Source organism: Oryzias melastigma, linkage group LG12, assembly GCF_002922805.2.
Source record: "Oryzias melastigma strain HK-1 linkage group LG12, ASM292280v2, whole genome shotgun sequence".
Classification (NCBI taxonomy): domain Eukaryota; kingdom Metazoa; phylum Chordata; class Actinopteri; order Beloniformes; family Adrianichthyidae; genus Oryzias; species Oryzias melastigma.
In genome coordinates, this window is record NC_050523.1 from 26,146,323 (window position 1) to 26,202,371 (window position 56,049).

Here is a 56,049-nt window from a genome sequence, read left to right on the forward strand (position 1 = left end):
TAGACTTTGGCTGCCCAATCCTGCTCAGGATCTACCACATTGTCTGCTTCCAGATCTCCATTTCCTTCTCGCTGCTGATTAGAAGAACGCAGGAAGAAGGAGAAAAAGTCTCAAACTGTGCAGTCGTCTGGATTTAGTTCCCGAGGCAGAAGAGTCTACGGAAAAACTGTGAGAAAGAGGACCTCTTCTCAGGTTTTTCTTTTGGCTCTTTGACTTTCTTCTTATTCTTCACTTTCTCCTTCTTTTTCTTCTCCTTCTTCTTCTTTTTGTCCTTTTTAACATTAGTTGCATTGTCCTGCTGGAGGTTTTGCATGCAGTTGTTCAGTTCTTCCACTTGGTTTGCTGCATCAGTTTCTCTTTCATTCGGTATTTCTTCAACAAGCAGCTCCATTCTTTCTTCACTTTCTTTTTCCTGCTGTTCCATCACTACATTTTCCTCCACATCCAAACCTTGGTTTCTCTCCTCTCCTTTTTCTTCTCCGTGTGTCTGACTCTCATTCCTGAGATCAGTGTTTTCCTCTTCCTCAACTTTTTCAGTCAGCTTTGCTTGCAGCATCTTCTCTTGATCCTGCAGGTAAGCTTGCTGTTCTCTGAGCTCACCTGTGGTTATGGCTTCTTCAGACAGCAGGTTCTTCAAGCGCTCCACCTCATCTCTGTTAAATTTCAGATGATTCATCTGGACTTCATCCTGGGAAGCAGCTTCTGCTTGTGTTTTCATGCCATCGTTTTCTTCTTGAAGCCGTTCCTTTTCCAGGATCATTGCACAGTTAGCATCAATGAAGGATTGCATCTCTGCTTGGGTGACCTCCACAGCTCTTTGGAGTTCATCCATGCTGCTCGTCTTCTGGGAAGCTGTTTCCAGTTGAGTCTTCAGCTGATGGTTTTCTCTTTCCAGGTTCTGGGCTTTGACCAGCAGTGAAGAGTTTTTCTCTTTACACATCTGCATGGTTGTTTGGCTGACTTTATAAGCTGTTTGCAGGTCTTCCAAAAGGACTCTTTGTTCTGTGTTCTGGTCTCTTTGGGCTCGGAGAATCTCAGCCTCGTCCTCCAGCTTCTTCAGTTCTTCTATCATCTCCATGAAAGAAATCTCGGCTGAAGAAAACACTTTGAGATCTTCATTTTGGCTCACAAGTTCTCTGTTCTCGTTAGCCAGTTGGAGGCATTCTTCTTGCAATGCCTGATGTTCTGATATGAAGGCTTTGTGCGCTGCTTTCATCTGGATCAGCTGATTATTCTCCTCATTGGCTTGTTGGAGCTGATTTCTGAGCTCGGAGATGAGTCGGTCCTGGTCCGACTGATCCGTCTTCAGATTTGTATTTTGGTGGTGGAAATATGGCTGCTGCTGCACACGTCCATGATGCTCAACGGGATTGGGATTGTAACGTCTGCAATCCTGTGTATTACGTTGGCGAGTGCTGCGTGGATTTCCAACACCGTCAGAGTTCTGCCAGAAGTTCTGGCCACGAAAGTTTTGCTGGTATCTACGGTTATGGGCCATTGTTTCAGAATAAATGCTAAATATTATGTGTTCGTAGTGAACAGCAGTAAATATTTGCAAATGGGTTTCTCTAAAGAGGTGAATGCAAAGGGTCTGTAGCTCTGACCAACAGTGCTCGTAGTCACTCAAAAACAAACGTTTTTGTGATCAAATGTCAATCCGGGGGTATAGATCAGGAAAAAATTTGTGATGATGTCACACAGACTCTGATGTCAATTTGAGGTCACCATAGAGGTACATAGACCGATGTCAGTGATGTCATAGCATCATTGACCAATCAGCTGTTGATGGTCACCTGACCTGATGACATCATCAGCACAATGAGTCATAGCATGATCCAATCAGCTGATTGGTCACCTGACCTGATGACATCATCAGTAGATTGAGTCGTGTTGAAATTCAACACGTCTATTTTTCAATGTCATCAAGAAGGGTTTCTGTAAAAGAAGATCTTAGCAAATTTTGCTCTGATAAAAAGATCATTCCCCCCTTTTGATTGAATGCCTTCTGTTGAAAAGTAACTGTATCTCACCGTAAGAACCCTGAAGGTGTTCATGATTTCAGGATCAATCAGCTATTGCAGGTTTTGTGTTACATCAATAACATTTTATTCAGGTTCAAATAAAGAAAAACTGGATCTATGGGAAGAAACCGTTTTCTTGAAGCCCTTCACCTCAACTCAAATAACTCAAAATGAATTATAATCTATCACTTTATCAGGTCAAACTAAGGGGTAAAGAAACATAAAGATGGGCTTTAAAACTCCAATCTCTGTGTCACACTTAATGTTTCTTTGGTATAATGTGTTTACTGATTAGCAAACACAAGCTTTGCAAAAATCTTTCTGTAGATGAACCACAATAACTGATGAGTGAATGTTAGAACGTATACACAAACATTTTAACCAGTTGTATGGGTTCAATTCACCATAGATATGTTTTGTTTTGGCTGATTAAATTTGAGGCAGCTGTTTTCTGGGTGTTCAACTGTTCTTGGATGTATGTCGTTTGTCCTCAAATTTGTGAAGAGGCGTCCGGATGGCTCAGTTGACTGGATGTAGGACTACGCTGTGGGAAACCAGGGTTCACTTTCCAGGAGGTGCGATGACCTTAAGTCGTCTGGGTCCTTAGAAGGTTTGTTAGTGAAAGTGAAACTTCATTTTAATGTTTTAGAAGCTAACTTCTTATGTAGTTTTAGAAGCTAATTTTTCTTTAACTGTTCTGGTATCGCCTGTCCGTCCTGGGATAGGATCTCTCCCTCATGTGGGAATCCCTAAGGTTTCTTCTTTTTTCCTGACTCAGGTTTTTGTAGGAGTTTTTCCTTACCGGGAGGGAGGGTCTAAGGGCAGGGATAACCAGTTTATTTAGTCTGTTTAGTTTTTAACTATTGTTCATATTTTATGACTAATTTTCAGCATTTCTAAAAATTACCTGCATGAAGCCCAATGAGGCAAATTTCCTTTGTGATATTGGGCTATATAAATAAAATTGAATTGAACTGAATTAATGTTTGGAAATCAGAATCGTGCAAAACACTATTAACCTTTTACAAGTATGAACTGGAAACCTCTCGTTTGAGATCACTAGATCATCCTTATAAAATACTGCCAACAATAAGAACAATAAAATAGCCAAACTGAACCTCTGTTATTTCAAAATTCATCGACTTTTTTGCAATTTTTAGACTTTTTAGAATTTTTAGGCGAATGCATGAAGGAGTAAAGAGGACCGTCTGCCATTAACTGGTTCATACTTCAATCCCCTGGAATCCCAACCTCTTTAGGACAGAAGAAAAAGCACAAAAACAGCAGGTTGTCTGGGAGATGTAGTCCTACGCATCACAAAACAAGGTAAACAAGTTTTTGGCTTGCTATGTTTCAGATATGAACGTGTGTTTATGCTGTAACCTCTCAGTCACATCCATTAATCAGAGAAGAGGGAAAAACTGAGAAACAGTCAGATTCTCACTTTACTGACATTTAAATCAGGTACATCACACATACACACACACACACTTATGGAGTACTTGGCGGTTTGTGGTGACTCAGCGCATCTGTGGGCGGAGCATCTGAGTCACCCTCAAACATTTAGTGAGCCAATAATACATTCCTTCATCCACCTATCCCTCCATCCCTGCAAGCCACCCTCATCCCTTCTTCATCCCTTTGTGAGCCTCAGACTTCATCATCAAGAAAGAAGAGTTTGTAAAATTCACTGAATTCCCTGAAGGTTTCAACCTGTCAAAGCTGATCAACTGTCGATCAATATTATTATTATTATTGGAGGAAAATACTTTTATTGGCTTGAGGCAAAAAAATACATGAGATCAACAATTTTGTTGTGGATGTAATCTGTTTAATGTCTTTCCTGAAGATCTCTTCTTCATTTTAATCTTAAGTAGAAATGTGTGTCCATCAGTTTGCTGGAAAACAGAAGTGAGGTGTGTTTGGAAAACAAGAAACAAACTCCGTAAAGAAGCATTTCAGGGATGAATGTTTACAGATGTGTCTTACAATCTGCGCTTGTCTTTTTATTTTTCGTCATCTGTTTTTGTTTCAAGCGAGTATCACCATGGCAACATCAACACAAACACCAAACAAAGACACAGCTGAAAACTTTTCTGTGTTCATGCATGGTTATATAAGAGGCTGTAACTTTAGGAGGCAGCCAGCAGCACCACTCTTTTCTGTCTTGCTTTGCTTCAGTCTTTGGAGTGTTTTGGTAAAAGTGATCTCATTGTGGTCTTGACTCTAAACAAGCAAACATAAATGTATTCAGTTGTATTGTTTAAATCACATTTCCCATTTGTTTTATTCTGTTTTCTAGGATCCAGATGTTTTTCAGCTCTCACCCTAATGCTCTCTCAGCTTCCTCTGAACTCTTCACTGGACTCATATTTAGTCTTCAGCTTCATGAGATGCTTTTGGGATCATAGGCATCATAAAAATACCCAGTTTGTTGAACTCTGACCTGTGAAGAAATCCATATTTGTATTACAGAAATGAGCAGTAAGAATCATCACCATGAGTAATTATTGGGACCCATCTACACCACTGTTTATAAAGCAGAAAATATTCAAATTGAATGAATTAGTCAATCATTCCATCCAAAGAAGATATGTATAGAGCACATCAAACAGTCTGCCACATAACATACAAAAAAAGTTTGATAAAAGAAAGAGCAATTATGACCTAAAAGGACATGAAGTTTTCAAAACCAATAAATTCAGAGCAAAAATGAAGAAGAAAGTGTTTCGGTGCAGCATATCAGACTATGGAATCATCTTGGAAAATCAATACAAGTTCAATTATTGCATTTAAAAACATTGTAAAAAAAATGTTCACACAGTATGAATCATAAGGATGTTGGGAACGTGTTAAAAAAAAAATCTGAATTACTTACTGGTCTGTACACTAACCAGCCGCCCGGTGGACAGCGTAGAGAGTTAGTGAGCGCCGCTGCCCAGCGACCCAGACCACTGAGTGTCCACCTGAGCCGGTGTGGGCAAACACAGATGGGGCCACCATGGAACCTGCGGACAAACCCACCTGGGGCCACAAATTCAGCCCAAAGGTAAACCATATGGGGCCCACAGTGAAATGTTTGCTGGGCCATGGTTTACACCATAATAATAATGATCTGACCAGGTGGATAGACCTTTGCTCTTCTCATCAATACTTTGCACTTTAGTCTTTTATACTGTCCATCAGGACTCAAAAATCAAAACTTTTCTGAGGTCTTTGCTGATTGGTTCTCAGCATAAGAATGTTTTTATTGCAGCTAACCATCAAATCATTGTGTAGCATTGAAATTGTGAACTTGTTCAGTCTGGTGAAGTTCAGAGGAAGGTGACAGTGAATGGAAGACAATGCTGGACCTCAGACCATAGAAAACAATGTGTCATGACGGCATCTGGAGGATGTACTGCATCTCCACGCAGAGATATTTAGTGTTTGATCAATGAATTGATAGCTTTAGACTTTAATGGAAGCGAATGAACAGAGTTTGTGGTTTGTGTCTCATGTTCAGATGGGGGACACACTTCCTGGTCTGGACTGACGCCACACATCAAGCCTTTACTGGTTTAGAGGAGGAGATGAAGCACACTTGGCTGTCAGTCAGCCGCTGTCAGACTCGCAGCTCTCCTGTGTGACAGATGTTCAGTGTGACAGACACCATGTTGTATCATTTGTCCCCTGACATGCAAACAGATCAGGGAAACGGCTGTCACCTCGATGCGACATTGCAGCTCAGGGCCGTGGGAAAGGCCGTTTAATGCCTCAGGTGACTCACAAATAAATAACTGGCAGTGCAGAGGATTGAAAATGTCCCACTAGTTGCATTCTATTGGACTGAAAGGATGTCTTAGTCATTCATTTGTTTTTAAGGCGAAATATCTCAGAGAACTGAGCAAGTTTTTGTTTTGTTGCTGTTACAGGACGTTTAGATTCTCTCCCAAAAGAAATCTGATTTTGTTCTATCAAAAAGGTCTAGCAAAAATGAATGCAAAAAGCTAAAGAAAGAGCAAAAGAAAATAAAGATTTTCTTCATATTTAATATTTAGTGTTTATGTTTTTGGGTACAAACAGTTTTCTAAGCTTCGTCAGTTCAAGTATCAAATATTAACTATACTGTCCTTCAAAGAGGCAAACTGAGCACTAATGCAAACTTCATTTTGTGTTCTTGCTGCTTCAGAAACTTCATAGTTGTTTGGCCGGTTATTGACCAGCAGGAGAAGTTTTCATTAGAAATTACCATGGACTAAAAAAGGGAATATACTGGATTTTTTAGATTCATTTGATGAAATTAATGTTGCTATTTGTTGCATTTCCGGTTGACTTCATTCATTAAGGTCCTTTGTTTGTTTACAGTAAACATTGAACCAAAATGGTTCTCAACTTGTACAGGTTTTAAATAATATTCCCACTGTGGGTTTAGGTTTGACACCTCTGCCATATGCGGGTTGGGGAGGAGCTGGGCAAATGTTCAAATGAAAAAAGACTTTTATGAAAGTGTGAGAGCACAAGGAGGATTTGGTGAGATCACATTCAAGCTCTGGAATTCTCCTTCACTCCGCCGTGTCCCTCAGATGGCTGCATCCTGGTTTTCAGCGTGTTTCACAGGGAGGCGGCAGCGGGACATACGACCTAAACACATTAATTACTCTGGATCTGAAGGTCCGTTTTGATGCAGCCTATTCAGTGTGCAGGATCTAAGAAGCATATCTGTGTGGGCTGTAAAATGCATAGTTTCAGCTTCTTTAAACTCCTCTGATAAAAATCCTGTTTTAGAGTTTCTAACATGTATTTGTGTCATTTTCCTTCTGAAAGAGAACAAATGTAATCAGAAATCATTTTGTTTTTACATTTCCGAGTATTTCTCCTTTTAAATCAATCAAAGTGTCTTGGACAGACTCTGTTTGAATGAATGATCTTCTTTCCATCAACAGCTCTGCTGCACATGCACTAAACCCTCATCTGTTCCTAGTGTCTAGTTCAGGTTCTGGAGAAGAGAAGATGGTATCTTCACATTGACTGCAGTCAAATGAGCCGCCGTTCACATTTCTGTGGTCAAATCAGCATCACTGGATTTTTGGTGTGAGTTTCATCCAATACTTACGGTAGCAGGACTGAGAACGCTGGAAAATCTCCACCAGACTCCACGGAGCTTCTTGATGTGACCACGGAAATGTGAACGGCGGCTCATTTGACCGCAGTTGGAAAGGATTGTAAATCAATGAAAGAGCATTTTGATGTTAGCTTTGATTATTTTATCAAGAACTCTGAGAAACCAATGATTGAATGTATTGATCACAGTCAATAAACATTGGAGAATTAGCTCAAAGAGTCTTTGGTGGTGAAGATTTATGCCAGTGACATAGAGCTATCATAATCAGACGGAGGGACCAGGGGTGGAGCTCCAAAAGCCACGTCCCCTCAGAGGAGATTTTGGAAACAGAGGCTTCAGATCATCATGAAAAATGTATTTTTGAGACATTAAGGTTGATGGATTTTGGTTAAAAACGTCATTATCATATTTAAAACACAACTGGGAACATATAAGGGGACTTTATAGAGATGAAAATAATTGACCTTGTGTTTTTAAAATGTCTCAAAAATATGTAAAAAGACAAATTACTCATAGGAAACTGTGGGTCCTAATCCTGCTTATGTGGTGAGATGATGAGCTTTATTTGTTTACTACACTCATCTGATGATCCACGGTGGACTGGTGGTGCACCAGCATCTTCTACACCGCTCACAGGATCTCCTTGATTTCCTGATTTGTTATCATTCATTAAAAGTTGCCGTTTCACAGATAATTTCTTTTTTTTTTTGGTTTTTAAAAGTGTTTCCTAAACGTAGTTTGGGGAGAGTTCTTTTATTGAGCAACATTCTGGGCTTCATCTTAAAGACAGCGTGAAATTGCAGTCAGTGATAGCAAAGAAAAAAACAAAGAAGTGCATTAACAGGCACTGACATCCACTGTCAACACTTATTTATTCACAGACATCTTTATTTTTAACAAACAGGATCATCTGAGAGCAAAAACACAGTCAAATAACATGAGGGAAAACACGGCAGTACAAATGAGTGTGTGCTTTGGTGTGTGTCGAGGTGTGGGTGGAGGGGGTATTAGTCACCAGAAATGGCACAGAGCCTCTGTCTCAGTAAGTGGGTCACTCCATCTGGAGCAGAATATGGAAAAAACAGCAACTCAACGTTTTCTATCAAATAGCTTAACATGTGCACCCTGCATTCTGTTCTCTGACTGCAGATTCATCCCCGCAGACGTTGAGGCGCATCAACTGAATTACAAATCGAAGCTCAAAAGAGTTCACAGGTTCTGTCATTTCCCAAGTGTTCAATTGGGTTTGTTACGTCTCTACAGACATGAATAATTTGTCTATTTACTGAGTCAATCTTGGTGTCTCGAGTAAACAATAAGGACTAACAGAGGAGTGTCAAACTCAATCACAAGGGGCCGAAATCCAAAACACACCTGAGGTCGTGGGCCGAACAGGATAAACATTTATTGAACACTCTAAAACTACATTTTAAAAACTTGAAAAACTGTAACTTTTTAATATATTTATGAACTAGATATGTAGCATTGCTAGTGTGAATGCTGTAAACTGAATTTGGCTGCTGAAGATGCTGAAATTGATAGCTAAAAACATTGAAGCAGAAAATGCTGGAGTTAATTGCTGAAAACGCTAAAGCATCCAGCTAAAATATGAGTTATATGCCAAAAAAAAAAAAAAAACCTAGGTTAGCCAAAACAGCTAGTATGTAGCTGAAAAAAAATGGCTAAACTTCAAAAAGCCTAAATAACGGAAAAAAAGCCCAAACTAGCCAAAACGTCTAGTCTGTAAATATTAGCCTAACTCCAAAATAGCCTAAAAAAAGCCAAAATTAGCCAAAACAGTTAGCATTTAACTAGCATATAATTTTAACATAATCATGAACTAGATATATAGCATTACCTACGATAATGTTAGTGCGAATGCTGAAAGCTGAATTTGGCAGCTGAAGATGCTGAAACTGATAGCTGAAAATGCTGAAGCTGATAGCAGGCTAAAATATTAGCTAAATGCCAAATTAGCTTAAAAAACTGAATACAAAATAACAAAGGTTAGCCAAAACAGCTAGCATGCAGCTGAAATATTGACTAATCTCCAAAATAACCTAAAAAATCTTAGTATGCCAAAATAGTCCAAGAAGCTAGCAGAATACAAATTTTTAAAGCTTTAAAACTGTAACCTTTTAACATAATTCTGAATAATAAAAAGACAGGAATATTATTCCAGAATAAATCAACTTTAACCTTAAATAACTTTCAATATTTTACTCTCCATAAAAATATATTTTGTCAAAATTATACAAGTTAGAAATGAGCACAAGATAACATCGGGTTATTAATAACAATAAAATGATCTGGAGGGCCGGATCCGGCCCCCGGGCCTTGACTTTGACACACGTGTACTAACATATTTGTGTGTTTTTGTTTGTGGAAGGGTTTCTTCAAATATCTTCATTTAGGGAATTTAGTTCCTGTGGGAAGTGGTGATACCACAGAGCCCACACATGCAGAGCTCTGCTGAGGGAAGAAGGTTGTTTCCCATCAGCACCCTGCTGAGAGGGAGGAGTAGCAGAAACGTCCAGCTTCCATCATCATGTGACTGTACGAGTGGTCCATAGAGCCTCGGTCTGTCCTGGAGTAAAGCTGCAGCATGCGGTTCCAGAGACAGAAAATTAATCTCTTCAACCTAAGTGTCAAAGTGAAACTCGTCTTTGTCCCATTCATGATTAATACTTCAGCTTCACCTTAGTGAGTTGTACTAGCGAGGCAGATCAGAGGTTTAACTGTGACTCTCAAAGCTTGGTTTCATACGGGGAACAGCTGACTTTGATCTTCTTGACTGAACGATTTACTGACAGGAAGTTTTTGTCATTTATTTTCAGAAATGTAATTGAGCTGAGGGTCTCACTTACTGCCGTTTTGCTCCATCCTTAACCCTTTAACACCTGAGGTGTCTTTAACCAGCCTTTTTAAACGTTTACACGATAATTCCAGTAGATTCTGAAGGAGAAAAGCAGTTCATCGTTCAGCTCGTTCAGGACATTCCTGCTTGTACTTTTGATATTCATAAATGTTGTAGTTTTTAAATAATGAGCAAAATATGCTCATAGGAAATGAATGAGAAAGTCTTCAAATTTCAGCACTTTAAGTAGATTATCAAAAAGCCTTTAAATATATTCATGGACTGTGTTTTAATATTTTATGGTAATTTTCAAAAAAAATTGAGTGTAGCTAATATTTTGGCAACATGCTAACATTTCTGGCTAATTTGGTTTACTGAGGAATTTTAGGTTATTTGGAGTTTAACTCATATTTAAGCAACACACTAAATATTTTTGCAAAATTTTCATGTATTATTTAATAATAATTTAAGTCAACTTCTGCACTCTTTCATAGTTCTTTAACACATTTCCAGTCTTTAAGCAAGTTGAACATTTTTCAAATAGCTTTTGCATTTTCAGGAAATCCCTGCAGCAATTAAAGTCAATTGCGTCACCATTTTCAGCAAAAAGCTTCAGTATCTTCAGTGACTAAAAGCATTCACACTAGCTTTATTGCAGGTAATGCAACTTTTCTAGTTCCTTTTGTCATCTGCACATGGGCTTACTTTAAATTATTTAGAATGAATAAGTCTACCTTGATTCTTATTCATTGATCATAGATGGACTAGTGAACTTTTTTATCTCAAAATTAGGAGGAGAGCAACAAAAAAGCCTCTCTGACCTCTTTGTTGTTTCTACAGTCTTTCTGGACACCTATAGTGCTCAAAACCATCTGAATGATGCTGAGTGAAGGTTCGGTTGGCAGTGACTGTGTGTTTCTACAGGTTTACAGTTAGTCGTGGTTAAGATAGTTCCATATTATTGTTTGCTGCTCCAGTCTCGTTCAGCTGATAGTTACCAGTAAAAAGACACACAAAGACCCAAAGAAAGATTTCCTTCACATATAATGACACCATTATCCATACACCGCTGAAAAAAACACAAGATTAATAAACACGTGACAGGATATTTCAAAAGTACTTGTCATAAATAAAGGCATTATTACTTAAATAAAATCAGAACATTGTAAAATATTATTTGTGAACGGTGTCTTTGCACAGTTTTACAAAAATAGAATCAAAGAAGATAAAAGCAGTGTTGCAAAACAAACAAATCATTTAAAGGTCTTTTTTATTTCAATTGCTGTTTAAAAACATTTCCTTCGTTTGATTTATCCACTGATGTCTGTGGGTGACAGAAGTGAAGATCTTTCTTAGTTCTCTCTTCTCAGCAGTAAAGTTGTAAAAACATCTAGAACTACGGAAACCATCTGGAGGTCCTTGACTTAAAGTTTAGGACTGAAAAACAACAACAAGGAACTGTTTGCAGAGAAAGCAATAAGACAATAAAAGCTCACAATGCATATTAACAAATCAAATGAATCCATTTCCGTTAAGCAGGCTTCACAGTGTACATTTCATAGTGCATGACTCCATCATGGTGACGTAGCCCAGCTGTTAGCGACCAGATGCTCCAGACAGGACAGTTGAAAACACAGTTGGTGCTGACCTTTGACATTTATCTTTCAGAGGTGTTAAAGTTCTCCGTCCAGTTGTCAGGAAAACGGTAAAAAAAGACACCAAACTATTAGGACTCGTTTAAAAAAATAATAGAAAAGAGGGGGCGGGCTCTACAGGATTTCTTCCACCGTCCTATGAAGGAAGACTCCTCGAGAACTTCTTTTGATGCCATAACATCAGGTAAAAAACATCCATTAATCTGTTATTACATTTTCTAAATGTCTCATTAGAGAAGAGTAAAAACACTGATGAGCCAAAGTTGCTACACAAAGACTTGGGAAGTCCCTGATGACCTCCAGAACAATTCGGCTCTCTTATCCTGAAGCGTCAGATCTTCAGAGCCGGATCTAAAAGACTGCCGTCAACACGGAGATGAGCAGCAACGTCCACCTGATCATTTACTTCACTTCATTTTATCAAACCTTCCTGCTGCTTTTTCAGGCTAACAGTAAAAACCACAAAGTTCAGAATGTTACACATAAATATCAACTCAATCAAAAAAATCACCAAATATAATCAGAGATTGTAATTCTATGAACAGGAATGCACAAACCATCTCACTGATAGGAGTGTAAAAACCATGAAGGACCAATATTACAAAGATCTTCAGTTGTTTCCTGTTCTGCAGATCACTGCAACAATTGCATGAGTTTCATTGAGTTTCATTGAGTTTCATGTCTTTCCTGACACAACCCTGTGTTTATCCGGGCTGGGGACCGCCACAGGGAGACCCAGACCCAGACCCCCTGAAGAAACATTTCATCTGTAGCTGTGTGAAAATTATAAATACAAAAAGTTTTATTTCTCCTGTTGCAGAAATGTGAATCTACAACACGAGTTACGTTGAAATGTCTCTCAAACATTTGAATTGATTTTGAAATAAAGCCAGGATACAAAGCTAAGATAAAGATGGAAATGATTGTTTATCTTGATTCTGTTTTAAGAAAAAACGTCTGATTTCCTGATGAAAACTATTAAGAGCTTTTTTCTGCCACATCACAAACCTCACAGGAAAAAACAAAAAACTTCCAAGAGCAGTTTTACTTTGAGCCAATAAGAAAAACTTCCTGCAGGAACAGCTGCCAAAAAAACACAAGTATGAACTATAAAAACAGAGCTGTCAATTCAAACGTCTTCTTTAAAGAAAAGATGTCTTTTTGATGAACGAACACACAATTCATCTTTACTAATAAATGTAATTATTGTCGATTCCTTTGACCTTCTTTTACCTTTTGCAGAAACATTGTGAACAATGTTATAAAAGGAATCAGGAAAGTTGTTTTCCTGTTTTAAATTGTCACAGCAAAATAACATATCACAGAATCTAAAATATCATCGGTCTTCTCTTTTCTGATTAAAATAAAAAAGATCTGAAGTTACAGTTAAAAATGTCATTTTAAGGTTTTCTAATGGTTATAAATCCTCTGAACGTTTGCCCTGATCAGCAGAGCTGATTCTCAATGAATGAAGACATTTTGAGCAGTTTAAAGGAGCATAATGAGACAAAAACACACTGTTCAGGAAACGTTCAAACCTGACTGTAAGAGAGTTCAAAGAAATGCAGAATAGCAGCCAAAATGGTCTGTTCTCACTCACTGGTAATGTTCTATGTCGCCTGATTGGTTGTGCTGGTTTTGTAAGCCCCACCTCCATCTGGATGACTGACAGAGACCCTCTGGTGCTGAGGAGGGATCTCTGGTTCTGCTGCGTCAACACTGACACCAAAGCTTGTTCTGTGCTGAAGCTCCAGCAAAGTGTGGAAACCGTGGCTGTAACCCTCCAGCCACAGCACCTCCTCAGCAGCTGGACTCCTCCCTCCCAGTGCATCCTCCTCGGGATTTGGAGGATGCGGCTCCAACAGTGATCTGGCAGCCGTTGGTGACATGGCTCATGACTTTCTGTTTGAGCTGGGCGACCTGCTCCCGAAGCATGGCGGCGGTGGAGGCGAGGTCAGAGTTCTGGCTCTTCAGGACCTTTACCTTCTCCTCCAGTCGGGAGATCCGCTCCAGCTTCCGTTTGCGGCACTTTGACGCCGCAATGCGATTGCGGAGCTTCTTTCGCTCAGCTTTGATCCGCTCCTGCGTCTCAAGGTCAATGGGGGAAAGTGAGGGTGGCGAGGTGGGGTCACCTGCTGGGTGAGGCACTTCTGGAACAGTCTGAGGAGCATCCAAGCCTCTAGGGTGGTGGGGTGGAGCACCTCCTGCACCAGGACCTGATCCTCCGTTGTACGCCATCTGCCCTCCAGAATAAGGCATCTGGCCGGGGCTGTAGCTGCTGAGGTTTGTGTAGACCGGCATATCTCCACCCGACATCAAGTTCCTTTGATAAGATGCTTGAAGGGAAACGCTAGAGGAGGAAGGTGGAGACATGTGGCCACCTCCCACCAGCTGGTTCTGCTTGTGAAGGTCTGCCAGTGCTTTGACAAAGCCGTCTGCAAACCCCTCTTGTTCGTTGGTGGCCTGGCCTCGGTAGATGAAAGGGTTGGTGGACCCTGGGACTGGACTTGAAGTGACCAGTCCTTGGTTGGACTGAATGATGAGATGCTCCAGCTCAGGGGAGGCCAGCTTCAGCAGGTTTAAGTCTGTGGGGGGCGCAGCAGAGGAGGCTCCTGACGGCAGCAGCCCACCGTTCCCAGCAAGCCCCAGACTGCTTTGGTTTGCAGCCCTTCCTCCTGTAACACTACCGGAGCCTCCAAGGAAGGGATGGCCGCTGGCCACTGGCATGACCTTCTTGCTCATCAGCGTCTTGTTTCCTGGGTAGTGATCATACTCTGTGACGTGACTGAAGGCGGTGACGGCAGAGGAGTCGTCATGGTAGAAAGGAGTCTCCATCTTGGCCGTCATTGATGAAGAGGCACCTCAGAGGAAATCTTCATAATCAGATTAGCATGAATGTCAGAGCAGATTGAAAGGTTCCAGTGACGTGGGAAGCTGGGGATGAACGCAGGATGGAGAGGGAAAAAGAGGAGCGGTCTCTGTAGGAGAAGCAAACACTGGTGAGAAGAAGTTCCACAGAAAGAGAAGATTCTAGAGATGTTACTGCGTTTATACTACTGATGTCCTTCAAGGGTTTTTGGGCCTGATCCGATACAGAGTCGTTTGATTTTGAGTGTCTGCCGATGAACCACATTAAAAAATGAACACTTTTAATAACAAAGACAGAGTATCAGGGCCAGAGAATCTCGTAAATTTACAACTTTAAATCTCTTAAAATTAGAATTTTATTCTTGTAACTTTATGAGATAAAAACACTTAAATTTACAAAATTAAAAGTGGTACATTTATGAGAAAAAAGTCATACATTTTTATGACATTTAAGTCCTAAATATTTATTCTTGTAATTTAACAGTGGCAACTTTTTTCTCGTAAATTTACAAGATTTAATGTCGTAATTACAAAAAAAATGTTAGTAAACTGGTCCTAAAACACAGATTAAAGTTGTTCCCTATTTTTATGTCATGAACATTATTTAACATTCAACATTTAAATAGAGCATTTCTGTGAAGTAACCAACAGGTAAAAATAGTGTAACTATTACCTAAAAAATATGTTATCATGTAAATGTCGGTGATAATTAGTCATGAGAGAAAGTTTAGCGACTTTAGCTTTAATATCTTCAGAACTATTGAGCATTTTTAATCAAATGTGATGCAAACCTTCATTTAAAATTCTTAAAAACAAATGACGACTTTGTTTTAGCATGAATTTAATGAGTATTCATGGCTAGCTCAAATCATTACAGTCGTTTTTTTGAAGATTATGGGATTTATTATCCTCTTTTGTTAAAAGATGTTAAAAAGTTATTTTCTCTGAACTTTTATTTCTTTGTGATAAAAAAAAAAACAGGCATGCCACCGAACAGCTCGGGTCCTAAGGAGTTAAATCACAGAGCTAGCGATTAGCGTAGTTAGCATCTGCAGTGTAGCCGTCTCTTTCGGTTTAACATTAAAAAGAAACAAAACTCTGATCTTTTTCCAATAAAATGCGTCACTGTTTGCGTTAAGACGACCCAGTTGAGACACTTGCTGTCACTTTAAAGCGTTTATATTGATCCTGGAAGTCTGAATGTGTGAACATCTCGCTAACTTGACTGAACTGCTTTTGTTAGCCTCAGGCTTTAGCTGCTGCTGCGCCTAATGGCAATAACATGTGGTGATCCGTTCATGACATGCAGACTTCTATGAGTATTAATCCGGAATAATAAATATAAAGCATTGATCATAATAAGAATAAACTAAATGTTTGATACTGATCGTGGGGCAACAAGCGTTACCAATCGAGTCATCAACCACGTGATCGAGCCTGATTGTTCTGCTTCTCCTGGAGGACGTTTCAGTTTGGCCACTAGGTGGCGATCGCACTATACCATTACACCTTATTCCAGAAGAAGAAAGTATGAGGAAAAAAACGTTTTTTAGACCACAAATAGTTACTTTAAAAATAGTTACTTAAAAGAGTTTATAAATTCATACCTGTGAGTTTATAAAGATGTTAATTTAGTCAGAATTTATGTTTAGGTGACCGAACGTTACCATAAGCTGTCCTATGGGAAATTCCATTAAAGCATCAAGCTAGCAGACTTTAGCTATCCAGAGGGCCGGATCCGGCCCTCCAGATCGCTTTAGCTTAATGTAGCTTGATGTCCAGATGTTATCTTACGCTTACTTCTAACTTGTATAATTTTGACAGAATATACTTTCATATAAAGTAAAATTTATTTTATTTTAAATAAGTTATTTAACCCTTTAAAACCTGATGCTGAAACACAAAATCTTTAACATACTGTAACTTTTCAACTGTCAACGAGCCGATTTTGTCCCTCAGAATCTGCTGGAATTATCATGTTAACGGTTGAAAAGTTACAGTAAATCAAAGAACATAAATATTAGAGCTCCAGTGTTCAAGGGATAAGGTTTTAAGTTGATGTATTCTGGAATATTATTCTTGCCCATTTCAGTAATAGTAATGTTAAAAAGTTAAATTTTTAAAGTTTTAAAAATTTAGTTTCAGTGTTCAATAAATGTTTATCTTGTTCGACCCGCGACCTAAGGTGTGTTTTAGATTTCTTCCCCCTGTATGATTGAGTTGACACTCCTGATTTACATGCACCACTGTTTTAAAGTCATGTCACAATTCCTTAAACATGAGTATCATCATCTTTGGTGAGCTTGGTTGTGACCGCAGACATAAAGTATCTGTACGTATCAGGAAATCATCCCAATTATCCAGTGTTACACTCTCAGCGTGTTTGTTGTTGTTGTTTGCACTGAAACACCATAAAAAACAAGAGAGAGAACAAAAGTTCAGTCAGAACTCAGAAGTGGACTGGACAAATGGTAGAGAAAAGTCCTTTTTTAAACACGCCGCGCTCTGGCTCTGGCCGCAGTCTAAGAGAGGAAAGCGGCATTCATGCGTGTGAGCTCCACTTTACATGGCAGCTGAGAGGGGAAGCTGGAGGTTTTTCTCCAAGGTAGATGGAGCCAAAAACCACCGTCACTCACATTTTCTTTCACTTTCAAGAGTGACATGAGGTAGAACAGTGTGTTTTGAAATAGTCCAGAGGTCTGTAACCTGCAGCTCCAGATCCACATGTGTCTCTTTTATCTCTCCATGGTGACTCCTTAACCAATCATAAAACAAGTCATGGAGACTGCTGACCCAGACATGTCGATAGTCAGCAGCTCCTGATAATGACTGCATAACCAAAACTACCTAAAGAAAACAAATAAACAAAGCCTGCAAACTAAGACTACCAAGATCCAACCCCAAACTAAAATAACAAAACCTAGTGGCCAAACTGAAACGCCCTCCAGGAGAAGCAGAACAATGTTTACATTAGCTGAGTTTCCATTACACAACTGCGCAAAACTTTATCAAAATTCTAGGAATTTTGAAAAAAGCAATGTTTCGAAATGACACTGTTTCCATTAAATCATCATTTTGCGATAAGTCATTAAAAACACAACGATGAATGAGAACAAGTTTTTTTATTATTATTTGATTTTTCTAAAAAAGGAGCATTGCGGTGACGTCACAGCTCTGTCGTGCCGCAGTGTCTATTGACAGTCTCAGGTGAGAAACCTGTTCAGCGGTTTTAAAATAAATAACCATTCCAGCAAGTAAGCTGCTGGATCTTTTTCTGTTTAAAAACACGACAAGATGCATTTAAGTTTCTGTCCTGCACTCGCGCTTTTCCTCAAACGAGACCTCAGCATCTTCAGGCTCCAAGCTGCAGAAGTTTCGCAGCAGATGAAGCTATGAGGAAATCTTGGTGATTTTATTATGGAGGAGCTGCACGATTCCATATAATGAGCTGTGAAGCTGTTGGATCTCTCCTGCCGCCCGCTGTACTGTGCTATGCTCAGGACGGACACTTCATACAAAGAGGAGCATCTATTTGGAAAAAAGTGTTTCCATTACAGCTTTGTGAAAAATATCTGTTTTGATACATCCCAAACCTCCTCTAAGCGCAAAAACCTTTTTTTAGAAAAATGCGAGTTTTTCTGAAATTGTGGTGTTTCCATTATGAGGATTTATTATCGAAATTCCAATTTGCGAAATTTCAGAGTTAATGGAAACAAAGGTAATGTTAATGATCTGAACATTTTAGTTAGAACTTCTCCTTTAGAGAATCCATGTAACACTGGATGATATTAACAATCTCATTATTTCACTGATACATTTACAGTATGTGAACTGGATCAGATTAATATAAATATATTCAAATGTGTCTAAATCTGTAAACTATAATCTAAAGAATTAAAACAAATCAGAATAAAATCAATCCAGACTCTGGTGAATCGAATCACTTCTGTAAATGATGATACCCAGCCCTGGTCAGGATAGTTGTCAGCAGCGTGTTTGGCGTGCACCCCTCCCTCCACGGTGCGTGGGGGCGTCAGTCCTGTGCACGCATTAGTCCGCGTGCTCAGTTAACGCTCAGGAAGGCTGGAGCAACTTTCAGCAGAGTCAGAGCACAGGATCTGTCATCTTCCACGCACGCGGGCTGTGTCACAGCCAGAACTGGTTTCCAACAAGGTGTCCCTGTAGCAAAAACATCGCACGCACGTGCATGAACCGTCTACCTGACAGCGCCCTCTGGTGGACTGAGCCGGAACAACCGCTCTGAGATGCACCAGATAAAACTGTTAAAACATGAAGCTGGCTCCTTTTCTACCGTCTCCACTAAAACTTCTATTCTAACAGCCTGAGGTGCAGTTTAAAGGAAGTTCTTCATGTTCTGTTACCTTCACGGTCACATCCAGCGCCTCGGAATTCTCCGGTCCTTGTCCCTCACCTGCGATGTCAGAGTTACAGGTAAAGTTTTCACAAATCACTGCCTTCCCTCGAACAGCAAATGGTTCGATCCAGTAGATGGTTCCACAGGTGAGACATCACGCATGCCCGCTCACCTGTCTGCTCCTCTCATCACACTCATGGAACGGGTCTGCGCTCCGAGGACTTCACCGGCAGAACCGGACCGAGGAGAGGCGAGTTCCTCCCGACTGACCCGACAGAGGTCCACCAGAACCTGCTGCATCAGCGGGACGTCAGCTCCAGGACAGAGATCATCCTCACTCCGAGCAGCCGCGGTGAGGAGCGATCCTACGGCGCATGCACGCACGCGCATGCACGCACGTGATTCTGCCTCCCTCTCTGCCTCCCGTCCTCTCAGTGGAGTTCTGTCTCTGCATCCAACCTAATACCTCGTTTGTAGAGGGTCCTCGTGTTTCCAGAGGAGATGTATGGAGCTAAGTTAGGGGCAAAATTATTAGAAACTTAAATAAAACAAACTGGGAAAAAAAATAATAGTGTTTGGTCAAAAAGAAGTAAAATGTCCAAAACGTTTTGCTATTCTAAAATAAACTTCATTATTTTCAGCTTTAAATGTTTAACTTTTTAGGTTTCAAAACTCATAATTTCAATTTCAAAACTTTTTCCAGTTTTTTTTTTTTTAATTAATGAGGGTGGTATTTATCTAAGCATAAAATGGTCACACACAAGACGGCGTCAGAATCAATCAGGGAGCTGGAATATTATAACTTTAGCCGCTGCGTAAGCAGAAATTTCCTAAACTTTAGAAAACCCTTTCAAAATGATATTTTAAAACCTTTACAGAACTATCAGTTTTTACGCCTTTGAATGTGAATAAACTGTAACATTTTTCTCCATGAAACAGATGATCAGAGCCGCTAAAATGGTTCCAGGGAGGATTATCGCCCCATGATCTGTTGTAATGCATTGATGCTGTTTCTGTCATGGAATCTGTGCCTTTCAGCTGCGAGTTAGCTTTTTCTTCTCTCCTGAGGTTGTTGCATTATTTCCTTCAAGTCCATCTACCTCCACATTCACTTCCATCTGGTGAACCTTTGTCTCCAGTGACGATATCTTCTCGAAAAGGTCTTAACTCTGTGGAGAGGGGAGGCATCTTGTTAGTCAGCCTCGTGTCAGCTGCTGCTCAGGAACTTTATATCAGACTTCAGCTGTGTGTTGGCCTCACACATGTAGTTTAAGATCAAATGTTTCAAAAAGAATGCCTTTGTTAAGAGTAAAAACTATACTTGATAGTTTAGGGGTATTCCAAAGTTATTGCTGGTGTGATTACAAAAGAAAAAATAATAATCAGCAAAAATTATTTGCAAAGAGAGAGTAAAGCGTGTGGAGCAGAAGCAAAATTCAGTCTGTCCTCTTTTCATCACGTCGACTAGCTCTCTACCTTTTCCTGTCATTGTTCCAACATCCAAAGTCTCTATTCTCCGTCCAACACCCATTACTTTCCTCTTCTCTCTCTTACTGTAAACACGCCTTCCTCATCAGTGAACAGCCCCGATGGCGCTCGTTGTTAACCCGGGTTCCACCAGTCCAGACTGGATAAGCCTGATTTGCATATTTGGAGCAGCAAAGATTTTCCTTCAGATCCCCGTCCTGACACAAGCTCTTTATTTATCCAGGCTTGGGACAATCAGACACAATCAGACCCTCGCTAGTGCCCCCTGGTGGCAACAGAAACGATAATTCAGTAATGGACGTGAGAAGGACCTGGAGAGATTTGACAGAAACAAAGCTGAACAGACACTGGATAAATCATTTCAAAATCTCATCTGATAAACATAATCTGTCAAATGTCTGTGTTATCAATAAACCTTGCAGACATAAAGTATCTTTGCAGTGAAGATCATCTACCAAGTTGTCTGAAATACAAAGAACACATTTTCTACCTTTGTATTGACTCTTTACTGGAATGTTTTAATCTGTTTACAATAAATAAATACATGTATAGATTTTTTCTTCTACCAAAAAAAAATCCTTGAGACTGAAGCTTTTGTCGTCCTCTACTGTAGCTGTTGACAGTAGCAAAAATAAATAGGAGCCTGCCTTAAAGATCTGGCCTTCAATGCCCTCTTCTGGATATAAGATGTAATTTTCTGGATGTTTTTAATTTTATTTATACATTTGAGCTGAAATGGAAGCATAAGCCTCTTTAGATTCCACATCTCGTTTTGAAGAGGGTCCTCCAAATTAAAGAAAAATCAGAAACACAAATGACAGTGAAAGTGAAGAACCAAGAAAAAAAACATCATAAATTGGAATTAAGTATGCATAATCCACCCAGTCACATACACACCCACTGGCTCTCAATATCAACCCTTACCTAACATAATAGTAAAAAAACATAAACAAACATGTTTATGAGAAAAACACTGAGAAAACAAGCAAATAAAAAGACCACATAGAAAAAAGAATAAATGCTGGACCAAAGACATCGGGCAATAAATGAAACATTCTAAATTTAAAAACAAAGACAAGAGTGTTTCAAATGAATGAACAGAGCCTCATTAAACATTGACAAAGATGTCATGAATCATAGAGATAAAGGAAGATTGTTTCAGTCATAAAGAGCTTCAACACAACAAGAATTTATACCACATTGTTTTTTCATGATGTGGAACAAAGAAAAAAAAAAGTAAAAAAAAAAAAAACTTTTCTCAAAAGCTGCAACATCAGGTGTTTTAGGCCGCAACAATCATAAATATCTGCTGTTTACAAGAATTGTCAGGACAGTGTTTCCCACAATGCATTGTTTTGTAGTCATCCAGGCGGCTCGTAGTCAGTGAAGTGACAAATTTCCAGCTGCGCTCACATTGTACCCGCCCCTTTTTTGTTATATTGTTATTTTGATTGACATGTGATGTCAGAGCGAAAGCTACCCAGCATGCACCACACACCAGGTGATCTTCCAATGACTGTAGAAAGAATGGACAAAGTGAGGTGTGACCACTGAAAAGGCTTTACCCCCAGCTCTCGTGAATCAGGCCAAACCATCACCATGGCTTCCTGAAACGGGCGCCGCCATTTTGGAGCCCATCCACAGTGACTCGGTCTGAGTCGGTCTGAGTCTCGTTTTAGGGGAACTACAGTCGGCAATCATGAGTGAGCTTGTTTGAAGCTTCCACTGAAAGCGGGCTCAGAACAAGCTGTCAGTGTGAAGTCCAGACGATGTTTTGTGTCTCAAAATGAAGATTTGTCCAGACTCAGCAAGAATCATCTTAGTGGGAGTTGTTGTTCTCACAGGCATGATGACTCTTTTTGACAGCCTGTTGTTCTGTTTAGGTCATTTCTACACTGAACCTGCAGTATCCACCCAGGGGCGGACTTACCACTAGACAAAGGTAGGCAATTGCCTAGGGCCCCATCACTCTGAGGGCCTCGAGCTGAACACTTGATAAGATCGTCTAAAATACATCCTACGCCCATTATTATTTAACTCTATCATTAAGAACACCCAAACCCCCGAAATAGCTACAAATGGATCATTTGAAAGTGTGTGGTGATTCCTCACAGCAGCAATGGAACATTCCAGTCAACAGCACGTCAGTGGGCAGGAATTCAGTGTTGCCAGATTGGGCAGTTTTCCACCCAATTGGGTGGCTTTTATTTTGAAATTGTTTTTGGTGGGTGAACGTAATTTGGGTGGATATGGGATCAGATAGAGATAGATAGATAGATACTTTAATAATCCCAAGGGAAATTGTGGCAGTCTGTGGCTCCAGGTCATTCACACAGATTAGGAAATAAATGAATAAAAACAAATAATAAATATCTCTAAAAAAAGGGGGGGGGGGACAATTAGATCATTAAAAGCAATAAAAGACAATAAAAACAGCAGTACAATCAGGGTCCCCTTCTCACCCTCCCCTTCTCAGCAGTGTTATACAGTCTGATTGCAGTGGGTACAAATGACCTCCGGTATCTCTCTGTGGAGCTCGGCAGTGAGCGAAGGCGATTGCTGAAAGAGCTCCTCTGAGCAGAGAACACCGGATGCAGGGGGTGACTGGTGTTCTCCAGGATTTTCTTTAGCTCCACCAGCATCCTCCGCTCCACCACAGACTCAACCGACTCCAGACTCTGACCCACCACCTTACCTGCCTTCCTGGTAAGGCGGTTTAGTCTTTTCATGTCCTTTCCACTAGCACTGCCCCCCCAGCACACCACTGCATATAAAAGAGCACTGGAAACAACAGCCTGCCAGAAAATAAAAAGCAACTTGGGACACACATTAAAAGAAGCAAGTCTCCTTAAAAAGTACATCCTGCTCTGGGTTTTTTTGTAGATGGCGTCAACATTTGGTGACCATCTCAGTTTATTGTCCAGGTGAACTCCCAGGTATTTATAGGTGGTGACCACCTCCACCTCTTCTCCATCGATGGTGATGGGCTGTAGAGCAGCAGGCATCCGGCAGAAGTCTAGCACCATTTCTTTGGTTTTTGAAATGTTCAGGTGTAGATTATTCCGCCGACTCCAGTCCACAAAGTCCTGCAGCAGGCCCCTGTACTCCCCCTCCTCACCCCCCTTGATACATGCCACAATTGCAGTATCATCTGAGAATTTCTGCATGTGACATGTACCAGAGTTGTAGCGAAAGTCGCCACCCTTGCTCTTCCCGGAGGCATCAGGGTCCCGGTCCGCTCTCACGTTGGTAAATCCGGGTAAATCCACATTAGCGTCCGGTACATGCCTGGTTAGCCACGTCTCAGTGAAGATGAGCAGGCTGCTCTCCCTGTAGCACCGCTGGGTCTTGATCAGCACTGCGAGTTTGTCCATCTTGTTGCTCAGGGCATTGACATTTCCCATTATGATGGAGGGAATGGATGGCTTGAAGCGCTGCCGGTAAACAGCTTCAGCCTTTAGCTTAGCCTTGTGTTTACGTCCAGCTCGACACCCCCGGTACTTCCTTGCTAGCTTCGATGGGATAACATGACGAAGTCCCGTGATATTGTGCTTCCTGAGCGCCAGTTAATCCCATCTTGAATATGTAAATCTACTAATACTGGCTTGCATCAGTAGATACAGACAATAAATCCAAAGCAAAAACAAAACTAACACATCCATACACACAAGCACGACGAGCAGCAGACATGCAGCCCAGCTCGCACAGGCGCAACTTGACACGTTAGTTGGATTTTAGGTCCATGATGAAATACTTATCAGTAAAGGGCATCTATGCGATCGGGGGACACGGGTGAGGCAGTTCCTCACTTTCCATTCATTTTGGTCACAAACTCTGAATAAGGAAATTACTCTACCAACCCAGAAGCCAAGTGACTGACCTGAGTATACTAGCAGGTTTTCTTTGAGAAGAAACCTTAATCTCTCCGACTCCTGGCTGATGATCACAGCACCATTGATCCGGTACCGGGACGTTCCATCCCTCCTCGACGGATCAAACCGGAACCAGATCTCCGCACCGCTTGGTGAGGAGTGTAGTGTAAAAGGGGATGAACATGAAAAATGCTTTCCCAAAGTTGGTTGAAAATGTTCATTTTATTAAAGTAGATATTTAATAAAATTATCATCAGGGCAACATCTTTGTAATGAAGGAAAAACATTACTCATTAATGGTCAGCTGCTTCCTCTAATCAATAAAGTAATAATTAGTTTATACGTGTCTCAACTTTAGGTCATTTGTTTCATTTGAATTGACTTTAACCACGAAATAGAGTTAATATCTGAACGACGTCCTTTTCTAATATTTATTTAATAACATAAGGTTAAGCAAGCAGATATACTGGATGTAAAAACATGAACAGCAATCAGCAAATGTGAAACATAGAAGACAGCTTTCAACTAATAACTAGACATAGATAGAGTAAAATAAAAGACAAATGAAATAAAGCAATGTGTGAGGGATGCTAAGTGTGTGGATGCACGATGATGATGTGTGTTGTGCATTAAAAGGATGTTCCGTTACTGAGTTGAGGATGTAGGCTATCCTCAAAAAGGGGGAGTTAACACGGGGCAACGATGTTATGTTTGCAAAAGTAAAGTTAATCATATGGGGACACTTGGCTTTGCCAGCTGGGTTGGAGCAGAGAAAGGAGACTTTGGCTCATCCATTTCAGTTGCTGTGTCATAAACACGAGTTTTTCAAACATCATTTTTTCATCTGCTCCTGATCCAACATGGTTTGAAGAAAGAAAAAAATCCAAAACACAGTTTTTATTTTGAGTGTATAAAAATGGTACAAAAACATGTTAAAACATCAAAAAGACCGTTTTCATTGGAGTGGGTCTTTAATGTTTACTCCAGAGGACGTGACTGATGGAGAGCTGTAGTGATAGATGACCTAACCCATCTCCCTGCTGCATCTCTGGAGCTCAGCCACAGGGATCTCTGGTTCCCCTCACCAAGGCTCTGCTCAGATGATTGCTCCGTTGGGCTCGTCAGTTTGGTATTGTAGAGTTCTGGTTATGGAAAACTTCTTTTATTTTAGGGATTATGGAGACCAATGTGCTCTGAGGAACCTTTAGTGCTGCAGAAATTGTCTTGGTCAGATCTGTGCAGTTCCTTCCACCTCATAACTACATTCACCCCGGCTGTAGTATCTCGCGTCAAGCCGACACTTTCAATGATAGGTCTACAAAAACCGTGTTTCAGGCATCTGCACTTGAAACCCTTTCATTCACGCGTGGCTATGCAAGCTTCTAAGTCTGCTCTCCGGCTCCACGTACAAACTGGGGGTTCACTGAACAAACGCTGATATTCAACCAGCTGATCTTTTGACTGAAAAAAAGCAAAAACGCTGAAGTTTGACCAGTCAGGGACTTGGATTTGGTAGTGATGTGTAGGGACCGACCATTTCAGAACACGGAGGTGTCAACCATTGTAAACATGATCACAAAGGAGAACTTAATAATTGCACTTTGTGCCCAGTCGGAATTATAATTCAAATTCTTATCCAAATCTAAAACTTCAATGCAAATGACAGTCAGCATCATTTTTAAGTCACTAACTGTATATATAAAATGTTATTGAATAAACCACCCAAAGATAACAGTATTTTTTCTAAAATAAAAACCTTCAAATGTTCCACATTTTTACACAACAGAGTTTCTCAACATTTATAGATTCTAAAGAACTGAGTCATTTGTTGAATCTTCTCCATTAGGAGGTCATATTACTGAAATCTAAAGCTATTCCATCAAAAACATCTTCATAGGTCAAGTTGAACTTAGGACTCTTATTTTGTAGCAGCTTCACAATTCTTGCATCCATTGAACTTTTTCAAGAGTTTCTGCTTGAATTTCTTGTAAATGTCTGGATTGTAAATTGGATATACAGACACTGCTCCATGTAGCGATCAGGCTTTTGGTGTTAGCTCCTCCCACATGCACCTGGGGCGTCAACTTTATGAGGACACGCGTCGAGCTGCGAATTTGCCCTATGTCCATGTAGAGGTGGCTGGTGTGAATTTCCCAGGTAAATCCCATTTGGTGTGAGTGCAGCTTTAGACGGACAGATGTGTGACTTCCCTAAGCAAGTCCAGTCAGCCTGATCAAAAACATCTGAACTCCAATGAAGAAGTAGATTCATCTCAAGGAGGATCAGAAGAAATGGACAGAATTCAGAGCCACAGAAGCAGGTCTGAGGGCAGACCATGCGATTTTTCAGTTTGCTGTAATTTTGCCCTCTCTGTTTCAGTGTAAATGACTGAGAAATCAGATGAACTTTCCCAATTTTGACAAGTAGCTGCCCATTCCTGTGTCAATTCCTTCTGCTTTGTACAGTGTTGCTTTGGTCTGTTACCGCGGTAACGAAATATAAGCAGAGTCACAGGGAATACATTTCTTCGACCCCTCCCTTCCTGGGTCTGGCCAGAAGATTTCCATGCAAGCCTGAGGCTTGTATTGACTGGAAGGTGAGGCGTCCAGAAGCGGATACTCTGAGCTGGAATTCTGATCCTCACTCCAAACCCTCAAGTCATAGGATGGGTTTTGAACATCGCCTCTAAAGGAAGAAGAGGGTAAATTGATCCTGGTGGAGTCTGCACTGAGATGGGAGGGAGTGAACCTCTGAAGAGGCTGGTTGCAGTAGCCCTCAGGGGTTTGTGAGAAGGTCCAATGGCTGCCGTCCTCAGTGGCACACTCAGGTACCACTTTATTACAGAGCTGTGGAATGTCTATGGGATGAACCTGAGCACTGAGCAGATACGGACTTTGAAGAGAATCCTGAAAAGACAGAGAAACAGAGCGAACAGTTTTAACACTTACAGATCTTAATTTACATCAAATGAACCTGCTGTTTGCATCAGTTGTGCTGAAGGGTGATTGTTTTAGAGATGATGAACTTGGTCTTCTACCAGTCGGATGTTTCAACTAATAAGCAAATCTCTTAAAGGGGCCATACCATGGTTTTCTTCAGCCTTTCAGAGTAAACTATATCCGTATATGTGATTATATATTACATTTGGAACACTAAAAAACTCATTATTTATGAAATATGAGTCATTTTTGTGGACCGTTTTAATACATAGAAGCTGAATGACTCGATCCCTGAGGCTCCGCCTTTCGCTCCTTGTCGGTCTATTTCACGACGTCATCCTTGAGCCTCCTCAGTGTGCCTGCTTTCTGTCTCAGACCAAACTTCATAAACAAAACCACATGACTAAATATCTCTTCAGTCATTGGCCAACAGCTATGGGGGCGGGTCAAAACAGAAGAGAAAGATGGATGCGCTGCGGTTTGCAAATGCTTGCCAGGATTTTTCACTTATTCAAAGTTTGTATTTTGCTGAAGGATTTTGATCGTCTGTTTGAAGGTTCAACACTTTTACTACAGCTTTGGTACCGCGGAGGAATCCTGCATGACGGTTACTGGAGACGCTACGGCTACACACGCTAACAAGTGTTTGTGAATAGAGCTTTAAGATGACGTCACCGCAGCAGCCCGCGCACGCCGCATAAGGAGACACAGAAGAGAGTTATACGTTCTTCAGTGTTAAAATAAACGTTCTAACAAGTAAACAGTTGAACTAATTATTTCCTTTTAGCTAACATGACAATCTAATGCTCTACATTTGTCTGCGGCTCACCGATCGCCTCATTTCTACCGTGTTTACATCACGTGGCTATCGGGTACGGTGGCTGTGTTGGTTCAGTTGTTCCGCTCTTGGTTCGTTTCATATTCAGACTGAGGAATCTCAGAGTGAACAGAAGTTCAGTCCGATTGGAAACAGATCGAGACCACCTCTAAAGATGGGTCAGAGAGCAGCTCCTGGTACAGCTGTGGTAACAGGATACTCATTCTGACAGAGAATAACTACCTTGGCACCACAGCTCAGCGGAGAAAGTGGGTGTGTGTTCGTTGTAGTCTGGGGGCGGAGCTTGCAGCACAGATTCTTCCTGGAGGGGCCGGTTCACATCATGCTGACATCAGCACGATGGGACTTGCTCGTTTTTGTGGGTATGGGAGGGGCTGCTGAGGGTTCAGGCTTTTAGAGGATTACTCTTACATGCATGGATGGATCAAAATATCCATTTGGGGTTATTTATAGAGAGGAATGAACAGTGTAATACACTTAAAACCTCAAAAAGTAAAATTTTCATGGTAGGGCCCCTTTAAGACATATTTAAAAGAAGGAATGAATCACTTTAGGTTGTGATTGTTATAACTTACTGGTGAAGTCATCCACTTGTTTACCAACACAGGTTTGGGGATTGGAGGGAAGATCTTTTGCTTGATGCTGTTGCATATAAAAAGGCATAAAGATCTGAGTGGTGAATGAATTTAACAGGATAATATGTTAGAAATGAACATGTGGACTGCTCACCATCTCCACTGCTTGTAGCAGATTATTGTGACAAAGAAGAGGAAGAGAAACAATGCCCCCAGGGAAGACAAGACTAACCAGGTCATCTTATCAGCTAGAGAAGGTAAACAGCACAAATGAGTAAACGGGTACATTAACTGGTTCCTACAGTATTCATAGCACTAAGAAAAACATACTTGGGGAATTTAAAGTTACACTGAAGGTTTCTTTGCAGCATTCTCCAACTGCTGTCTGTGCTGTCAGAACGAACTGATATGAATCCACTTTCAGCCCTTGTGCGGTCAGTCTGGTGTCTTCAGGATTGGCTTATGAAAACACAAATAAAAAAACAAGTCAGTGTGTTTCATTGCAAATAGACCAGCAGACCTTCATTGTCTAGTGTGGACAGAGTTTCAAAGTTTTCAGATCATTTCATGTCAAGCAGCTTTTGTAAAAGTGCCATTATAACTGATTGTTATTCATGATTAGAATTCTCTGACTTATATTTTGTAGATCGAGCAGACTGTAATACTTTCACTGTGAAGCGATACCTGTGCTCACATTAACTACATGCTTGTTGCTGTTCCAACAGGAGAGGTTGTAGCCTTGAATATAGGCAGTCTGTTGTCTGAGAGGGATGGGGTCCCAGGACACCTCCACGTCCAAGTTCTTCTGTTCATGTTTCAACGACGTAAACAGCTTCCTTTCTATCTCTGACAAACAGAAGGAAATACTGCTTAACTTATGAACATTTTAGCATGAACAGAATTAAAGAAAGACCATCAAAGTGTACTAACTGGTCTCTGTGGCGTAGCCCTCCCTGTTCTCCAGCAGTACTGGAGATCCCTGAGTGCAGGCATATACTGACAAAAAGTATCTGCATCCGTCTGTGAGGTCTGTTGGGAAGAAATATACATAGTTGTTATGAATGTTGGGTTTTTTCAGTCATTCAAAAGAAACAGTGCTGTTATGAGAAGATCTGATTAAAAAGACCTACTGGAAGTTATGTTGGCACTGGTCTGGTTGGGAGGTAGCTTCAGCCAATCCACAGACCACGGTCTCTCTACTGGATACCAGTCCACTATGTAACCACAGCTGGCCTCAGGAGAGTCCCTCCAGGACACGTAAAACGCTCCATTAGTTCCACGTATCCTGGATGTTTTCACTCGGGTTTCATCTGTACTTGGAGGAGTTTCAAAAGTAAGACTGACAATAACAACCATAACAAACATGCAAAAACAACCCAACAGCTGCTGCGGCTTCAGCTGAAACACAATAAACAGCATTTTCAATAAATAACAAATAAATAAATAATTCAACAGATGGAGGATTTTTCCAGTTCACAGGCGAGCAGACGCGTCTTCAACTCTCAACTCTTCGTCTTTTCAAAATGTTTACAAGCGACTTTAATCACAAAGCTACTGCACAACAGCAGGAATTCTGCAACAAGGAGAGTTGAACATGGCGCCAAAGAAAAATCAAGAAGCCGACTTAACGGAGCTTAAAGCTGCGTTAGCCAACATACAAGCTAAGCTAACTCCATTGCTCCTGCTTGAGGCTAAGCTAACATCACTACTGGAACTTGAAGCTAAGCTATCACCACTACCACATCTCATGGAAGACTTCCAACAGGAAAAGGCACATAGCGAAAAACGAGCTAATCAACAAGATCTCCGGGAGAGAAGAATGAACAACGTGGATCAACAAGTACGAATGAACGTCATTCTTACAAGACTTTAACTCAAACCCCAGGCCCGGCCTGGTGCATCTAACGTTAGCATGGGAGCTAACAGAGCTGTTGGAGATGCTAATAGTGGAGAACCAAGTTGTGTATATCCTAAAGGAGCTCTGCGTCCAAAGTAACAAACGTGTTTGAGCTGGATTTGTTGAAGACAGGACACAACTGGAAGATATACGGTATTCTTCAAAAGGATTCAAAGGATTTATAATGTCAGACTAGTGGACAAATTAATATTACTGGTAGAGATTGGAACTCAGGTCCCGGGGAAAAATATAAACAAACAAATGAACAAATAAATAAAGTAAACATATAGAACACAACAGTCACACAGAGTTCAGCAGCCTGACACGGAGCCGTTTTTGAACGTTTTGATCATCACTATCTCTGTGGAGAAATTGGGTGTTGGTGTTAGACTGGGGGCGGAGCTGTCAGATCAGACTCTTCCTGAAAGGGGCGGTCTCACTCTGTGACATCAGCACGTGAGAACCCGCTCGTCTTGGTGTGTATGGGAGGGGCTGCTGTTGAGAGTGCAGGTTTTTAGAAGATTACTCAGAAATGGATGAACAGATCAGAATACCGCTTTGGGGTTCTCTATATTGAGGATTGAACAGTATAATGTACTTAAAACCTCAAAAAGTTGTTTTTTCTTGGTATAGCCCCTTTAAACTAATGAGTCACTTCTCTGAGATGACTGTTGCAGTAATAGGACTACATGTCCCATGATGTTTTGCTGTAGCACGGCGCATGCTGGAAGTCGGAAGTTAGAATAAAGAAGTTGCTAACGTTAGCAGACAGAGTCTCGTGTCGTCGTTATACATGGCGTCAGAGGTTGCGAATTATAAGTCTCCATAGCGTTTAATGTTTCATAACAGTTTGGCAAGAAGTCTGACGGAGGACCGGGACACAACCATTGGCCGTGTGCACGGGGGAAAAGAGAGAACTCGCTGCATGTTAGCGGCGGTGGCTAGCATACAGCCCGCTAGGTGCATGTCGGCTGAGGGAGAAATGCAGCAGGAACGCGCATCAGGAAAACGGGGATTTATCGACCAGGATGGCGACAACCGTATACAAATAACTCAACTTTTCATGTCCCACAGACTGGCCAAAGCGGATCAGATGATTTGAAAGGTTTCGGATCGCAACAGCTCTCAATCAGAAAACAGAGGAATATCAGGTGAATTCAATCTTAAATCTTATGGGAGGCGCAGCTGATGATGTTTTAGCTGTTTTATCAAATGCAGATAAATATAAATATGATGCAGTTATATCAGTATTTGAAAGACATTACAATGTTATTTAGCATTCATTACAGCTGTGCCAAACTGTCAGAGAACTGTGGTTCTGGAGTGGTTCTGCAAGTGTACAGCAGATAGTGAACAGCAATCAGGGCTTTGTGTTAAGAGCATTGAGAGGATTGGACTGAACCAGTTTGACATCATCCACGTAAAACGATTTGGTTCTGACTGCCCAGTCCGGTGCCTCTTTGAAGTACAAACCTCTCTTCATTGTTCTGACCACAGAATTTTAATCAAATAAGTGAATGCATATCCAAATCAAAATGTATGCTGAACAACCTAAAAAAGTCTTTGTGCTTGAAATTGACTTTGTTTATTCATGATGTTATTGGAATGTATGATATTTGAGATATATATCATTATGTATATAATATAAAATGATACCAAATAAGCAAGCAGGTAGACAAAACTAAGTTTTAGATCCTAGGTTCGAAAGGGTCCAAAATAAACGTTCTGAATGTACAATTCGACCTCTGTCGACCGATTGCAGGTCCGATTCCCACCTTGCCTGCCCGTGTGTCCAAGTCTCCCCGGGCAAGACACTGAGCCCCGCATGGTTATAGATTGGTCCTAGTGTTTGGCAGCAGAGCCACCATCAGTGTGTAAATGCGTGGATGTGTCTGTGAAGCACTTTGGGCCTTCAAGGAAGGTAGAAAAGAACTATACAAGTATACACCATTTACCAACTTAACTTTGACTGAGGGCTGAAGCTTTGACCCCCCCTTGCAGGTGTTCACATCATACCTGGAGTTGGGATAGTGATGGTTGCTGGGGGTGAGCTACCATTGATGTTCCTCGCCGTGACAGTGACAGTGTACTCCTCCGCAGGATCCAGAGTAAGCATGAGAAAGTTGTTGGTGCGAGGTACTGTGGTTGTGTTTTGTTGACCTCTCTCACTGGCCTTTGTCAAAGCCACAGTGTAATCTAGGATCTCTCCTCCACTCTGGTTGGCCAGTGGGATCTGAAAAGATAGCAGTGAGAAAAATCTACAAAAAATAAACTCAAAAAAGCCAATTTTCAGACGATGACAGGAACTGAATGTTCCATAATTCAATGGAAAGATGTTAAATGTTTGTGGACTCACTCTCCATACAATCCTAGTCGCGTTATTGTTTCTCTGCATCCACACATCGAGAGCTTCTGGAACTGTGGCACAAACACGTAAACAAAAGTTTTCTTTACTAATTAAAAGTAACTTCCCTTTACCACTTACCATCAGTCTTTGTGTGGAAGTCGACAATTTGACTCCAGTCTCCCCATTTCCAGAAATGCTGTGTTGTTCCACATCGTATTTTCACTCGATAGGAAACATTCGGTATCAAGTTAGTCAGAAGTGTCCCGTTAAGCCCAAGTCCAAAGACTTCAGTCTGCATAAGAATAGCAAAGGGAGTAGAGTTTTAGAAACTCAGTTTGACTAAAGTCATCTCTGGTTTTTCCCTTTAACTTACTATAGTGTTGCCCAAGTTCAGATTGATTTGGCATTTTGTGCTCATACGGTAGTATCTCTTCACCCTCCACCCCCACTGCAAGCTGGCATTTCTGGCATTGACATTTACAACCGTTACAGCCTCTGGAGCTGACATGCGGACTGAAAGAGAAGACATGAAGAATCAGCCAATGTCTAGTGAACAGACAGTTTGATCTCATAAAGCTCCTTTACCCCTTCTAGACAGGTCTGCGTGGTCGTAGAGCGTCACCTTTCCCAGCTTATTTTGTGCTGTTAAGGTCCAGTTTTTCTCACCAACGTCCACTTGAACCTTCTGAGAGCAGCGACCCGTCAGTCCTGACGGAGGTGTACTGAAGGACAGACAAGCCTCTTCCCTACACGTGTGAAAAGAGTCTGTAAGGCCTCCATTGTCATTCTCCATCTTTAATTTGTCAACTAATAGAAATAGAATAATTGTGTTTAAACTGGGATTAAACTTGATTCAAGAGAAACAAATATTGACAGTACTTGACTGAGGCTCACTTTAGTATTGGGTGGAACCATTGGGGGTTCATGGTCTGCTTAGGCTCTTTAGGTTTAAGTCTTTAACATTAGTCAACATCCTAGACAGTCTGTGAACTTACAGGTTAAATGTGCAGCTCAGTGGCATCATGGTACAGTGTCCGTCCTGAGACTGGAAGGTCGTGAGATCAAATCCTGGCTGAGTCATAACAACCCAGCCAGCAAGGTCAAGTGTCACCATATGGTTTAAAAGTTGGCATGTGGGTCCAATTGGGTTTGTCTGCAGTTTGTGTGGTGGCCCCACCTGTGTTTGCCCACATTGAGTAAGTAGGGATTCAGTGGGTTAGCTTGCTAAAATAGCATAGCAGTCTAATGAGCCCCACTGTAGCAAGCTAGCAAGCTTTGCTGTAGCATGCTAGTGAGCTCCACTGTAGCATGCTAGCAAGCTTCATTGTAGCATGCTAGCCAGCTCCACTGTTGTATGCTAGTTAACCCCACTGTAGGAAACTAGCGATCTCCATTGTAGCATGCTAGTAAATTTTGCTGTAGTATGCTAGGGAGCTCTTCTGTAGCAAGCTAGTGATCTCCAGTGTAGCATGCTAGTGAGCTCTACTTTAACATGATAGCAAGCTCTGTTGTAGTATGCTAGTGAAGTCTTCTTTAGAATGCTAGCGATCTCTGCTGTAGCGATCGCTAGCGATGTCCGTTGTAGCATGCTAGCAAGTTCCAATGTAGCATTCTACTAAGCCCCACTGAAGCATTTTTAGCGAGCTCCATTGTAGCACGATAGCAAGCTCCGCTGAAGCATTCTAGTGAGCTCTACTGAAGCAAGCAAGGGAGCTCTTCTGTACCAAGCTAGCATTCTCCCCTGTAGCATTCTATCGAGCTCTGCTAAAGCCCGCTCCATTGCAGCATGCTAGGGAGCTTGACTGCAGTATGCTATCGAGCTCTGGCATAGTGAGCTCCTCTGTATTGAGGTAGTGAGCGTCACTGTAGAATGCTAGTAAGCTCCTCTGCAGATAGCTCCTCTGTATTGTGCTAGCAAGCTCCACTGTTGCACGCTAGCGAGCTCCATTGCAGCATGCTAGTTAGCCCCTCTGTAGCATCCTAGTGAGGTACCCTGTATCTAGATAGTGAATGTCACTGTAGCAGGCTTGCAAGCTCATCTACAGCGAGCTAGCAAGCTCTGCTTTATTGAGCTAGCTAGGTATGCTGTAGCATGCTAACAAGCTCCTCTGTTGTATCTTGTATGCTCTACCGTTATTAAGCTAACAAGCTCCAATGTATTGCGCTAGCAAGCTCAGCTGTACTGAGCTTGCTAGCTCCACTGCCCATCATGTGGCTGGCTATCATAGTGAGCTAACCCACTGAGTGTCCACTTAAGCCAATGTTGGCAAACACAGATATGACCACCACAGAAACTGTGGACAAACCCAATGGGGACCCACATTTTCTGCCCACTTTTAAACTTTTTCGGGCCCACTTGGTTTTGCTGGCTGGGAAAGACTCTAAAAATGGGACTCAGTGCCTCCCTGCTTTACACTCAACATTAAAGGGTTGCATTGGGGGGTTTAAACCACCAAATGGTTCCCGAGCGCAGCTGTGTCTGCAGCTCACCCCATCCCCCAGAGGAGGGGTCAAATGCTGAGAACAGATTTCACAGACCTAGGTGTGTGACAACTAATGGGACTTTAAAATGCTGTGCCCATAACAGCCATTGTACAGAGGAGTCCAAAGTGAGTCACACCTGTACTCCTATGTATCCACTTCAGAGAGGATCAAACTAGAAACTCCCCAGAGATTTTCCTGAGTCTTCCATGCCTCCAAATGATTGTCGTACCTTCCCAGCAGATGGTATTCCATTGGATTGTGATGATACCAGTAATCATTTCTTCCTAGACTCCACTGACAATCAACTGATTCTAGATCCTGTGTTTCACACTGAAGATCTCTGTCAGCAGGTGAATCTGATGGATGGCAAATTCAAAAGGCATCACATTTAAAAATAAAGAGCATTAAATAAAATGTAATTTTGCTGTGTTGTACAGCAAAATGAAAGTACAAGTACTTACAGCTGATGAAAGTACAAGTTCCAGCTTGAGTTTTGCTTGTTTCACATTTGACATCAATACATCCTCCCAATGCCTCCTTAAGGAGGACAGTCATGGCGTATGTTTGATTGCTGATCCTGCTAATGCTAGAGCCACTATGATCATCAAAGGACATGTTGACAAAGCTCTCTCCAGGAGGCATTACGCAGCAGAAGGTAGCCCTACTGCCAACTTCAAACAGCCTATCCTTTGGAAACACCTCCGTTTTTGAAATGTCTCTTCCTACACAAACAATAGAAGAGAAAAAGTAACACTTTCTGAAGTTTCACAATGAAGATTAAAAGAAGAAAAATAAACCAATATTTGAGAGTAAAATCTACCGCTGAGTGTTTGTTCTGCCCATGAGCTTGTATTGTTATATCTGTATGTCAATCGGACTGAATGGGGGCCACAGTCCAGGGGCAGTGTCCAGGTCCAGGTGTGAATCCTCTCAGTTTGATCAGGCATCAAAGTACCTTCATCCTAAACAGGTTCATTCAAGAGTGAGATGTTATTGCTTCTTGATCAAAGTCTGTAACACAGCTGAGATGTCAGGAGGACCTTACATAATGCATTTGCTTGTCTGCTACAAGAACTATCAGCTCATAGATGAACGCGTCAGTCATGGAAGAGCATGATGGGTCGTCTTCCCACCTCAACTGAAGTGTCTGTCCAGAGCTGGTCAAATTCAGATTCTGAGGTTTACAAGGCAGAAGTCCTGAAAGTGAATCAAACAGGACAACTGAAGGTTAATTTTAACAGTTAAATAATACAGTCAAGGTTGAAAACCAAACAACACCACTGAACTGTGATTGATGATTGTAGATCATAAAAATCTTTAATGTCGATGTTCAACAATATAACTGACATTTACATTAGGGAGACATGATGCTGTACTTCATCCAACTTGGCACGCACTTCGGCCTGTGCAGGGTCAGGGGGTTACACTGGGGCAAAGGCAGCGTCAGAAAAGCGGTGGTGGACCCAACAGAGGTCAAGGTTCAAAGACAGAACTACAAACTTTAATGCCAGTTCTGAAGGAAAAAGGGGTCCAACCCGGTACTAGCAAGGTGGACCCTCTAAAGTGGCTGGTGAGTGAATATACTTGTTTTAGAATTTTTGTATGGTCTTTACATTTTGTCAACAAAATTAAAAAAAAAGTAAGATTAAACAGAAACACTAAAATAAAAGTCAAAATGACAAAAAAAGATTAACATGATTACTCATGAGAAGAGAATTGATTTGAGAAATTCTTTCATAAATCTTCGTGGTCTCCCTGCTTTGAAGAAGTGTTTACTTGTCAGATAATCTGTTGCATGAGCACAAATACTGAACAAGTAATGAGTAAAATATTTCTGTAAAACTTTTAGAAATGCTTTACACCCTTTCTTTACTTAAAAAAGTAAGATGTAGCTGTAATTTTACTTTATAATCAGTTACACCCAACACTGCTTAAAACATTAAAAGCTTTTTAAATCTCAATCCTATTTAATACTACTTTATTTATTTATTTATTCTAATCTGGGCGTTTTATGTGCCCACACTGAGAGACTTTAAAGAAAACACATTCATGTCTCCCGGTACAGTAAGATGAATATGTGTTGACTGATGTGTGGACACAGTGGTAAGGATGGAGAATCGCTTTTTACACTCATATTATTTCTTCTGCTCAGACTGCCTTTGCATGATAAAATAAGAGCAGCTGAACATGCCTTCTGTTTACACAGCAGTGGATAAAACTATCATGATGTTGTCTGTCTTTTTCTTTTAAGTTCTTCGCTTTGCTTTAAGATGTTCTCACTCCAGTCCTGCAGTTAAATGAACCGTTTCTCCATACGGAGCAAAGCAGAGAAGGCTGCTTCTTTATGAAGAGGAAATCCTGTGTTTATCAAAAGCATTGGTGAATGGTATTCATCCATCCATCCATCTATCCATCCATCTATCTATCCATCCATCCATCCATCCATCCATCTATCCATCCATCTATCAATCCATGTTCTTGCTTCTCCATCAATAATGACACAAATAATAATTATAAACTAACAGCAAGCAGCACTTTAAAATTATTTCTGTGCTTAACTGGAAGCCAATGCGAGGTCTTATCAGCAGGTGTGACACCTGCAGTTCTCACTGTTCTGGTCCAAACTCCAGACTTGGTGTTTGATATAAATGATTAAAAACTTTAGTTAATTTGTTGCATAAATGTGAGCACTGAACTCAGATTCTAAGATTTAGAGTTTTCTTACTTTCCCTTTTTCTTCTAAAGTGCACAAAAGGTAAAAGAATTGCATTTGTTCAGTGTGTGTGGAGATGTTGCCGGCAAAGGCATGTAAAGGTTCTCATGCTCACCCTCTTCCTGTCCACGTCCACCCATGAGGCTCGGACAGAGCAGCAGCAGAAGCAAATTCCAGGTCTTCATGATTCTTTTCTGAACATAGCCCAAAAACAGCATAAAAAACTGCTTACGTCAACACTAGAACAGAGGAGAACCCTTTATGGAGAACTTGTTTTCTTCAAATGAATAAACTGCAGGGTTTTACTTTCGGCTGTGAGCGTTCAGACACAAGAAACCAACGGAAAAGAGTCTGGTGTCAGGTTACTCCCTCAAGTCCTGCTCCCCTCGGAATTCTTGAGAAACATATTTTCCTCCCTAGATTGTGAAATCCAGAAAGAACCACAGCACAGGAAATGGAGCTGCTGCTTTCCCATCAGTGTGAGTCACCGCAGCAAGATCAAACCTGCTCCATGTGTATGTGGGGTTAAGTGACTGTTAGAAAAACATAATCTGCTGAAATTTGTTAACCCTTTAACACCGGAGCTCCAGTGTTTATGTTCTTTGATTTACTGTCATTTTTAATTGCTAACACGATCAAAGTTACTCCAGTAGATTCTGAAGGAGGCTTTTCTCCTATCCAGCCGCCCGGTGGACAGTGCAGCATGTTAGCAAGCTCTTCTATAGCATGCTAGTGAACTCCTCTAAAGCACGCTAGCGAGCTCCTCTGTAATGAGCTAGTCAGCTCCTCTGTAGCATGCTAATGAGCTCCACTACAGTGAGCTAGTAGCGAGCTCCACTATAGCATACTAGTGAACTCTGTAGTGGGCTAGCGAGCTCCGCTGTAGCGAGCTAATAAGCTCCTCTATAGCATGCTAGCGAGCTCCTTTGTAGTAAAGTAGCACGCTTCTGTGCAAGCTACCCTGTATTGAGCTAGTGAGCTGCCGTAGCATACTAGCTCTGTAGTGGGCTAGCAAGCTCCGCTGTATTGAGCTAGTAAGCTGCCGTAGCGAGCTCCGTCGTAGCATACTAGCTCTGTTGTGGGCTAGCAAGCTCCGCTGTATTGAGCTAGCGAGCCCCTCTGTAGCATGCTAGTGAGCTCTAATATAACATGATGGCGAGCTCTGATGTAGCGAGCTAGCGAGCTTCTCTGTAGCATGCTGACAGTTCTTCACTAGTTCACTGGTGACTCATAAGGATGCATTAGTGAACAAGTAAGAATATTATGTGCTCACTAGTGAACTAGTGCAGTATTTTTCTCTCACTTGTTAACTATCAAGACTTACATACATCTTACTAGTCAACTAGTTAACATTTTGTATGTCACTGGTAAACAAGTACACAATTTTGGTCACACTAGTCTACTAGTGAGCTTTACTAGTGAACTTTTAGAACATTTGAATGTAACTAGTTAACTAGTGTCCTTTTAGACAGACACTTGTTAACTAGTAATAACAAATAGAGCCCACTAGTAAACTAGATCACATTTTTAAACATAGTTAACCAGTTCATATTTTTGTTTCTCACTAGTTAATTAGTTGTACTTTTGTCATTAGTTAGGCCCAAACAGCCTGATATTAAGGAGATTGGTTCAATGATGAAAAGGCTTGCCTCAACACCTGCATGAAGAGAACATGCAGACTCCTCACAGGAAAGTCCCAGCTGGGATTTGAACCAGGACCCTCTGGCTGTGTGGTAAAAGTGCTAACCGCTACAGCACCATGCAGCTGTGCTTACTAATGCTTTGACCCCGACAGACAAAGCTTTGTAATCACTTCCTGAAACAGTTTTCCTCTGCTAAGCAGTTTCTGTAAGAACAACATTGCAATAGAGGATGTTCAGGCTGTTGAGCAGCACAAGTCGTAAATGCATTTTGATTTAAAAATAGTCCAGACAACGTAATTATGTAAATGTGTCTGCAGAACTTCCCTTGGATGATCAGAACATTCACAGGGAAGGCAAAAATCCACTGAGTTCACAGAAATATTCTGTAAACATTCCTCTGGATAAACTCGGGCCTTATCAGAACAGTTTTTTTCATGCTCCTTTCATAGAACTGAGGTCTACCTCAAAGAATGACATGAAACCGCAGGATTCTGGGAATCAGGGTCAGCAAGACATTTTAATCTCAGAGCTTCACTGCCAGGAAGAGGAATGTGAGCACAGGAAGGACTTCATTTACAGTCATTTCCTCTGAAAAGAATATGTGGCAGTGTGTTTGTTCTGTACAATCTCAGCACAGTATGGCTTATAGAACACTCTAAAACTAAAATTTTAAAACTTTAAAACTGCAATGCTTTAACATAATTGTGAATTAGATATATAGTATTACCTGCAATGATGCTAGTGTGAATGCTGTAAGTTTAATTTGTCCGCTGAAGATCCAGAAATTGATAGCTGAAAATGCTGAAGCTGATAGCTGAAATCACTGAAGCTATATAATAGCTGAAAATGCTGAAGCTGATAGCTGAAATCACTGAAGCTATATAATAGCTGAAAATACTGAAGCTGATAGTAAGCTAAAATATTAGCTAAATGCCAGATTAGCCTAAAAAAACTAGTTTGCAAAAAACAGCTAGTATGTAGCTGAATAAATAGCTAAACTTTAAAATAGCCTAAAAAAACTGAAAAAAGTCTAAATTAGCTAAAACAGCTAACATGTAGCTGAAATATTAGCTAAACTCCAAAATAGCCTAAAAAATTGTAGTAAATGCCTAAATAATCCAAAAAACTAGCAGAATGCTAATTTTTAAAACTTTATAACCGTAACTTTTTAACTTCAATATAAAAAATCATCTATAAATCAACTTAAACCTTAAATAACTGTCAATATTTTACACTACATAAAAATATACTTTCTCAAAATTATACAAGTTATAAATAAGCATAAGGTAACATCGGACCATCAATAACAATAAAATAAAATCATCTGGAGGGCCGGATCTGGCCCCCGGGCCTTGACTTTGACACGTGCAGTAGTGAAATGCCATGAGGTGTTCATGTTTCTTTTAGAAAGTAAATGACTTCAAACATTTTGGTTCTCCAACCTCCAGACTAGAATACATTTAGGTCTCACAAATCAAGCATTTACAATGAAATAATGTAACAGAAGTGTGTTGATGTATAAGGTAACACAAAAACATCTTCCTGAAAACCAGAAGGAAAGACTAACTGGATTCTCTCACAGACAGGATTAGTATCTGCATCCAGCCTGTAGTAGTTTTTGAGGAACTACATTTGCTACTTCCTGGTTTGCATCACATTCAGAAACAGCAGGTGGGGGCTTGCCTGGAGCCCAGCCTCCTATGGTAACTCCATCTTCAGGTCATATGTGCTTGGCAAACCCTCCTTCTGCAGCTCCTCCTCCTCGTTGTCATGAAAACCGGAAACTTCTCAGTGTTTGCATCACTCATTGTTGTCACACGCAGCTTTGGTTTGCAGACTGCAGTTCTATCTTTGGATCTGCCCTCACTTCAACCGTATAACTCTACCACTCTCAGAGCAAACCAGCAGTGGTTTCATTTCCAGGAAGCATTCCCCAATCCACTTTAAATGATTTATATACATTTATTTGCATTTCAGGGAGGGAAATAAGTATTTAATCCCCTTATATCCACTGAGAGTTCTGGTTCACATAGACCAGTTAGACCCTCCTGATCAACCTGTCAGTGACCTGACCAAGCTCATTGTTCAGGTCACACTGATGTTGGTGGAGAAGGTCTGGCTCTCAGTCTCTGCTCTAATTCATCCCAAAGGTGTTCTATGGGGTTCAGGTCAGGATTCTGTGCAGGCCAGTCCAGGTCAGACTCTGTCCTCCGTGTCTTTATGGACCTTTCTTTGTGATCTGGTTCACAGTGATGTTGGAAGATGAAGAGCCGCTCCAAATGGTTCCCACAAGAGCATGGAAGAATGTTTTGGTATTCTGGAGCATTCAGTTACTTTCACTGGAACTAAGAGGTCTGAAAAACAAGCCCACACCATCATTCCTCCTCCACCAATGCAGTCTGAAACGTCCCGTTCTCCTGCAACCTCCAAACCCAGACGGGTCCATCAGCTTTCCAGATAGAAAAGTATGATTCCTCCCTCCAGAGAAGACGTCTCTACTGCTCTAGAGTCCAGTGATGGTATGCTTTACACCACTGCATCCACGCTTTACATTGTACTTGTTGATGTGTGGCTGGATGCAGCTGCTGCCAGTTTTCGTGGTCGACCACTTGGTGTCTGAGTTGCTGTTGTTCCTAAACTCTTCTATGTCGTTCTGATAGAGCTGACAGTTGACTGTAGAAGATTTAGGAAACTTCAGGACTGGATTTGTTGTACAGGTGTCATCCTATGACAGTTCCACTCTGGAATTACTGAGATCCTGAGAGAGGAACATTCTTTCACTGATGTTTGTACAAACAGTCTGTATGTCTGAGGGAGGATTTATACACCTGTAACCAGGACAGGTTATTAGGACATCTGATTCTGATCATTTGGATGGGTGAGCCAGTACTTTTGGTTACATAGTGTATATTCTCTTAAGAGGATTTCTTGATTTTCTATCTCTTACTGTTTAAATGAACCATCAGGGGGAGAGAGTGTCAATTCATTTTGAAGAAATACTAATTTACTCCACTGAAACCAAAAGTACAAATAAAATTAACTCTCTCTAGAAAAAAGTCAACAGTTTAAACAGTCACTTGTTAAGTCTGAATTTATTCAAAACAAAATGTCAAAGTAAGCATGATTTGTTTGATAACATTTACAATACTTTTGCACATTTTTTTAATTTATGAATGTAATAATTACATCTCATTTATCAGAGCTGCACACCTTTAAACTGCTAACTGGCCAACAGAACTTTACAGTAAAAATGTCCTCTACCAACAGAGTTCAGTCATTTCAGTTTTCAGGTAAATGTGCTGAAAATGTCTAGCTTTTAGATTCAATATTCAACATGCTATTGCACTTTAGAATTATAAACGTTTAAACAGACAAAACCATAAAAATGACTTCAAAAGCAACTCTTCAAAAACAGCAGGGAGACATTCAGAGCACCACAGGTTTAAGGCACTCATGGATTTGGATTAGCTTGTTAGGAGATCAGCTGCTAACATTTATTTTGTGTTTTATTTTTTGGCTAATAAAAACATAAATTCCAGACATCATTATTATATTTCAGACCCCTGAAAGTTGTTGATTTATTATTAATTACATCCTAACATGGTTGATCATCAATGCATAATATTCAGTCTTCTACTTTTCTAGTGAATCAGTACATCAGAGTATCATGATTTCCCAGAGACAGTCTGGAACTAAAGCAACACTGTAGTGTTGCAATGCTTTCAAGGCAAAATCACAGAATATTAAAGTGCAAAGTGGTGATTAACAACGCGATAAGAGCTGGATGAAACTATCAAATGACAGCTCTCAAGTCACGCTATGAACTCCTTGTAGCTGCTGTCTTCTGCGTTGCAGACAACAAGGTGGACTGGATCACGCTGAGCCTCACAGTTTGGATTTGGGAGTCTTTTCCAGGAGTATCTTCATATCCAGTAGAGCGTCCTGCACTGCCTCAGCCAGACGCCCCGCGTTTGTTTCCTTACAGCTGTTAAATGATGACACAGCAAAATTGATGTGGTCCTCCATAGGGTTGTAGCATACACCATACCCATTGGGTACAACCGGACCAAAACACATGACGCAGTCGGTCTTGGAGGGTACCTAAGAGGAGAAGCCATTTAGTCAAACGTTGTCCCATATGTAGCTTTCATTTATTGGTGTCTAATCATACCTGGCTGGTGGACAGTTGATAGTGTAGGGCTTTAGCGTAGGCAGGGTCTGTGAAGATGGCAGGAACACTAAGATCTTCCTCAGCAGCCTGCATCTTCAGGCCCAGCAGATGTCTGTCTATGGCTTGGCCACTGATTGCCTATGAAGAACGACAAAACTATTTGACAACAATAATAACTCCGTTTGGTCTACCCAACCTGCAGCTCCAGATCCACATGTGTCTCTTATCTCTCCATGGTGGATCCTTGGACAAACATAACATAATTCATGGAGACTGCTGATCCAGACATGTCGACCGTCAGAGTCAGCAGCTCCTGATAATGTCTGTCTAACCAAAACTACCTAAAGAAAACAAACAAACAAAGCCTGAAAACTAAGACTACCAAGATCCAACCCTAAACTAAAATAACAAAACCCAGCAGAGTAAGTAAGACTGTTGAGGACAAAGAGGGGAAAAGGAACGAAAAAAACCCCAAATTTTTAAAGTAAGGAACACTTAATTAGCATTTTATTACATTTACATTTATAAACTGATGTCTGAGGTTCACATAGATGATAAACTATGTAGGTTTTTACATTCTGTTGACCTGAAGACGTCTTGTTTGATCAACTCTACCTCCAGAATCAACAGATTTTATATGTAAGAAGAACTTTGGTAAAAAGTTTGATCTTTTATGAGTTAAAAGCACATATTGTTTTATGATGCACAAAAATCTCATTGACAAATGCTAGGTTCTTTTTATATTTTTGCCTTTGTTTGTGCCAAAAAATAGACATAATTCATATTTATTATTAAAAAAAGGTCATGAATGAATCCATATTTCTTAAAGGCTAAAAGTAAATCTATGCGGCTCCTTCTAGGTTTTGATTAGTAGAAAACTAGAACAAACGGCTCTTTTACTGTTAAAGGTTGCAGACCCTGGTCTAAACTTCTAAGAGAACCGCCACTCCACCTACACCTGAGCAAGTGACATTAACCCAGATTATTGTCCCATACTGGATACACACTCATTAGCTCAGCGAGGAAGCATCACAGCGTCGGTGTCAACAACACTGCTGTCTCCAATTTATACTTTTGATCTAACTTCCAGCTGCTGCTGTAAGTCCAGCAGGTTTATCCTCCCGATCAGTTTGGATCCTGTAAAAAATCGTTCCTGTTCCGCTGCTTCTTCAGCAAAATGTTGTTTTATTCTAAAGTGTGTTTAGATCAATACACAAATATTTGAGTTATTGTGAGCAGGGTGGACCAACAGGGAGCACAGCAACATTGTATAAGGTGATGATGAATATTTTCCTAGTGCATGTGTCACAATAAAAAGAGTTGGAATATGAGAATGTGAATTTTATCTAACAATTAACATTTTTAGGCACTTTTCTAGAAAAAATACATGTTAAAAAACATAGCAACTTTTCACAAAAGCTTCCACAACAATCATACATTTCTGCTGCAGAAATCCTGGAGGGTCTGAGTGGAGGAGGAGCTTTTAAGAATATCACCATGGAGAGGGCTAATAAACATGGCTAATTTGGCACAAACATCTACTAATAAGGCAAACAGCCTTCTAACTTTTTCTTGCCAAACAGAAGAAGGTGCTGACAAGTGGCGAGGGTAACTTCCGACCCCACCCCGCACACACAGTTTATTTGCCGTCACTCACAGGTGGTGAATTTTTGCCAGGAGCCGGTTACTTTCAGGTCCCTGATCAGACTCTGACACTCTAACACCAAACATGTTCTTAATTTTTATTTCAACGCACAAACACACACAATGGATACTCACTATGTTGGTGTAAGACCTGTGAGCCTGCACAGCTTTCTCCATCAGGTCACGCTTCACTGTGTTCTGTGCAAGCAGACATGGTTATGGTGAGGATGACGGGTTGCACTTTTCTTTCACAATGAACGACTGACTGGATGGACCAAATGTAGTTATTTAGTTTAGCGTGTTGGTTTGGACACTTATTCCAATCTCTGTGCAGAACTGCTGCTGAGACGAGCTCTACTTCACACCCGGACAGGTGAGAGAAGGTGTGGAGAAGTGAAGATGGTATGTGGTAAAGTACACAAAAGTCTGCTCCTAAAGTAGCTCTGTGACAGTGACCAGAAACTTTTTGTGTTGTATTGCAGTCTGGACAGTTAGAACTGCTGCTAACCTGTTTACCAGGGTCATCAAAGGCCTTGACAAAGGAAGCAGAGGCCGTCGAGGCTGACCGGATGGTGTCGGTGCGGCCTCGTCTGAACATACGCAAAGAGGCACTTTCATATGTGGGACAGCAGCTCTGGTACATCCTGCAAACAGAAACATGTACACATCGATCCAAAAGATTCTACTTTTGCTTCTTCATCTGGGTAATAACAAGGGCTAAGAGGTGAACTTTCCCTCTGGACTGATGCTTTTTTTACCTATGACATCGGCATGGTCAGTTCAAGCTCTGTAGCAATTACCATGACAACGCGTCACATGGCGTATCAGATAGTCCACTTTTTGTGAAAAACGATTTAAACAAACAAACAAAAAAAGCTAGATCAAAGCTTTTATACTGAAGTGTTCATCATCGGAAATGGGCTTTGCGTCAGACAGTTCCCGTCTCTGGGTCGTCCTTCAGTTATCTATAATCCCTTGATCTTTAACTCTGACCGTATCCTGTAAAAATCCAGTTCCACCTCCAAGTATAGAAATGTGCATCACAGACGAGACGTTTCCTTCCTTTAACTAAACACGTACCTGTAGTAGGCCAGCTGCAGGGCCATCTGAATGAAGGCATCAGGGCTCATCTTATACATTTTGGGGACGTTTTTCCCAAAGTGCTCAAACACCATAACCTTCATGTCCAGGTCTTGTGCTAGTCTGTGTGGAAACATAAAGCAGCGAGGGAGATGCATGGTTACCAAGAACATGAACACTCTTTACAGTCAAAGTCCAGGAGATAGAAAGGTCTGTGTATAAAGATGACAGGCCTGGAACGAGAGGGCTGGACGGCGGTCAGGCCTTCAGCCACTTCACTCACTTGTCCATACTGCGCTTGGCCTCCTCAATGTCTTCCTTGATGTCTGGCGTGATGTTAAAGAGTAATTTCTGAGGCACAGGTAAAGATGATGTTGGAGATTCAGCTGCTTCTGCCCTCCTCCTGCTCCCACAAACCAAACAGAGGATTGAACTACCACACATCAGATGGTCTCAGCACCACAAACTAGGGCTGGGCGATATGACAAAAAAGAAAATCACAATTTTTAACATTTTATTTCACGATTTCGATTTTATCACGGTTTCTTTAAAATAAATTCAAATTGACAAAAAAGGAATTATAATGATTTTAGTTGAAAGAAGTAAACACATTTTTAACAAATATTTATATTTATTCAAATTTGAATTTCAAATGTATTAAAAGTAGGGGTGTAACGGATAATAAAACTCACGGTTCGGATCGTGTCCCGGTCTTAGGGTCACGGTTCAGATCATTTTTCTGATCAGTAAAAAGTAAAAAACAGCTAAAAACAACAAAATAAAAGCTAAAGATATTTTTGGAAATGCTTGAAATTGTATATTCAATAAGCATATAAAGTACTTTACACACACTATATCATCAAAACATTTGGTCATTGAGGCCTATTTGTTAAAACAGATTTAAACTTTGAACACAAATAACATGCTAAAACATGTAGTTTCTGATTACATTTACATGTTTTTAGACCAAATCTACAAAAACTGAGAGAAAAAGAATGCTTAAAATACCCTTAAAATACAAACGTTCTTGTGCCATCCCCCTAATGTCCAAATTGAATCATGAATAAAACAGTTAAAATTATTTTTTGGTATTAATTGTTTTATTGAAACTAACTATGGGAACATTTGAATATTTAAAATAATACATATCTGTAAAACGTGACACTCCTGTGCTCGCTTTTCCTGATGATTTTTGATCTCTTTGGCTTGCCATACAATCGTCCTCTGACGGCACCGGCGAGTGCGAGGCGTGCGCTCGTAGGGGGTGGGGGGGGTCCGCGGTACACACGTGTGCCAGTCAACAAGCTTTTGTCTTCTCGCTGTTGCAGCTTTTCGTAGAAGATCGTGATAAAACGATCTCTCAAAAATGACCCATCGTCAGCTTTGGAGATCGTGAGACGGTTTTATGTCGTCATATCGCCCACCCCGACCACAATGACATTCAACTATTAGCAAATTAGCTCCAGAAGCTTGGAAAGCAAAGTTTTTGTTGGACATGGGATCAGCTAACAGGAACAATACATGCAAAAACATAAAAGACATTTTTGCTGCATGGAGTTTGCAGGAATTCTGCCCTAAAAAGATTCCATGGAAACAAAAGGTCTGATGTTTGTTTTTCATTCATTTGAAACACATTTTAAAAGGTAATCACACAATTATTAAGTAAATCCTTACTTTTTCAATTTACATGAATGCATCCAGTCAGCGTTTTAAAGAAGTGTTCTGTTTTCTTTCAATCCAAAGGATCCGAGTAACTTACGTGAACTCCACAACATGGTCGATTAAGGCCACAATGGGCGGGCCCTCAGCTGGAGCGTGCTCGTAGTTTGCACCACATGACCCATCTTGTCCAACAATAAACTGGAATAAAAAGGAAAGACAAAAAAATGGATACTCGACCTTAACTAAACAGGGGATAGAGAACAGCACATGTCTCTGTACATAAAAAACAAACCAATTCCCCTATGCTGAGGATAAGAGGAAAGTTCATTTATCAAGCCAAAAAGACACGTAAAACAAACAAAAAGCTTAATTCACCCAAAAGAATGTTTAAAGCCAACCCTCTCATTTAATGTATACATGTGGCTCAACAGTCCAGACACTTTAAAAAGGATGCTAAATCATTGTGAAACCAAATCTGTTCCAGGAATTGAGTCATTTTTTCAGGATGAGCCCGAGGTTAAAAGCCCAAGTGTAATCTACCTGATATTGGTACCAGGGCTTGCCATGCTGAACATTGAACATGTGAAGTTGTCCTCTTTGTGTTCAATCGCTTTTCTCGGACCATGAAGAATGAGCCCAGCTAGCTGTTGGTTTACCTGCAGAGTCTTGTCAAACCAGCGGTTTCCACTATGCTGAAGGCTGCCTCCACCATGGAGCATCTGAGTGGCAGCATTGCTTCGGTGTGTTTCCTCGGTGACTTGAGGCTTCGCTCCATCAAGGCACAGTGTAAAGATGCTCCTCTGGATAATGGAAACCGAGTCTTTGTTGACCTTGTCTGGACGAGAAATCCAGAGTTATGTTCAAACACCAGTTAAGCCTTCATTCACAACCTAAGAGGAAACGTCTGAATATGCTCTTATGCTCTTGTCAGAAAACCAAAATGACATTTGTGAAAACATACTTTTGAGGTAAAGCCGCATGAAGGATATACATGTGGTTTAAGAGTCATTTCTTTTAGACATTTGTACCAAAAAGGTTATTCTGTTCTTCAGCTCAAATTCATTTTTCTGAGTTGTTTCTTCCGTTTGATGATTTTTGACATCTGCTCTTGAAACATCTAAAACATCAGTCTTCAACCTGCAGCTCCAGATCCACATGTGTCTCTTTAATCTCTCCAGTGTGGATCCTTGGACAACATAAAATAAGTCATGGAGACTGCTGATCCAGACATGTCGACCGTCAGAGTCAGCAGCTCCTGATAATGGCTGTCTAACCAAAACTACCTAAAGAAAACAAACAAACAAAGACAGAAAACTAAGACTACCAAGATCCAACCCCAAACTAAAATAACAAAACCCAGCAGAGTAAGACTGTTAAGGACAAAGAGGGAAAAAGAACAAAAAAAGCATTTTTTAAAGTAAGGATTACTTAATTAGCATTTATTTAATTTACATTAGTTAAATGTATAAATTGATGTCTGAGGTTCACATAGATGATAAACTATGTAGGTTTTTACATCCTGTTGACCTGAAGACGTCTTGTTTGTTCAACTCTACCTCCAGAATACAGAGCATCTTTTATTTTGAAAATAAGTAAAAAGAGAAAGAAATCCCATTTTGAGAGATGCTAGGTTCTTTTTATGTTTTTGCTTTTGTTTGTGCCAAAAAAGACATAATTCATATTTATTATTAAAAAAGAAGGTTGTTAATCCAGATCCAAATTTCTTAAAGCCTAAAGTAAGACTATACGGCTCCTTCTAGGTTTTGATCAGTAGAAAACGAGTCCAAACGGCTCCTTTACTGGTTCCCAACCCCTGTTCTACCCACTGAACGTTCTTCCCCACACCTCTGAGACAGTCGACAGATAAATGACCAGGACTCTCCACAGGATGTAGAGCAGGAGAACATTTTAAAGTCCATCTGACCTGCAGAACAGAATCCTGGGAGGAAGGATGGTCACTGGATGGAATATTTTCCAATAGAAAGAGAAGCACTTTGTATTGAGTAAGAGGTCCCACAGTTCCAAACCAGAGACCCCTGAAACACCCAAATAATGTCAGAAAAGAGAACTTTTTCATCCTTTCTGCATAAAGGAGATGCAGCTTCTTCTGATACGTCTGTGATGTCTCTACAAATGTCCTCATCAGATTAATTCAACCTCTGTATGGGTCACGGTTTCTTCTAGCCTTTAGCTAAACCTCCTGCAGTTTCTTCAGTTCACAGCTGTCAAAGTACGTTGGTTCTACACATGATAATGAGAGGAATGACTTCAGAGCAAAGGGAAGGGACCTTTGATGAGGTTTAGATAGGCCTTTCCCCAGGAATCCCGATGCATGGTGGTGAGGATGCCTACAGGCTCGGCGCTGGGTTCTGCTGCAGCTCTGCAGATCCTCTCCAGCTGAACGTGAAGCTGCTCCACCGTCAGCGGACTCCCATCCCTGTTATACACGTCCAGCTCAAAGAACTGGTTTCAGGTCAAAAACAGCTAGGATGAGTTTACGGAGTGAAACAACAGTACAGACAGCTGTTCTGAAGAGCGATGCCTTTCCTCAGCCAATCATCATGGCTAATGGGATTCAGAGACGTCCTCACCTGAAAGTTGTGTACCACAGTAATGTGTCTGGGCGGGGGGGAACTCTTGGCATGGTTCACCACAGAATCTCTCTTCAGACCAGGGATCCGGCAGGATGACAGAACTTCGTAGTACTGGTTCATACACAGGGGCTTCCCCCCCATGTACTCCACTGGCAGAGTCTCACTGAAACACAAACCAGTTCCACCATCAAACCGACGAACCAGAGATGACTCTGCCACAATCTCTCCACTGAAGCATCCCAAACTTAATCATTGACTGATATAGAGTGACCCGTTCTTCCATCACGTTCCAAACAGGAAGTTCCTGCTGGATCCAAGAAGCCGAGACCCACCCAGCTGTCCAGTCGTCTGAGTAGTATAGCGTGGTCGACTGTATTACTGAGATCCAGTAAAACTAGCAGTGACATATTTCCACTGTCCGTATTCAGACGTGTATCATTAGTCACTTTGGTCAGAGCCGTCTCAGTGCTGTGGTTCTGTCTGAAGTCTATGAAGTCCATGGTGTGAATCAGTGAAAGACAACAAACATGATTCAAGGGTTCAGTGAGGTGAACACTTACTTGTCAATCATTGTCTTAAAGTCCAGAACACCTGCTATAAGTTTGGCAGCAAACCTGGGAAATGAGAAACTTTGATGAGAACAATTAATTCAAAAAAACAAAAATGTCAAGGTGGAGTTCAAGAAATAATGTATAAAATTATTGTAAATGTTTGCATATTAGTCATCTGAATAAACCATGTAATGTTCTTAAAATGTCTACATTCAAAAAAAACACAAACAGATACGTAACACTTAGAAATGGATGCAAGACATTGTACTGAACCAGTATTAGAACAGCGTTACGTCACAAAGGCTGCAGGCCTAAACCGTAGAAATGCATCAGCTCTTCCACATCATGGATTTTGACTAAAATGTGTTTTCCCAGAACCCCCATCTACACTGTCAGGATTAGTGCACTGAGAGCTTCCACCATGCAGCTCCCAGGACAGAGACTCTCCTCTTCAAGAAAAGACGCTTTAGTAAATCTGAGATGTTTTTGTAGAGAGAAGTGATCTTATGGTTACCATGAGGGCATTTATCCCACAGGGTCACGAGTTTTTAATACCAAAGTCCCACTCCAAAAATCTTTCAATCTGTTATAAAAGTGGTCTTTTAATTATCATGATGCCATTTTTAGGCCAAATCTAAAAACGTGTATTGTTTTCTAGGACATAGTTTCTGCAGAGCAGCAGGAGTTCATCAGAAATTTGCCTTTGCATGAGTTGTGATCAGGACTATTGCCGCAGAAGTGTGTCTGTGCTGATTTCCCATCATCCTTTGGTCTACACTCTCTCCTGCTAGCTTACAGCCCCTCACAACCCCAGTGGTTCAACAAAAATGTTGATCAATAGAGCACTCCATCCATACAGTTTAGATCCAGATTCCAGCTCAGAGAGGAAAACAAAGATGTTCATGGATCTATTTGTCTGTGAGTGGATGATCAGAATGGAGCGGAGCAGAGAGACTGTGGTCTGCAGATTGTAGTTTGGACGTAAAAACTACAAATTTTTTCAGATGGCATGTTTAGTCTGCTCCTGATTCACCATGATTAAATAGAAGCACACTCAGAAATGCAGTTTTAATTCTCATTTTCTTTATAAATCTCCTCCATCATGAGAACAACGCTAAAAGAACACCAAAAACGTCATTTTCATTAGAGTGAGTCTTTAAATATGATTTCAAACTCTTTTATGTGCCTGTTTCTCTGTGTTTTCATGTAGATTATCTAACTTTGTCTTTTAATAACAGTAATAAAAAATGTCCTGATGAACTTCAGCATGTTTTTTTAAGCAGCTGTAGTTGAGAGTCTAATGTAGAATGTGTATTAAGAACCTTATTTGATCCTTCTGATCGCTGAAAGTCCTCCGCGGCAAAACCAACCCAGGGCTGGAATGGACCACCACCGGCATCCGGTACTCCAGATAAGCCACTTGAACCCACCAGTCGGACAACTGCAGAACGTAAAAATCTAGATTGAGTCCCTCCTGTAATATGTTGCTTTTAGATGTTCCAAAGTGAACAAACACCAAAAAAATGAAGGATATTACTACACACTGAATCAGACTCCCAAAGGTTAAAAGACAAAGATTTGTGTCTTGTTCATAGAGTTTACCCAGTTTTCTGCACGGCGTGCTCTCTTTTCAAGGCTTCTCTGCAGTCTTTCTCCAATCCCTCCTGTTTTCTGGAACTCTTCCACCAACTTCTTGGTGTGTCTCAGGTCGTCGACGTCTGTGATGGGTTCTAAGGCAGCGATGTAGCGCTCACAGGTCTGCTGAAGGGGGGGCACAGGCAGAGTAGGCAACCCCTGCTGATGTGACCGGTATCTCCCGGAGACCCGAGTCACCGACACCGGCTTGACAAAGTGCTGAGGTCTCACTAATCCACACGCTTTCGCCATCCCCACCTGCACCAGGCAGACGCAAACATCACTACAGGTCTGTTGATGAATGTGATGCAACTCAAAATGTAAATGTCTTCCTGTTTGACGTCATCATTAAAGGATGCTCAGTCTGTTAGAACTGTCTGTTCTCCTTCACAATCTACTGGAATTATTGTGTTAATGGTTGAAAACTTATAGTCAATTTAAAGAACATAAACACTGGAGCTGCGTGTTAAAGGTTAATCGTCAGAAACAGACATTAGGTTGAGGCTCTGCGCTCCTTCGACATTGTACTGTACATTTTTTCCTCATAAAACTTAGCAAAATGTCGTCTATCAAGTGTACTACACTAACAGTGAGGCAGTACTTTTTACTTGTAGCCACTATACTATACTCACGTGGTCTGTAGTACAGGAACTATACTGTAATTTGATGTAATGTAACTGAAAGGTAAATAAACAAACGAAGGGTAACTGGTCACGTGATTGGTTGGGTCTGTGTTTGGCTGGCTGTGCATTCACCTTTGACCCGGTTAGCTTGAATTAAACACAGTAGCTAGCATTAGCTTCCCCGCTCAAACTCAGACAAACACCAGAAACTGACCACCAGGAGACATTCTGTCCGCTACCAGGCAGATATTCTAAATGTTCAGGTCACAGAAACTCGCAGTAACGACACCGGGATGACCGCGAGTGACTCCGGGCGGTCGAGCGCAGGCGCCGTACTCACCGCCGTTTTTCTGCAAATGCCCCACATTCTGTCCCGACAGGAACGCCCCCTGCGCGGAGTCCAGCTGCACCGTCAGCCCGCTTCCGTTACCGCTCTCTGACTGTCCCGTTTCAGTCCCAAATGGCGCAAACAAGCCCGAAGCAGCAGCAGGTTCGTCAGCCACCGGAGTGCCGCTGCGCAAACCTGAGTGACGTCACTGCCACGCTAAACTAACAACTTTTTATATTATGGAGGACTAAATGAGTCAAATTGAAATATATATATATATACACTTTAGATTATTAAATAAATGTGTCATTAATTATTTAAAATGGTAATTAAAAAATAAAAGTAGAAATCAATTAAAAAAATGTTTAAATGTATGTATAAAATGTATGTTTAAAAAAAAGCTCATTTAAATATTTCATGACACGTATAATTATTTCATGGCCCAGTATGGGCTGGAAGAGACAAATTGAGATTAATATATTTATTACTAAATTATTAAATAATTGTGTCATTCATTATTTAAAATTGCCCATAAATAAATAAAGGTGGCATTAAATAAATAAATGATTAAATATATAGAGACCCTTTTCACATGATGTCACACGTCGCCAGAAAGTGCAGAGTCGCTTCTGGCTCATATTGTTTAGAATGACAAACCTTACAGCTGAACACTTTTAAAGCAATTTTACATATATAATAAAAGGTAACCTAACCAATTGTAACAGAAATGTGTACAATATTTATTTTATAAATGTCCTATCTGGTTGTATTTGTTTCCACCTCTTAGATCGTTCACAAATCAGAGTACAAATGTAAGTAATCCTGCATGTTAGGAGGCTCCAGATGGGACTGAGAAAGGACACGAGGAGGAGTTACGTTTTGTGAGGTTGCATGCATGTATGTAAGATGGAGGTCGGAGAATAAAGCAGTTTATAAATTAAAATAACTGAGAGTCCAGGACTATTTTTGATGTCCATAAGCAATTTACGCACATTACAGTGCTAATGCTAACACTAGCATTAGCTTTGGGTTTGAGACATGAACTTTTTTTTGATATTCGATCTTCGCTGGTGTCCAGTGACAGACATTAATTCCTGTCCACCTTTGTCATGGGAGGGATAACACGTCAATGTAAAGGTTGAGTCATCTGAACCCACCTACAAGGGTTAAAAAGACAGGCTTAAAAATGGACTATTTGATGTCTATTAGAGTCAAAAACAATTATATGAGTTTGGTTCTGAGAGCAGGCAATGTCCTCTAGGCTGGGCAGTGGGGATCTTCTAGACCAGGGATAGGCAACTCCAGGCCTCGAGGGCTGCGGACCTAAAGCTGAGGACCGAAGGGAGTGGCTGGTGACATATGGTACAAATAGCTAGGAAATATGATCAGGGGCCGGCCTACTAAAATCAAAACTAAAATTTTAAAATCAATTCTAAAACTAATGGGTAGTCAATGTGAAAAAGATAAAACAGGTGAAATATGAGCCCTTCTGCTGTACCCAGTGAAGCTTAGCAGCTGCAGTTTGCACCAGCTGAAGGCGATGTACTGTGGACTGGTTAAAACAGGTAAAAAGAGAATTACAATAGTCTTAACGAGATGAAATAAAAGCATGGACCACAATCTCCAGGTCAGTTTTGGTTAGAATTTTTCTCAGCTTAGAAATATTTCTCAAGTGGTAAAAACCGTTTTTGACCAAATGTTTTGAGTAATTATTGAAGGACATAGATTGGTCAAACATTACACTGAGGTTTCTGAAGGTAGGTTTGCACGAGGAGCCCAGGGAGCCTAAGTGATCTTTAACACTAGAATCCCTGGAACTTTCAGCTTCTGCTGCAATGCCCCCCTCCCCTTCTCAAAGTAGTGTTGTGGTGATGACCTTACTTTTAAATTTTATTTTTACCTCAAAACTGTTCAATGCAGGTGAAAGAAATATTTTTTAACGCAGACAAATGCCTTTAAACCATCAACAAAGACTTCCTGATTTCGCAATGCAGAACGTCATGTTTAAATTTAAGTTTGACAGGCATTCCAGATTCCGCCGCTAGACGGTCAAGTGGTTATGGCTGCGGACTCCCATTCAGAAGG

General features: G+C 40.9%; 3 protein-coding genes and 1 long non-coding RNA gene across 6 annotated transcripts; all 4 read right to left on the reverse strand.

Moving 5' to 3' along the window:
- Nucleotides 1-3,986: 3,986 nt before the first annotated feature.
- Nucleotides 3,987-4,479, reverse strand: LOC112144195. Its single transcript, XR_002918864.1, has 2 exons — nucleotides 4,349-4,479; nucleotides 3,987-4,247 (listed from the first exon to the last, which is right to left on the reverse strand). It is a non-coding gene; the product is annotated as an uncharacterized LOC112144195 (long non-coding RNA).
- Nucleotides 4,480-11,235: 6,756 nt separating this feature from the next.
- Nucleotides 11,236-20,628, reverse strand: june (JunE proto-oncogene, AP-1 transcription factor subunit). Its single transcript, XM_024268558.2, has 3 exons — nucleotides 19,053-20,628; nucleotides 18,888-18,937; nucleotides 11,236-14,615 (listed from the first exon to the last, which is right to left on the reverse strand). Exon 3 carries the CDS (start codon nucleotides 14,482-14,484, stop codon nucleotides 13,438-13,440), a length of 1,047 nt encoding a protein of 348 aa, XP_024124326.1. The 5' UTR covers nucleotides 14,485-14,615; nucleotides 18,888-18,937; nucleotides 19,053-20,628; the 3' UTR covers nucleotides 11,236-13,437.
- A 3,865-nt stretch (nucleotides 20,629-24,493) lies between these two features.
- Nucleotides 24,494-38,430, reverse strand: LOC112144143 (oncostatin-M-specific receptor subunit beta). Its single transcript, XM_024268479.2, has 17 exons — nucleotides 38,149-38,430; nucleotides 36,366-36,517; nucleotides 36,141-36,282; nucleotides 35,782-36,042; nucleotides 35,550-35,676; nucleotides 33,422-33,582; nucleotides 33,210-33,349; nucleotides 32,975-33,128; nucleotides 32,846-32,907; nucleotides 32,506-32,722; nucleotides 29,723-29,902; nucleotides 29,523-29,621; nucleotides 29,277-29,438; nucleotides 28,923-29,051; nucleotides 28,747-28,840; nucleotides 28,593-28,659; nucleotides 24,494-27,146 (listed from the first exon to the last, which is right to left on the reverse strand). Exons 1-17 carry the CDS (start codon nucleotides 38,249-38,251, stop codon nucleotides 26,721-26,723), a joined length of 2,676 nt encoding a protein of 891 aa, XP_024124247.1. The 5' UTR covers nucleotides 38,252-38,430; the 3' UTR covers nucleotides 24,494-26,720.
- Nucleotides 38,431-42,740: 4,310 nt separating this feature from the next.
- crata (carnitine O-acetyltransferase a) lies at nucleotides 42,741-54,183 on the reverse strand. 3 transcript variants are annotated; one of them, XM_024268480.2, is made up of 14 exons: nucleotides 53,977-54,183; nucleotides 52,981-53,271; nucleotides 52,701-52,819; nucleotides 51,388-51,441; nucleotides 50,825-50,990; nucleotides 50,522-50,696; nucleotides 48,890-49,068; nucleotides 48,331-48,431; nucleotides 46,855-46,974; nucleotides 46,572-46,694; nucleotides 46,000-46,135; nucleotides 45,627-45,689; nucleotides 43,848-43,985; nucleotides 42,741-43,777 (listed from the first exon to the last, which is right to left on the reverse strand). In XM_024268480.2, the coding sequence occupies exons 1-14, from the start codon at nucleotides 54,001-54,003 to the stop codon at nucleotides 43,562-43,564; spliced, it is 1,908 nt and encodes a 635-aa protein (XP_024124248.1). In that variant the 5' UTR covers nucleotides 54,004-54,183; the 3' UTR covers nucleotides 42,741-43,561. The 3 variants fall into 3 exon arrangements, with proteins under 3 accessions (XP_024124248.1, XP_024124250.1, XP_024124249.1); XM_024268482.2 differs by lacking the exon at nucleotides 53,977-54,183 and adding an exon at nucleotides 53,769-53,949; XM_024268481.2 differs by lacking the exon at nucleotides 53,977-54,183 and adding an exon at nucleotides 53,646-53,751.
- Nucleotides 54,184-56,049: the final 1,866 nt, after the last annotated feature.

Excerpts from the sequence above, each read along its gene's own strand:
- june (XM_024268558.2), bottom strand. The coding sequence starts at position 14,484 with ATGACGGCCAAGATGGAGACTCCTTTCTACCATGACGACTCCTCTGCC.
- LOC112144143 (XM_024268479.2), bottom strand. The coding sequence starts at position 38,251 with ATGCTGTTTTTGGGCTATGTTCAGAAAAGAATCATGAAGACCTGGAAT. Across the intron at positions 36,283-36,365 it reads CAGACAAGCAAATGCATTAT|GATGAAGGTACTTTGATGCC; the intron begins GTAAGGTCCTCC and ends GAACCTGTTTAG. Across the intron at positions 29,052-29,276 it reads TGTAGTTAATGTGAGCACAG|CCAATCCTGAAGACACCAGA; the intron begins GTATCGCTTCAC and ends TGTTTTCATAAG.
- crata (XM_024268480.2), bottom strand. The coding sequence starts at position 54,003 with ATGTGGGGCATTTGCAGAAAAACGGCG. Across the intron at positions 50,991-51,387 it reads TTTAAGACAATGATTGACAA|TGAGACTCTGCCAGTGGAGT; the intron begins GTAAGTGTTCAC and ends TTTGTGTTTCAG. Across the intron at positions 46,695-46,854 it reads GCCAAGCGCAGTATGGACAA|ACTAGCACAAGACCTGGACA; the intron begins GTGAGTGAAGTG and ends GTTTCCACACAG.